The sequence below is a fragment of the Cynocephalus volans genome, chromosome 1 (assembly GCF_027409185.1).
Source record: "Cynocephalus volans isolate mCynVol1 chromosome 1, mCynVol1.pri, whole genome shotgun sequence".
Taxonomy (NCBI): Eukaryota; Metazoa; Chordata; class Mammalia; order Dermoptera; family Cynocephalidae; genus Cynocephalus; species Cynocephalus volans.
In genome coordinates, this window is record NC_084460.1 from 273,738,133 (window position 1) to 273,810,221 (window position 72,089).

At 36.5% G+C, this 72,089-nt stretch overlaps 1 non-coding gene across 1 annotated transcript; it reads right to left on the reverse strand.

The window, feature by feature from the left end:
- Positions 1-28,873: 28,873 nt before the first annotated feature.
- On the reverse strand, positions 28,874-29,002 carry LOC134365929 (small nucleolar RNA SNORA11). Its single transcript, XR_010022206.1, has one exon. It is a non-coding gene; the product is annotated as a small nucleolar RNA SNORA11 (small nucleolar RNA).
- Between the last annotated feature and the right edge of the window lie 43,087 nt (positions 29,003-72,089).

Consider the following 72,089-nt stretch of genomic DNA (forward strand, 5'->3'; position numbering starts at 1 on the left):
AAAGGCCTTGGGAAGTAGACTAGCCAAGCTCTCCACAAAATTCTTTCTCCTTTCCTTGCTGACTAGAATGCTATGGTATGGCTTTTTTTGCTTCTCAAGGCCATTTTTTGAATAAAATGGGAATGAAGTGGAAAAGTAGGCACTTTGGTTTTTGTGTTTTGGTTTTTTTTTTTTTTTTTTTTTCCTAGGCTCTAAACTGATTGTAGCGTAAATAGCGGGGATTTTTCATACGGTCAAATTTAGCCCACCAGGATCTGCATTGGAATAATAGAAAATATAATTTATTAATCATTTTATTCTGATGATTATATTTCCCTCTGGCACTTTGAATAAGAAATGGATAATTAAATATGAAATTTCTTAACTAAATACCACCATAACACATAAAAGAATAAGTAAGTCATGCAGGTAGAATATACTATTAAATTTTTTACATACTTAAGAAAAAGTTTTATTGAGATGTAATTGTGATACAATAAACTGCCAATGTTAAAATTATAGGCTTAGTAAGTTTTGGCACATGCATACACCATCAAAATGATTACCACAAACAAAATAATAAACAAACCCACCACCCACAGAACTCCTACCAGCTCAGTTATAATTAATTACTGTTCCTGACCCACCCTTATCCCCAGGCACAAACTGATTTGCTCTCTACCACTATAGATTAGGTTACATGGCCCAGAATCTTATACAAATAAAACCTTAAAGTATGTACTCTCTTTTTTTCTGGCTTTGGTCATTCAACACTGTTACACTTTCCTCTGAGTAACCGAGATAGAAAAAAGAGAAAGAAAGAATTCACTCAAAGTACCATCAATGAGGCCTGGAGGGACTGCCACCCATCAGGAGAGCAGCAGCCCTGATTCAAAATCAGCCTTTCTTCTTGTTGACAAGACAAGGAAGTTTCACAAGAAAAATCGTTGATTCAATCATCAAAGAAGGACATAAAAACAGCCAGTGTAAAACTAATAACAGCAGTAAATTAACAATGTGACATGCCAGAATGTAATTTGTAAAAATTTAGGTCAATTCACCAACAAACAGCTTGTCCTTAGTAAACATTTTCTTTTTTACATACTTCCTACAGCGATTTCTTTAGCATATTTAAACAGCATTCAAGCAGTTTCCTTAACATATCTAAAGAACAATCAGTAGGTTAAAGAGTCAATAGTCATTCAAGCAGGAATCAAACTAGTAACCTACAACAGTCAAAAGTACACAATCCTATCCCTAAACAGTGATTAGAATTGATTAGATGGCTTTTGCCAAATTTATCTGTGGACTTTTGTCCTCTACTCGAAGGCAATAGCCCCATGCATGCATTACCTAAATATCCTATTCTAAGATCAAAGGAGAATCAAGATTTCTAACCCACTACACAACACAGTGATTTTGAAATGCACCTGTAATTTTGTGCATACCAATAGTTTATTCCTTTTTATTGCTAAGTAGCATTTCATTGTGTAGATCGATCACAATTTATTTATTCACATACTTCCAGTTTTTAGCCATTATCAATAAAGCTGTGATGGATGTTTTTATATAAACCAAGTATAAAATTATGCTTTGATTTTTCTTGCATGAATTCCTAGGTGGGAAAGAGCTAAGTTGTAGTTGGTGTGTGTAAAACTTAAGAAACTATTAAATGATTTTTCGAAGTGGCTGTGCCATTTTACATTCTTACCAGCAGTGCATGAGAGTTCTAGTTATTCCACATGCAAGGCAGGATTGAGGAGAAGAAAAAAGAAGGGGAAAAGCAGGAGAAAAAGGGGGAGGAAAAGGTGTAAGAGAATAAAGAGGAAAAACAGAAGAGATACAGACTTCTTTATATCTAAAACCTAAAGGGCAGAGAAAACTAAAAATATTACAAAATTTTAAAAAATATACCAAATTAATTTTTCCTTATGTTGAAGGAATGGTTTGACATGTTTAGAATACAGGTGAAAATAGCACCCGTTTGAAAACCAAAAGATAGAGTTTATTATCTTTGCTTTTTCACACTAGTTGGATGACCTTTATCTGTGTGGGCTTCAGCTTCCATATCAACAAAAGGAACGAGACGCAGAGGTTCTATTTCAGAACAAACTCAGAAATAAACACACTTGGTTTATGCTTTTATTTCATCTGTCCTTTGTTGCCAGTATATATTCAATTAGAGGAGAAAAAGGGAGTGTATTGCAGTCTTCCAGGGGGAGGAAATAGTGAGTGGAATGGATCTGAGGCATTAAGCCAGTCCAGAGAAATAACAAAGGCCAGTGCATCTTGATAACATTGAATAAGGGTGAGTGACATGAGTGGATGGGACCTTCTGAGGGTTTTCAATAATATTAGATTCTATTATAAATGCTATGGAGCATGGACTCGGAAGACAAATTGCTTGGGTTGACATCTGCTCCACCATTTCCTAGCTGTGGAGCTTTGGGCAAATTATTTAAACTCTCTTTCTTTTGGTTTTACAATGAGGATAATAATAATACTAACTTCACAGGGTTATCGTAAAGATTAAATGAGTTAAAGGCTTAGAACTATGCCTAGCACATGGCAACATCATCATGGTCACTGCTCCCTGGCCTCACGTTGCTGACTTAGAGTAGCACAGCCCAGAGGAAGGAGCAGCCCTCCTGGAGTGTGAAGATGGGGCTTCTGCACTCACCTCTGGCCTTGTCAGCATAGGCAAGCCAAAGCCTCTCTTCCTCAATAATGAAACGAGGGTTTGGCATGGATGACCATAAAGTTGTGCATAGACTTAAATTCCAGAAGAAAACACAGTGAGTTTTCCTGGAAACCACTGCACAACATTTTAAATCAGATGTACATCTTGTAGCCTGGGTGAAAAAGGAAAAATATGAACTATCATACTGTACTTTAGGATTCTGACCATGTATTAGAAAGAAAAAAACATTAAAAGGAAAAAGAAGATTGGTCCCATCACTGAGAATATACCTTTTCTTTTATTTTTTCCTAAAAGAAATTTGGTGTCAAGTACCATTACCACCTATGCTATGGTTAAATGTGTTCTTCAAAATTCAAGTGTTGGAAACTTGATCCCCAATGAAACAGTGTTAAGAGGGTGGGTGATCCAATTCTGGTATTTGAAAGGTGGAGCCTTTAAGAAGCAATTGGATCGTGAGGACTGTGCCCTCATGAATGGATTAATTCACTCATGGAGTAATGAGTTACTGGTTTAATGGGTTATCATGGGCATAGACTGGTGACTTTATAAGAAGAGCACACGCAAGTGCTGTTGCCATTCTTGCCATCTGACTCCTTGGTCATCAGAGGACTCTGTAGAGTTCCCACCAAGAAGACCATAACCAGATGTGTTCACTGAACCTTGGACTTCCCAGCCTCCAAAACTGTAAAAATTAAATTTCATTTTATTATAAATTACCAAATTTCAGATATTCTGTTATAAGAACAGAAAACACATTAATAGAAGCCATTAAAGAAAAACTTTATTTTTCAGATCCTAAGTCAACTGCATTCCACAACTAGTCTGGTATTCTAAAAATTACTGAGACAAGTGTGACTATTGACTAATATTTGGGAACAGATTCTCTATCTCCACTAATTGATGCATTCTCTCTACAGAAAGCAGTAGTAGATTGATTTAAAGGTAAAAAGGCTATAAAAATAAGAAAAAAAAATTGTCACCATAGGCAGGTTTGATATAAACAATTTAAATAGTACAATCCATTTGATTCAACTATGATAAATTTATTGTTCTGTTGCCTAAAAATAATAAATGTAATCATTCTGAGGAATGTTCTTAAAAATTGTTTGAGGAAATAAGATTTCCCTACATGCAAATACTTACAGTGGAAAGTAGGTTTAAAGTATAAACAAAATAAAATGTTTTTAACAAAAGAAAACATTTTTTAAATACTTGATATTTGTAAGGCTTGCTGAGGGCCAGGCACCATTCTAAGTGATGCAGAAATATTAACTCATTTATTTTATCCTCAAAACACATCATGATTCATATCTTACAAAATGAGAAACTCAAGTCTGAGAGTTTAACTTTGCCCCAGGTCACTCCAGAAAGTGTGAGACCTGAGATAATACCCTAAAAAAGAAAAAGAAAAAAGAAAAAAAAGAAGTTACAAATTTTCTCTAAATTTAATGTAAAATTTTCTAAGTTTTTAAAAAGTTAAAGACAGAAAACTATTACTGACAGTAGTGGTATTATAATCATTAGTGTCAGTATTTTTTTTTTTTTAAACACAATATCATGTTGGTAGATGGCAAAAAAATGGCTTACTTAGCTTTATGGATACAGAAAAAGACACACAGTAAGGGGATTTGGGAAGCACAGTCACCAATCAGAAAAGCTTTTTGTTACAGCCTGTAGGAGCCCTTGTCATATTAGCGCAAGGAATTTATAATCCTGCAGAAATGGTGAAGTTAGGGAAGCCAGATAGTACCTGGGAAGTCTTCCCAAGGATGTCTGCAACTCTTAGAGATATATGAGGTCTTTAAATTATTCCTGCTTTCATTTTGCTTCCGATTTTTAAAAACTGCAAACTAACCATTACTACTTTTAGGATTTTATAAAGGTTTTGTTTTAAGAACTTACCCACTCATTGAACAACTTCAGTATTTATTTCTCTTTCTTCCATCTCAGATCTTTCATTTGGGCTCACTCTCCTTCATCCTGAAATCCATTTGGTAGGAGTTCGTTGAGAGATAGTAAATGTATGGATGCGAGGTAAATGCATAGATCTATTGAAGGTAAATTTTCTTCATTCTAGTTTCTCTGAAGGATAATAGAAAACTTCATTGCAATTATTAAAAGATAGTTTTTCTGAGTAATCATTCTAGTTTGATGGTTATTTTCTTTCTTAACTTGGAGGATACAATTTCATCATCTCCTGTCTTCCACTGTTAATGTTAGAAAGTCAACTTTAACTCTGTCATTTCTTTGTCATTGTTTTTCCTCTCTAGATGCTTTTAGTGTTTACATTTTGTCTTTGGTGTTCCACAGCTGTACTTTGTACTCTCATCTGTCTACATGAGGATTTATTTATCATGCTTGTTATAAATAGCGCTTCCTATGTCAGAATATTGGGCTCTTCCATCAGGTCTGAAAAATTCTTAGGTATTATTTATGAAAATTGTGTCTCTCTTCCATTTCTTTATATTCTTCCTGAGTCTCAGAAAAGTTATATGTTAGTTCTTCCATTCCATTCTCCCATACTTCTTAACTCCTTTTTCATATTTTCCAGTTGTTTATTCTCTGGAGAGCTAGGTAATTATTAAATAAACCTTTTAACTTATTAATTCTTCTCTCCACTGCATTCAATTTCCTAATTTATCAGGTAGCATGTTTCTGATATCTATATATATATATATTCATTTCTAAAAGTTCTGTTTGTTCCTTTTTAAAAATCTGTCTAATTATTTTGAAATAAGATGGTGTGACTGATGACTGGTCATCTTTTATTACTATAAAACCTTTCATACATACTTATTGCATAAAATGTTTGTTATTACACAATACCTGTAGTCCTTATGAGTCTAACTATTTTTTTGAAAAAATGTTATTGTTATGGTTTATTGGTTTGTGCTAACTTGCATTCATGGTGTTTGTTTCCTTGTGGATTTGATGATCTCTTTTTTCTTGTTATTTTGGTTTGTTTTCTTATTAGAATATTCATTATTACAAGTTATAGTTATTCTTTATGCCCCTTATCCAACCAATCACTCCCCAACCCCCTTCCCTCCTCCCCCATCTCTAGTATTGTTATGTTTGTTTTCCCCTTCTGAAAGTTGAACATACTCTTGTGGTCTTCTCTTTCTTTCTTTCTATTTTTCTATCTTTCTTAGCACCCAGTTATGAGTGAGAACATGCAGTATTTCTCTTTCTGTATCTGTCTTATTACAATTAACATAATTTTCTCCAGGTCCATCCATGTTGCTGTAAATGGAAGAATTTCATTCTTTTTTTATGGCTGAGTAGTATCCCATTCTGTATATATACCACATTGACCTTATCCAGTCATCTGTCAGTGGGACATTTAGGTTGGCTCCATATTTTGGCTATTGTAAATATAGCTGCAGTGAACATGAGAGTGCAGATATCCCTTCAACATGATGATTTCCATTTCTTTGGGTATATACCCAGTAGCAGGATTGCTGGATCAGATGGTAGTTCTATTTCTGGTTGTTTGACATACCTCCATACTATTTTCCATAATGGCTGTACAAATTTACAGTCTCACCAAGAGTGTCAAAGAGTTCCCCTTTCCCTACATTCTTTTCAGCATTTGTTATTTTCAGTCTTTTTAATAATGGCCAATCTAACTGGAGTGACCATGATATCTCAATATGGTTTTGATTTGGATTTTCCTGATGATTAGTGATGTTGAGCATTTTTTCATGTACCTGTTGGCCATTTGTATGTCTTCCTTTGAAAAAATGTCTATTCAGTGCCTTTGCCCATTTTTAAATTGGATTATTTTTTTTTTTTTTTTACTGTGAAGTTATCTGAGTTCCTTATATATTCTGGATATTAATCCCTTGTCAGATGTATAGTTTGCAAATATATTCTCCCATTCTGTAGGTTGTCTTTCCACTCATTGATTGTTTCCTTTGCTGTGCAGAAGGAAAGGATTATATTTTAGTTTATTATAATCCTATTTGTTTAGTTTTTCTTTAGTTGATTGTGCTTTTGGGGTCTTATTCATAAGGTCTTTCCCCAGTCCTACTTCCTGAAATGTTTTCCCTATTTTTGGGGGTTGATTCATGGGTTTTCTAGTGTTCCACTGGTTTGAGTATCTGTGCTTATGGCAGTACCATGCTGTTTTGGTTATTATAGCTTTGTAATATAATTTGTAGTCAGGTAGTGTTATACCTCTGACTTTATTTTTTTGCTCAGGGTTGCTTTGTCTGTTTGGTTCTTTTGTTGTTCTATATGAATGTTAGGATTATTTTTTCTATTTCTGGGAAGAATGTCATTTGAATTCTGATGGGGATTGCATGGAACCTGTATATTGTTTTGGGCAGTATGGACATTATTAAAAGGTTGATTCTTCCAATCCAAGAGTGTGGTATGTCTTTCCACTTTTTTGTGTCCTCTTTAATTTCTTTCAGTAGCATTTTGTAGTTCTCATTGTAGAGATCTTTCAGCTCCTTGGTTAAATTGATTCCTATGTATTTTATTTTTTTTGGCAACTATTGTAAATGGTTGTAAATTATAAATGGGCTTTATTTCTTTATTTCTTTTTCTGCTAGTTTGTTATTGGAGTATAAAAACTCTATTGATTGTGGGGTGTTGATTTTGTATTTTACAACATTACTGAAATTGTTAATCAGCTCTAAGAATTTTTTGGTAGAGTCTTTAGGTTTTTCTATATGTAGGATCATGCCTGCAAACAGACAGTTTGACTTTATCCTTTCCAATCTGGATGCCCTTTATTTCTTTCTCTTGCCTGATTGGTCTGGTGAGTACCTCCAATGCTTTGTTAAATGAGAGTGGTAAGAGTGGGTATCCTTGTCTTTTTCCTGTTCTTAGGGGAAAAGCCGAATGATATTGGGTGATATTGGCAGTGGGTTTGTTGTATATGGCTTTTATTGTGTCAAAACACTTTCTTTCTAAACCTAATCTGCCAAGAGCATGTATCATAAAGTTATGTTGAATTTTGTTGAATGCTTTTTCTGCATTTATTGAAATAATCATATGGTTTTTGTCCTTGATTTTGTTGTTTTGGTGTATCTCATTTATTGACTTGCCTATGTTGAACCATCCTTGCATCCCTGGGATGAATCCCACTTAATCACAGTGCATTGTTTTTTTGATGTGTTGCTAAATTCTGATTGCTAATATTTTGTTGAGGATTTTTGCATCTATGTTCAGTGAGGCTATTGGCCTTTAGTTTTCTTTTTTTGTTATTTCTTTGGTTTTAATATCAAGGTGATGCTGGCTTCATGGAATGAGATTGGGAGATTGGCTTCTATTTCAATTTTTTGCAATAGTTTGAAGAAAATTATTACTAATTCCTTTTAAACATTTGATAGAATTCAGCAGTGGGCTTTCCTTTCTTGGAGGATTGCTGCTTACTGCTTCAGTCTCATTGCTTGTTATTTGTCTGTACAGGGTTTCTATTTCTTCTCGGTTCAGCCTTGGTAGTATGTATGTGTCTAGAAATTTATCCATTTCCTCCAAGTTTTCATATTTGTTGCATACAGTTATTCATAATAGTCTCTAATGATTCTTCGTATTTATGTGGTATCACTTGTTATGTCTCCCTTTTCATTTCTGATTTTTAGTATTTAGATCTTCTCTCTTTTTTTGTTAGCCTATCTAATGTTTTGTCTATTTTATTTGTCTTCTTTAAAAAACCCAACTTTTTGCTTTATTGATCTTTTTTATAATTTTTGGGGTCTCTTTCATTTAGTTCTGCTCTGATCTTAATTATATCTTTCTGTTTGCTACTTTTAGGATCAGAGTGTTGTTGTTTTTCTAGTTCTTTGAGGTGTTGTGTTAGGTCATTTATTTGAAGTCTTTCTATTCATTTGATGTAAGCATTCATTGCAATAAACTTCCTTCTTAGTACTGCTTTTGCAATGTCCCACAGGTTCTGGCATGATGTATCTTTATTTTTGTTAGTTTGAAGAAATGTTTTGATTTCCTGTTTAATTTCTTTTTTGACCTATAGGTCATACAGGATTCTGTTGTTTAGTTTTCATTTGTTTGTATAGTTCTCAGAGTTTCACTTGTTGCTGATTTCCAGTTTTAACCTGCTGGGGCCTGAAAAGATACTTGGAATGATTTCAATCTTTTTAAAATTTGTTGTGACTTGTTTAGTGACCTAACATATAGTGTATCCTGGAGAATCTTCCATGTGTTGATGAGAAGAATGCATATTCTGTAGTTGTTGGAGGAAATGTTATGTAGCTATCAGCCAGGTACAGTTGGTCTAAGGCATAGTTTAAATCCTGTGTTTCTTTGTTGATTTGTTGCCTGGAAGATCTGTCCAATACTAAGAGAGGATTGTTTAGGTCACTCAGCATTATCATAATAGGGCCGAGCCCGTGGTGCACTCGGGAGAGTGCGGCGCTGGGAGTGCAGCGATGCTCCCGCCACGGGTTCGGATCCTATATAGGAATGGCCGGTGCACTCCCTGGCTGAGTACTGGTCACAAAAAAGACAAAAAAAACCCAAAAAAAACCCATTATCATAATAGGGTTTATCTCTTGCTTTATATCTGAGAGTGTTTGCTTTATACATATGGATGCTCCTATTTTGGGTGCATAAATATTTATGATTGTTATTTCTTCTTGGTGGATAAATCCCTTTATTATTATATAGTTGCCTTCTTTATCTCTTTCTATGGTTTTTGGTTTAAAGTCTATTTTATCCATTATAAGAATAGCTACTCCTGTTCTTTTTTGGTTTCCGATTTGCGTGGTATATCTTTTCCCATCCCTTCACTTTTTATGTGTATGTGTATTTACAGGTGAGGTGAGTCTCTTGAATATAGCATATAGTTCAGTCTATTTTTTTAACCTGATTAGTCAGTCTGTGTCTATTGAATGGAAAATTAATCTACTTACATTTAGGATTGTTATTGACAGATATTGTTTTACTCTTGTCATTTTATTGCTTTTTAAAATATGTTTTAAATATTTTTTGTTTCTTCCCCATTTATCTTTTGTCTTCAATGTTAGTTAGATTTTTGAGGTGGCATGATTTAGCTCCTATTTCTTTCTCATTTGCATTTTGTTTTAAGAGCTAGTTTTGTTCTTTCTTGTGAATCTGTGATAGTGATTATTGCTTTTAAGATTCTGGATGTGGAACTCCCTTGAGAATTTCTTGCAGGACTAGTCTTGTTTTGGTGAAATCACACAATTATTGTTTGTCTGGGAAATACACTATTTCTCCCTCATTTCTGAAAGATATCCTTGTTGTGTAAATAATTCGTGGCTGGCAGTTTTTTTCTTTTAGTATTTTGAATGTATCATCCCATTTTCTTCTGGCCTTTAGAGTTTCAGTTGAGAAGTTTGCTGTTAGTCGAAAGGAGGCTTCCTTATAGGTGATTGATACTTTTCTTTTGCTGCTTTTAGAATTCTCTGTCTTTGAGCTTTGCCAGTTTGACTATACTGTGTCTTGGACAGAATCTTTTTGGGTTGAATCTGGGGATCTTTGGGCTTCCTGGGTCTGAAGGTCTGTGTCTCTCCCTATACCTGGGAAGTTTTCTGTTATCATTTTCTTAAAAATGTTTGCAATGCCTTTTCCTTTCTCCTCCCCTTTTGGAATACCCGTGATTTGGATGTTTGTGTGCTTGAGGTTATCTGATAGTTCTCTTAGATTTTCTTCATTTTAAAAAATTCTTTTTTCTTTCTTTCTTTTTTTTTTTTTTTTGTGCTCCTGGATTATTTTGAAAAGGCCATCTTCAAGATCTGAATTCTTTCTTCTGCTTACTCTAGCCTACTGCTCAAGCTCTCTGCTGTGTTTTCTATTTAATTGAGTGAATTCTTCAGTTACAAGCATTCAGCTACATTCTTTTTTAAGTATTGAACTCTTTGTAAATTTCCTCCTTCATATCCTGAATTTTTGCTTGTTTGTTCTGTTGCATTGTGTTCTTCAATTGAGACTTCTGTTTTCTCTTTGAGTTTTCTTAAGATCATTGCTCAGAATTTCTTTTCAGACATTTCAAGGGTTTCCTGCTCTTTGGGATCTAGTATTGAGAATTACTTGAGAATTACTGTATTCCTTTGGTGGTGTTGTATCTTCTAATTTATTTCTAGTTCGCAGAGCACTTGTTTCTTCTATTACTTTGGAGTGGGCTATGAGAAGAAAGACTTCCTCCTTTATTTTCAGGATCTGCTGGTGACTCTTCCTGTATCAATTCAGTCAAGTGTTTGGCAGGCTGCCTATAGCATGGCCCTGCCTACTACTATGGTGGTGAGCCATCTGTAGGTGTGGCAGTGGCTGTGGTGGACCACTTGCACAGGAATGGTGTTTGTGGCACTTGTGTAAGAGTATCACCTGGGCTCTGGCTCAAACAGTGGGAGGGGCTCTGAAGGGCTTCAGGCTGGGGCCCCAGTGGCACGCAGGTCACTCATTTTGGCTCTGCATCAGGTGGTGGGAGGGTCACTCCAGGGCTTCAGGACAGGCCCATGATTGTACATGGGACACTCTGGGATTTGGTGATCTCTAAATGTGAGTTCATATATGGCTGGTCTCAAACTGTATAAAACATGGAAGTCTAGATTGGAGATGTTCTCTGCTATAGTTGGGAGCATTATGGATCTATGAGTATGTTAACCCTTCCCTGGTCCAAGTTTAATTTGGGAGTTTCAGGCTAAGCTTATCATCTGGATGCTAGTTCCACATTTAATATCTGGATTGTTCAGAACTCTGAAACTGGTATTTGCCCCCATGACAAACCTTACTTTTGGCTTGTTTATTGTATCTTCTTTTCTGCTCCCCCTTTTTTCCAGTCCCTGACAGATGTTCTTTGGCTCTATGGTCTTATGAGCTCACCAATACAGTGTAAGGTATATTTTATCCAGGGTCTACTTGTTTTGTAGTGTGAGAACTCTGCAGAACATCTAGTCAAATAGACATAGTGACAGAATGGAAGTCCATTCCAGACATTTCTACTCATGCACACATGTATTTCTTAAAAAGTAGCAGGATGTTTGAAATCCCCTTTAATAATCTGTTCAAGACTATACTCATTATGTGGTATCTTTACTTATTCAATTCTGGATTTCATGCAAACTTTTTATTCTTTGCTGACATTTTTGGAAATTTACCCTGTGGCAAGTAGTGTAATAGTGTTAGAGGATACTAGGACTAAGGTTATATTCCTTGCATTTGAGGGATGTTCTTACAAAAAAATGATAAATAACCAGATAATTTCTAGGCTTGGTGATGAATTCCATGACACAAGTGCTGTATGTCACTGGGTGCTATAAGGCCACATAAGAGAAGGCTCTAATCCCAATTAGTAGAAAGAAGGGCAGTGAAGTTTTCTGAGAGAAGGTGTTGCCTGAGCTTCATCCTGAATAAGAGTCAGCCAGGTAGATTATATTAGTCCATCTTTGTGTTGCAATTACAGAATACCTGAGTCTTGGTAATTTATAAAGAACACAGGTTTATTTGGCTCACGATTCTGGGACAGCTGCATCTGGTACAGGCCTCAGGTTGCTTCTACTCATGGCAGAAAGTGGCAGCAGCCAGTGGGTACAAGCAGATCACATGGCAAGAGGAAGCAAGAGAGAGAGAGAAGAGGTGCCAGGTCTTTTAAACAACCAGCTCTCACTGGGAACTAATAGAGAGAGAACTCACTCACTACCTCCATCCCCCAGGGAGAGCATTAATCCATTCCTGAGGAATCCTCCCCCATGACTCAAACAGCTCCCAGCAGTGCCACACTGGGGATCAGATTTCCACATGAGTTTTGACGGAGACATCACATCCAAACTCTATCATAGATAATGTAGAAAAGAAGATATCATCTAATAGTTGTCCACAGATCACAATCTTATAAACACTTCTAGTAAACTGTTAGTAGATTCGATGCAAAAAAAAATTGTTTTCTTTTTGGATTTTTCTGTTTTCTCCTTTAAAATATTTCAGTTTTTATTATATTTAGTCAAAAGTAATGCAAAGCATTTCATTACACTGAAGTCTCCATGTTACCCCAGCTATTTCACAGAGCAAGGTGAATACATCAAAAGTGCTTTAGTAACTCAACATCTGTGAATGGAATTTACAGTCAAAATTCAGTTAGAAAAACAGTTTTTTAAATCCACACAAAGTACTCAAATATACAAAGATTATGCGGAAAGTTCTGAAGAAAATCAACCTCAGTCTGACTTATGATGGTATTCTTTTGATACGGTGGTCATGGGAGGTCTGCCTGATATTTCCTTTAACCTGAGATTTGAAAGAAAAAAAGTTAGCTAGTTGGTAATGAGGGGAAGCTGTGTACCAGGAATGCAGGATAGCTCATGCAAAGGCTGTGAGATGGAAACAATTTATCACGCTTTGGGAAGTCAGTGAAGATTACTTGCTTGCTGGGGCAGAGTAAATGAGAGGACAATTGTATGATATGAGACTGGAGAAATAAGCATATATTATGTTGGATCCTTCAAGAATCAGAACTGATTGAATTAAAGGCGCAAGAGATGTATTGGAGAAATATCTATGAGAGTTAAAAGAGAGGAGCAGGAGTAGGAGGGGAGAATATGCAGATCATGATGTAGGTCTGATATCTGTGAAGGAGTCTGGGGAGAAAAGAGGATTGAGCAGGAAGTACTTCTAAGTAGTTTTCAGTCAGGTTGTTGGAGTACCCTCTAACCAAAGTTGCCAATCAAGGAACCCCATGTTTCATGGGAACAAATCTGAGTTAACAGTTTTGCTATGTGCAGTCATTGTCTGGCAGCAGGATGCAAAAAGCATGGAGTCAGAGAAAAGCATGCTGGTGGATCCGGAGGGGCAGCAGCTAGAGCTGACACACAAATGTGCTCACCACAGCAAGAGACCTGAGCTGTGCATTTTCATGGCCACCATATTTCACTCCTTACCATGTGTTCTATATATGTTCATAGATTATTTAAAGCCCTGGAACTGGTCCTGAGAGCTAGCAGATGAAAGGAAGGATAGGTGACTTCTGCAGGGCTCTTATTGTTGGCTCCTTTCATTAACACTGTTCTGGATTTTTTCCTTCAAATATTTTTGTATACATGAGAGCTTCACAACTTTTAGGAAATCTCTATTTCTCTCACTTTTATGAGTTACTAGTAGCTAAGAGCAGTGGGATGTCTTGAGTGCTAAATTCCCAGCATTTATGACTTACAAGGAGATTTTGTGAATTTTGCAAATGAGCAGTAAATATTAAATAGTATTTTAAGATATTCATAATTATTCATAAAATAATCTATGCAATTATTCCTAGGTTGCAGATTAAGGAACAAATGGGGGAAAACCTGGCTTAAAACATTCCACCTAACAAAAAATTGTAATGGGGCCTGTTTTTCATTCCTTTAGCCAGCTCGTGGGGACAAGTGTCCTGTTTCAATTATTAATAAAATGATTTTTATGTTGACAAGTGTTAAAACAAAGTTTTCAGAGACACAGGGGAAATTATAAAGAATGTTCTAAATCCAGCACAGTTGCAAAGCTATCTCTATTCTCCCTGGAATGAGCACTAAAAAAAAAAAAAAAAAAAAAAAAAAAAATTGATAAGAGAAAACCCTCCCACACTCAGAAGCTTAAATTTTTCTCAGAAATTTGTGTGAAATGCCATAGACTCAGTCATGAATGAAATTAAAGTTGTACTGTTGGCTGAAACTACTTCAATATCCGCTGCTACAGAAATTTATGGACATGTCTTGTACTTTGTAAAACAAAACATTTTTACTTAATTGATATATTGACATACCTGGTAGATGTATGTGATGCAATGAGCAGAGTTGTCTAGAGTGACATCAAGAGCTTACTCTAGGTAGCCTGAACAATGAGCCAGGAGAGACTGTAACCAACATCAGAGACCAGTGACTTTGGCAGAATGGTCTCCAGAATTGGTTAGCTAGACGACTCTTGTGAAAAGCTAGCACCCCAAATCAAGACATCCTGGCACCAAACAGCTTGTGTATTCCCTCACTGACAAGGCCCCTTTCTCGTAGATGCCCTTTACAGATGGAGAGGAACAGGGTGGAGGGGGGCCCCCCAGCTGAAAGGTGGGCCCAGCAATGCTGCAGCTCTGACATGTGTTTCTGTGGGATGATGGGAGAAGAGAGGAAACTGTGTCTTTAGTTCCTCTTAGGGCTGACCCCTGTCTTATGAGTTTTTCTTTTTCTGATACAGCTTATTCTTTAACTCATGCCACAAGGCAATGCTGTACAATTAGTCCTAAAAACTAGTACACCACAGGGACACCCATATAGCACTCACCTGAACATGTAATATATTTTTTAAAAAATCAATTTCCTTTGGGCCAGCCCCGTGGCGCACTCGGGAGAGTGCAGCGCTGGGAGTGCAGCGATGCTCCCGCCGCAGGTTTGGATCCTATATAGGAATGGCCGGTGCACTCACTGGCTGAGTGCAGTGCGGACGACACCAAGCCAAGGGTTGCGATCCCCTTACCGGTCACAAAAAAGACAAAAAAAAAAAAAAATCAACTTCCTTCAATGAGCAGATCTTAAATAACTTCTCAATATTTATTATATTGCTATGCTTAATTAAAATTTTATCATCATTCTCATATATCACAGATTATCAACTAACACATGTATCTTTACCAAAATAAGAACAGCAGAATAAATAATCCATTTCTGGAATTAAGAATTTCCCCCATAACAAGATTATCTCTTTTTTGTATACTTGAGTACTTTTGGTATTAGAAATATTCCATTTTCAAATTTTATAATTATAGACCTAATAGCAGATTTTAATCAACTGAGAATCCAGTTCTTCCTGTAAAACACTGGTTAAGTTAGAGATGTGAAATCAAGTTCTTTTAACATTAATTTTGAAAAATAACTAGCGAAGTATATCTGTTTCACAAAATTGTTCGTGGTAATACAACGTCAGTATAAAAGACTTTTGGACCATTCATTACCTTTAATCATAATCTTTGATATCAACATTGGAGGGTTAACTGAATTGTAAGCTTACTTTATAGTAACGTATATTTATAATTCATTAATTCAAATATTCGTCACCTTCAGTTTGGTGGAACAGTCCTGACTCTCGGTTGGGACAAAGCTGTGCTTAGAACCTCAGTTTCCGAGGCAAACAGTGGCAGAAGTCATTGTCTCTCAAGAGATTTGACGAGTGAGAAGGAAGCAATGAGATTGTCACATATGACTGACCATACTTTTGCACAAGATGGCTGAACTAATTACTCTGGCCTGCATCCTACTACTTCTCCTCTTGGAAGTTTTTCCTACTCAACCCTAGGTTTTTCCTTGTCTCATGGTCCTGCTGATGTGTACCCATGACTGTCTTGTACAATACTTTCCAGTCTTGGTTGAAGGCAACTCCTTTCTTTGTGTTGTTGAGGCCAAAGATACGAAATTGTACTTGACTTCTTTTACTCTCATAGCCTTCTGCCAATCTGTTATCACATCATTCTGGCCATACCTTCAAAATATATCCAGAATCTGAACACTTCCTACCACCTCCACCCCACTTTGGCCCTAAGCCACTTAATCTCTTGCTTGGATTACTGTGATAATCTCATAAATGCTTTTTCTGCTTCTACCTCTGCTTCCAACAACTTTTAAGCACACGTCAGATCAGGTTATTTCTTTACTCACAACTCTACAATGGTTTCCAGCTTCATGAAGAATAAAAACCAAGCCTACATAGCATATATGTTCTAGTCCATTTCTTTGACCTAACCTCTTCTGTTTTCCCTCGTACCCATTTTGTAATGGCCTCCTTGCTGTTCCTTTAGTAGCTAAGGTGATCATTTGGGCCTTTGCCTTAGCTGTTCTATCTCCCTAGAATACTCTCTCCCCAGATGTCTAAATAGCTAACACTCACGCATCCTTCAAGTCATTGTTAAAATGCTATCTTCTCAATTAGTTTCACCCTAAATATTTTATTTAAAATTAATCCCCTGATCTCTCCCTGGTACTGTGGATCCCTCTTATACGGGACCTCTTATACTTCCTCATTTTTTCTCATAATACTTAATAATAATGTAAAATTTATTAATTTATTACATTTCTTGTTTGTTGTCTGTCTCCTTATCCTTCCCAAACACTTTGAATGTTAATAGACACAAAGGTAGGAATACCTGTGGATTTTCTTCACTGGCACATAATAGAGGTCCCAAAATATATTTGTTTCAGTCACCTACATGTTTATATTTCACCCAATATATAAATTTATTAATTAGTTCCTTATATATCTCTGGTATTTCTTTATGTCATTTTTAAGCAAATAGAAATAAAGTCTTAATTGTCCCTTTCCTACATGTACAATATTTTACAACTTATTTTTCTCATTTAACAGTACATTCTAAATTTCTGCATATTAGTACATAAAAAAATCTAGCTGCACAATATACCAAGAGACTATGCTATAATTATATTAAACAGTCCCCCATACTGAAGCATAATTCTTGTCAAGCCAAAATAGGATTCACTTTCTAAGTAACTCTTTTGACGGCCAAGTCAATAAACATAAAAGCAAAACTCATAAAAATCAAAGACTTACTAATTATTGTACTTATCCTAGAGTTATATATAGGTACTTATTATTATTATTATTATTATTATTTTTTTTTTTGCATTTTTAAAGACTATACAAGTAAGATAAGTGTGTTATGACAGCTATGCAGCACGTGTGTTACACTTTCCTGGAAGGGCTTTCTGTTCTAAGGAAGGTGGCTTATATTATGTGATTACAAACTAAATATTGATTCACTAGTTACCAAGCTCTTGGATGTCATATCATTCTTTAACAGTTTCTGACATTTTTGTAACATCTTAGCTATGTTCTTTAGGGAAGATACAGTAGATCTATAAATTGCTCTATTGACATTTCAACACACTTACAGTATTTTAAAATTACTGGGATTCAATAATACAATTCTAGCACTGCAAAACAATTATTTTTGAAAGAGGGTTAAACTAGCTATACCTTAAGACATGTAAAAATAAATTTTTTTGGTCCCTGTTTCAAATTTCCCTTTGATAGAAAAGAGGCGACTAAAATTTTAGAGCCTTTAAGACAACACAACTTGATCCTTGCTTTTCCTTAATTCTTCAGCAGCCTTAGCTGAAGCTATTTTGATCAACACTGTTTTTAACAACAGGATCCATAAAGTGCTGTCATTCATATTTTTACAAAAGATAATTTGACCCATATAGGAAATGTAAATGGGAATGTCAGTAAAGATTTAAACTTGGATGTGGACAGATGGCACAGTCGTCCCAGTAATAGACAGAAGTTCCCACTGCAAGACACAGGAAGGAATCTGCATTCTTTTCTAGTGAGATTATGGAACTTCTCTGAGGGGCCTTGGTGTTTTGTCTCCTTGATTCACCAAGTGATGGCAGTGTGTGGGACGTCAAGAAAGCGTGATCCTAATTTCCATACAGACATGTCCCAGGAATTATAGAAAGTTCCTGTGTATGATTTTCTTTTATAATTGTAAGCCCACCATTCCTGCTTTTGCTGAGAAAAAAGTGTAATGCAAAATTTACAGAGCTTCCTCCCCACCCCTTTTTTCAGAATCTCCGTAACATATTCTGTTTAAAGGAGGGTAGGGGGATGATAATAAGCTGGCTCGTATATTTTTGCTTTTGTAAGAAAAGGAAAAAGAGGAACGCAATTACCCATTTTTGAAGCTTATTTGTCCAACCTAAACTACTCATTTATTTTAGACTAGCTTGATCAGATAACATTTAAAAATGGATTTTAGAGTTGAAAGCAACTTCATTTGTATTTTCAATAGACTTTAAATTATCTTCCCAAATTGGATCCAGCCTGCCTGTTTCTAAAGTGCAGGAAAATCTTAGTTTTAACTGAAAATTCAGGTCAGAAGAAGCTAACCATGCAAGACATGCATGGTAATATTATTATTTAGAAATGCCTAATGATAGCTCCCCTCTACCTTAGCTTTTACAATGCGAAGCCGTGAGTCGAACTCTATCCAACAAAGTCATCAGCAGCTTTCAGACTATAGGAAGTTGAATTTCATGAGCTATGAAATCAGTAAAAGTTGAAATACAGCATCTAATTAGTAATGTATTAATACTTCACATGTGAAAATGAAAATAAAATTAAATCTAACTCCTCATTATGCCCCCCAAATAATACAGGACACAGTAAATTTTATTATGAATTGGGCCAGAAAAAATTGAAGTATTTAGAAAAATAATATAATCTGATCTATGTAACATTTTTAAAAAATTTCAACAGTTACATGAGTGATATTAAACATTTGCTAGAGATTTAACACACTAAGTACCCAATAGATTATCTCACAATAAAAAACCAATAAATCAAAATCCCATAATAGCCCCAAAGTTATTTTTTGATCTTTATTCCTCAGTGGTTGCCTTCTGCATAATTTTGTGAATAGATGTATACAGAGAGAATGAGTGACGTTTTACTTGTCTATTAAAAAGGCAATTTTTATTGTTCTCTTTTGTTATAAATTATTTATCTTAATAAATAAAATTATCATAAAAAATCACTGAAACAGATATTTGTTAAACAAAACCGTGTTTTAAAAACACATCACAGAAAGCACTGCTCTGAGAGACAATATAATATTTTATTCAGGCCTAGGATTTGCTGATTATAAAGCACATGTAAATGCAATTATTGTTGCTAACTCCGTGAATAATTATAAAATTAAGACTAAATTGGGATCTTTTATTATTAGCATCATTTTATTTTTTATTTGATAATGTTGGTGAAGATGATGATGTTGGTGATTCAATAGTGGGACAACGTGCACTATTCTTTATGAAATATTAAAAACTAAATTTTCTTATGTTGTTCATTCAAAATTTTGACCAAACTACTAAAGAAGAAAGGTCAGAATACATAAGTGTTGCCCAAATGGCAGGAGACAAGGTAGAGCTGATCTGGGATACTCCTACTGTCTTCTATTAGCACAAAGTGATTTGCTGATTTCTGCAGACATTCTGCCTGCCTGTCATTGCTAACTGAGGAATGAAGTCAAGTTATGGCACACGGGGCTTGGCTATTTGCCTGGTAGAAATAAAAAAAAAAAATCCAAGTTTTCAGAAAAAAATAACAAAGAAATAAAGAAAAAAATACCTGCATTAGTAATCATTAATATTATTCTGATTTTTATGTAATTAAAATTGAATTGTTTTTTAAAATAAAAATATCATAATTTGTTGGACTTAAAAAACAGAATAAAATAATACCGTCTGTAAAGGTAGTAACTGCAAGATTTTCTCCAATAGAGATATAGATAGCTTTCAGGCTTTTTGTTTGTTTGTTTGTTTGCAGTAATTAGACATATACAGGAACCTAAAAAGTTAGTACAGAGATTCTGTGTACTCTTTCGACTGTTTTCACCATTGATTACATCTCATAATAATTATAGGACAATATCAAAGCTAGGAATTTGGCATCAGTACAATGTGTGTTTATAGTTTATGTCATTTTATCACATGTAGATTTATCACCACAATCAAAATCAATATATGGAATTTTCACCAAAAAGATCACTCTTATTCTACCCCTATATAGTCCATCTATCTGCACCCACTATTCATAATCACTGGCAAACACTATTCTGTTTTTCATCTTTATATTTGTGTGATTTCTAGAATATTATATAAATAGACTCGTACAGTATGTGACCTTTGAAACTGCATTTATTCATTCAGTCTAATGCCCTCGAGATCTTTTGTGTTCCCCCAAAACTCATATGTTGAAGCCCTAACTCTCAGTACCTTAGAACATGATTGTATTTGGAAATAGGGTCTTTAAAGAGGCTATTAAGTCAAAATATGGCTATTAGGATGGGCTATAATCCAGTCTGACTTGTGTCCTTATAAGAGGAAATTTGGACACATGAAGAGACACCAGGGATGTGTGGGCACAGAGGAAAGACCATGTGAGGACACAGCAAAAAGGCATTATCAGCAAGCCAAGGAGAGTGGCCTCAGAAGAAACCAAACCCACACCTTAACCTTGGACTTCTAGCCTCCAGAACTGGGAAAATATAAATTTCTGTTGTTTAAGCTACACAGTCTGTGGTATTTTGTTGTGGCAGCACTAGCTGAATAATACAAGATCCACCCAATTTGTTGTGTGTATCAAAAGCTCATTCCTTTTTATTGCTGAGCAGTATTTTATGGTATGTTTGTAACAGATTTTATTTAACTATTTACCTGTGAGGAAAATTTTGTTTGTTTCCAGGTTTGGGTTTATTACAAATAAAGCTGCTATGAACAATTGTGCATAGGTTTTTGTATGGACCTAAGTTTTTATTCTGGAGGGATAAATGTCAAGGAGTAAAATTTCTGGGTTGTAAGGTAAGTGCATGTTTCATTTTTAAAGAAAATATCAAACTAGAATGATTATATCATTTTGTATTCCTACCACCAATGTATAAGAGATCCAGTTTCTCCACACTGTGGCAGCATTTAATATTACAACTTTCGGGTTTTTTTTTTTTTTTTTTTTTTAGCTTTTCTCATAAGTGTGTGTAGATATCTCATTGTGGTCTTCATTTGCATTTTCCAACTGGCTACTAATAAATATCTTCTTGTGTTCTAATCTGCAATCTGTATATCTTCTTCAGTAAAATCTCTTCATATTTTTCCCATTTTGTAATTAGATTATTTGGTTTTGAATGTTGGCTTTGAAAGTTACTTATATTCTATAGGTGAGTATTTTGTCAGATATGTGGCTTGCAAATATTGTCAGTTTGTGCCTTTACTGCTTCTTAATGATCTTTTACAGATTTTAATTTAATTTCAATTTTAATAAAATCTAATTGATTTTTCCTGGGGGTTTTTTTGTTAGTTTTTTTTTTATTTAAACAGACATTGAGGGGGTTATATTATAATTATCTGGATCTTATTTATAACTTAGGTTTAAAACCTAAGGCTTTCTCTGGTGCCACTCCTGTGGGAAAAGCGGGGACACCTTCTCATTACTGACAGGTAGGTGTGATCATCTAGGTTCTGCTCTCAGCCTTCATTGACACCTGGGGATAGAAAGGGGTCTTGCTACTGCTGGATGGGGCTAGGAGTTCAGGTTTTCCACTAGATGTTCACTGATAACACCCAGACTGGGAAGTGGAGAGGCACCTCACTACTGCTCCCCACATGGTAGCCTTCACTGACACTGTAGTGGGGTGGCCTTGTTGCCAAGCCAAGTGTGGGAGAAAGTCCCGACTCTGCACTTGGCATCTGACAGCAAGGAGGGGGCAGGGTGGAGGTCCACTGACACCATGGGAGTGGGAGAGGTCTGCTCACCCCCTGGTGGGGGCGAAAGTCCTGGCTTCCCACTTGACCTTCTCCGACACCGCCTTGGCAGGGCATTGAGACACCTCATTATAGCCTGGAAAGGAAGAAGCCTACTCTCTCCCCTCACCCTCTGCTGGTGGAGTTGGGTTGGGCTACAGTTTGTACCTTTGTGTTTGGCAGAGTATAGCAATTATCCTCCAAAAGTTTCTGCCTTGCTAGACTTCCCTTTTCCTGATTCTTTGAATAATAAGAGCAGGCTTTTCTTGAGGCTTTTTTGGTCTGAGCCCATTGGCAATTCCTTGTTGTCAGCTTCTCCCAGATTTAGGCTGGGATACACAAGGCAATAAGAAAATCCAAGGAATTCATCACCATGTCATTCCTCGGGTTCTGAGCTCCCTAGCTGGTCTGTCTTCCCTTCACCTTTCAGAGCCTATTAGTTTTACGTGTAACATCCAGAGTTTTTAGTTGTACTTAATGGAAAGAAGAAAGTATGACTACTCCACCTTCCCTCAAACTGAGCCCAGAAACAGATTTTGTTTCAACCCACTTTCTTATTTTCACATAATAATGCTTTATTTTTATATGCGAATAAGGTCTACAGCTCTCATAAAAATGCCATGTGGAAGATTAAGTGATATGTACAAATTACTGTAGAAAAATGTGAAAGAATTTCTATTAAGAGATAAGTGCATTTTATGTAATTTATAAAATGACTATGTGAGGATGAAATAAGTGGTTTTTCACCTAAAAAGTTGGTTCTTTGAGGCTTATGTGGTTGATCTCTCAGAATGTAATCATTTGTTCTTACTGAAAGTTATTAAGGCAATGTCCAAATATAACTTTTATATGACAAGCTGGCTATGTAAAGATTTAAAAGTGATAACTTCAAAATCTCTCTTGCTTTCCAATTTTATGTTAATGCAGTAGCAGCACATCAAGTTCCTTCCCAGGCCTTTTAGCAAACAGATTCCTACAGATAGAGCCTGACAATGTCAAAGATCTGGGAAAATGAGACAATTAAGCTACAACATCACCAGTCATGAAGATGGCATTTTGATGCTATAAAATTTTCGACCAGAGGCTCCTTTAACATTTCTTACGATAGGAACTGCTGTCAGGATGTGGTAGTATTTGAGCACTTAGGTTCAAACAGCGGAAAAGCTGCAGCAGAAGAGAGAATGAAGATGGGTAAGTAGAGAGATGGTTTAATGGTTAGCGTGGGCACTGGATTGAAATTCCTGTCTGTGTCCTGGATCCTACGTCCTGGATCTTATCACTCACTCTGAGGCCATAGGTTTTACTTAACCCAAGAGCAATGGGATTATGATAGTGCCTACCTCAAAGTGTCTTAAGGTATAAATGAATAATGTATCTGAAGTTTGAAACTAACATAACATTTTTACCCTTCCTCCCAGGGAGGGTTATCACCCTTCCTTATGATAGAAATTAGCAAGTATTTATTGAATGCCTACTGTGACAAGCACTATTCTAGGTATGTCAGCGTGACTGTTGATCTCAATAATGGCAAAAACACCATGAAGCATATGTTGTGACTAAATTAACTAAGTCTCAGAGAGATTGAGCAATATCCCCTGATACCTACAATTAATGTGCAATGGAAACAAAGAAAGAAAGAGGGAGAGAGAGAGAAAAAAAGAAAGAGAGTCTGTTTATTCTATTTAATATGTGTCAGGCATGTTGCTAAACACTAGGAATAAAACAATGAACAAATGCAATTTCTTCTCTGGAGGGTTTTAGGTTGTAGTTGGGAAACAGACAAATAGAACACACAATTACATGATAAAGGACTAGGATCAAAGTCAGTACTAACTAGCATGAGAATGTATAGGTAAAGCACCTAACTCAATGGAGGAAGCCAGAGGGGCTTTTGGAAGCGGAGATGTCTAGGTTGAGACCTGAAATAAGGTACAAATTTGTTGTGCCTTGCCCACTCTATTACACTGCCTGGTGCATTGTTTAGATTTCAGGCTATAGTTAGGATCTGCAACATAGCTTCTCTGCAGTCCTTAGATTCTAACTGATGTGACAGAACTTGGTTTGGGATAATTTGGGACTGGTCAGAATGAAAGCTTTTGCATGGAAGGACAGATGATTGAGAAAGGCCACAACAGAAACGCTAGGTTAGATAAACAGGTGGGCAGTGGGTGGGGGTTGAGTAGGAGGCAAGAGCAGAATTCAAGCAGGCAGGCATAATCAAAGGCATCTGCTGGGAGGTGGTCAAGGTCCAGCCACTAGAAATGCATTCAAAAGCAAATCTTGATTTCTGGAAAGACTGGGTTGAAGGAAAAAGACAGGACTCTAGATGTTGGGGAACTGAGGTGCTGGTCAGGAATTCCAGGTCAAAGTAGGGTTGGGGAGGAGGACTTGGACAGAATTATACGGAGGATTTAGATAAAAATAAGTTAAGAGAAAAATCAAATACTATATGCAATGTGAATGAAAGATAAGGAACTGACTGACTGAAGAAAATGTTAAAAAAAAATTTAAAAGGAAGATCTTGAAGGAATCAAATTTCAGATATCATTTATAAAATCAGAGTTCATGACCCCAAGTTAAATCTCTTTAATGTCTCAAAAATGACTTCATAGACTCCTGCACCTTTTCGTGTACAATTTTCCAGAAGAGACAATTTCTTTGCACTGATTTGCTCCTGCCTTTTGGTCACCTTTGCCCTCTGTAGCTTACACTTGAATGTTCAAATTTGTAGCTTAAGCTACAATAGTCAAAACTTCCATCTTCTTATCACATTTTTTCCCCTCAACGCAATGCAGCCACACTACAGGTTAGACACAGGCCCATCTGGATCCTGATATAGTTTCTAAATGGACAGGAATTATTGGCCCAAAAGCCCTGATTTAGGGGTTTTGATTTGGTAGTCAGTTTGGGAAGATGCCAGACCTCTAGCTTCCCTAATTCTTTCCTATTTTAATTCCTGCTCTTTTGTTTATGTCTGACTTTTTAAACCTGTCTGTTTCTCCACACCTTGCCTGGAGACCTGAATAATACGATCTCTGCCAACACAATTCTTTCCTTTCTTTCCTTTTTTTTCCTTCTGGTTTCGTCATAAGGTGTGAAAGTTGTCAAATTCAAAATGGAGTCTCTTGTGTCAAATGCTGGAAAAATGGAGCTTGGGAAAGCCATGAAGAGAGGACTCTCATACACAATGTGTCTGATAACAGAAACTATCACTACCTGACTCACACAATGACGGCTAGCCACATTTATGATAACACTTGCCTGACACACTGTCTCATGAGCCCAATTCAACAAAACAGCCTATTATGATTTGAAGATTCCAAGTTTTCCCTAGCAACTGCCACCACTCACAACCAGAGCTAGCCAGCTCCCAAAAGACATCACCAGACCGACAAACTTTCTTTCTAAACAACTTGTGTAACTTTTCTCTCTCACAACAAAACTCCTAGTATTAACAAGTGTTTATGTCCTGCTTCACAGTGTATAGGAATCTACTTGTAACCCCCAACCAGTACATAATGATGAAAATCAAGTAGGTTGATTTTAGTTTTCCTTAATAGAAACAGAAAATTTAGAAAATCACTTAGTGTTCTTCAAGAAATATTTTTTTTTTAATTAAGGTTTTTAAAAGCATGATAGGAAGGTTAAAGATGGAAAATAAACATAAAATCTGAGGCTCGTTGATTTGTTCCCCACTAGCCTGGATGTGAAATCACAAAGTTAAATATAGTATAACTGTATGTCCAACAAAAATATAAACAATTAGCTATATATTATTATTCCTTGATACAAGTAAGTTTTTTAAGTCTTTTTAATAAGCATGAACCTAGGGAAAGTGAAAATGTAGCATCTATAAAAAACAAATAGGAAAAAAACGACATCAGCACAGTTTCCCATTATTGAGGGGGGAGGTTAGCTATATAATTTTGTAAACCAAAGGGTGTTGAACTTGAAAAGGAACAAAACAGTAGTGTCCATGGGGACAATAAAGAACAGTTGTTCACAGGGATCAGTAGAGACCCCAAAGGGATCTATTCCAGAAAAGCTTTTAGAACTATTTACATACATTTATTTACAGGGAAAAACAAAAATATACAAATATGTAACGCATCCAGACAACCCTCTGTCTATTCTAGTAAACTTTTAAAATGTAAGCTTTTTATTTTATTCAGTAAAAGATAATCAATTGTAATGTTTGGAGTAAACACATTTAGTAGTTTTCACAGCCGTCCATAAAACATGTTATTTACACCTAAGTATTATTTTGTGCTTTAAGGATATATATTTGAAGCCTACAGTTGAATTGCCCTGGAAAAATATCCACATAATCACTCTTTCAATCTAAAAACTTAATTAAGTCACAATCCCTCTAAATTCCCTTCTCCAAATGCTCATTCCTTTCTTTCTATTCAGTTATTTTTAGCCTTTTAAATATTTTCTCCTGATTTTTTTCTTGTCGGTTAGTGATTTCACCAAAATGGGAAAGTAGTACTGTAAAAGTCAATTTTCTCCATTTTGCTAGTAGTTAGAAAGTCTAATAAAAAGTAAAGTCACCGTACAAACTGTAACTACTGAAAAAAGTAATATTTCACATATTTTGATTCTGAGTTTTGTTCTTTAAAAATTGCTAATCTGGACATTTTAAAAAGAGTTAGGACTAATATTTTCATAATTCTGGAGAATATAATGCATATTTTAAAGAGTCAGTTTTGAAACACGTATTACAGAATACAATTTTTAATTAAAATAGGGATAAATTCTTTCTACACAAATCTTGGGCAAAATCATCATGCCAAGATGAATTAAATGTCAAATGCAGATGATTCATTTAAAACCAGGTTTACTTTCTATGTATAAAAATAAGACATATGATTATTATTTGCTTAATTATTTGTTAATGTTATTATTTGTTAATGGCTGTCGTTTTACTCTAAATAACTGTGGGCTCTCTTCAGGTATTTCATTTCCAGAAATGAAATAGGGGGCGTGACTGTGGTTGAGTTGATTTCTTGGTCCTTCTTCCTTCAGGACATTCTGATTTCTCCTCTTTTCTTCATTTCCTTGATATGAGGTAGAACCTTCCAGAAGTCTCCATTTCTTCTTAACACAGTTTCTCTAGAAAGAGAGTGGACTGTTATGGGCTCACTCAGTAAAATTTTTGTAATGTTACTGCAAGAAATCCAGACGCTACTAGCCCTAGCTTCATTTGCAAACGTGACCCCGATTCTTCTTGTGAAGGCAAACACAACTAGTCATATAATAAAAGACTTGACTGAACGCAAAATAACATTTCTTAATTTTTCTGTATCTTGTCCTCTGACTTTTATTCCCCTCTTCTGTACCTGAGAGTTTAGCATTCTCTCTGACTTCCGCTACCAAGACAAAAGTTACCAATTGATTTTTGTCTCTAATTTCTGGGGTTGCTCCTCCTTTTTCCCCTACTGACTGTCAGGTTCTTCCTATACTTTCCTGTCCCAACAACTAGAAACTTGCTTTCAATGTTGTTATGCTAATAAAAATCAAACACCTTGTAAATAAACCTACTGTTATGCTTCACTCTTGCCCTATATTCTCCCTATTGAGAAAATTTTAGCATTATTAAACTCATTTTCACCAAAATAAATATGGACTGGTTTATCTTACTCCAGTGTCAAGTGTCTTCCACCAAAATTCTCTACTATGATATGCAGCTCAACGGTTTTTTTTCCTAAATCAATAAATTTGAGAATAACCTCTGGCAGAGGGTCATTATATTTAGTTTTTTCTATGCCTGTTTCGGTAACAAACAAGTCCATTGGGACTTCACTTCACCGTTGGTGAACATGTGAGAAGCTTACTTCGTCTCAGGAATCCCTGACCCATGTGAGTCCAAGTGCTTGCCACCATGGGATTGACAGTGACACCCACCAGACAGAACTTAAACGAAAGCATTTTTATTTTGAAAGACGCCGACTGGGAGACAGAGTGTAAAGTACCAACTGCCTCCCTGATAGACAGAGAGTTGGGGTTTGTATAGGTAAATGTATGGGAGAGAAAGGCTGTACAGTCTTCAAGTGTGACAGACAATCCTAGTTAACCGTTAAGGGAAAACAAAGTTAGTTCTAGCGTGTGTACATAAGTGTGGGCAGTTTTCTACATTTACAGTTTCATGTTTGAATTCTAGATTAAATCCAAATTTATAAATTAAGTATCATTTCTTTCATAACCTGCTCCATTAACTTCTCCTTTAAAACTTCCTAAGACTGATTTATATTTATTTTCTACCATTTTTTTTAAGGTTATGACTTTTACTTAATTGTGGGAAGATATTAAATTCTAGTTTGCTACTTCCATTAATTAATTTTAAAAATCACCACACAAAATAAAAGGAGTATGGTCATGCTGTGTTATTAAATATTTCCCCATAATAATATTTTTTTCTTGACCATTCAAGAACAAATTCATTTGTCCAAAACAGATTCATTTTTAAAGTGCAGAATATTAAAGCAATCACTGGCTTCCATTTTCTAAAAATCTACTTTTAATGTTTTCTTTTCACTGCTGTTTTCAGGTGGCTTGTCATGGCACAGTCAATAAATACAGATGTCAAGATGAACAATATTTTAATTGTAATCATTCATACCCAGTGTCCATAAATGAGATAGGACCAAGGAAATAAGTTCAATACTTGATGTTAATAAGTAATTCGGTCGCTTTCTCAGTGACATTAAAGTATGCTAAGTGATCAGCTATTCAACACTTCTGTAGGTGAAGATCTAGATAAGCCATTAAAACCATGAGCAATGCTGCTATGGACACTTCTTGCAAACTCTGGGACAGGTGGTTGGCATTCTCGAAGATCTTCCTGTTTTTCTGTTAGTTATCAGGTAGTGAACAGCCGGGCCCTCTGAAGAAGGCTCATTTGATATAATATCGTCTTTCATGTATTTTTTTTTTAACATATAGGGCATGTGTTCATAGGAAGGCCACAAGTTTTGTGTTCCTCATCATAATGACTCCAGATTCCTATCAGGTGTGTTGTAAACAAAGGAGCCAGTCTTCAGGTTCTATGCTCTGAGCACACCCCAAGGACTTTTAAAAATTTTTTATTTTTAAATTGACACATAATAATTTTACATATTTATAAGGTGCAGAGCAATATTTTGATACATGTGTACACTGTGTGATGATCCAATCAGGCTATTTAGCATATCCATCACTGTAAATATTTATCATTTCTGTCATGAGAAGCTTTGAATTCATTTCTTCTATCCATTTGAAAATAAACAATAAATGATTGTTAATCATAGACACCTAGCTCTACTATCAAACACTAGAACTTATTCTTCTAATACAGATGTAGTTCTGTATTTGTTAATCAATCTCTACCTATTTTTTCTCCCTTCTCCCCATCCCAGCCTCAATTCCACTCTACTTCTATGAGCTCACTTTTTTTTGGCTCCCACATATAAGTGAGAACGTGCAGTATTTCATTTATCATGAAATGTCTTCCAGGCTCTTTCATGTTACTGCGAATGACATGATTTCTACCTTTTTTATGGCTGAATAGTGTTCCATTGTGTATATATACAACATTTTTTAAATCCATTCATCTGTTGATGGACACTTAGTTTGACTCCATATCTTAGCTGTTGTAAATAGTGTTGCAATAAACATAGGGGTTTAGGTACCTCTTGGGTATACTGGCTTCTCTTCCTTTGGGTAAATACCCAATAGTGGGATTGCTGGATCATTTGGTAATTTTATTTTTAGTTTTTTTAGGAACTTCCATAATGTTTTCCATAGTGGCTGTACTAATTTATATTCCCACCAACAGTGCATAAGTTCCCTATTCTTCACATCCTTTCCATCATCTGTTGTTTTTTGTCTTTTTAATATTAGCCATTCTAACTGGAGTGAGATGATATCTCATTATGCTTTGACTTGCATTTCTCTGATGCTTAGTTGTGTTGAGCATTTTTTTCATGTATTTATTGGCCATTTGTATGTCTTCCTTTGAGAAATGTCTATTCAGGCTATTTGCCCGTTTTTAAATCAGATTATTTGTTTTTTTGCTATTGAACTGTTTGATTTCCCTGTACTCATAATTGTGGATATTAATTACTTGTCAGATGAATAGTTTGCAAATATTTTCTCCCATTCTGCAGGTTGCCTCTTCATTCTGTTTTTTGTTTCCTTTGCTGTGCAGAAGCTTTTTAGTTTGATATAGTCTCATTTGTTTATTTGTATTTTTGTTTCCGGTGCTTTAGAAGTCTTGTCCATAAAATTTTTGCCCAGATCTATGTCTTGAAGCATTTCCCCTATGTTTCCTTCTAATAGTTTTATAGTTTGGGGCCTTACATTTAAGTCTTTAATCCATCTTGAGCTGATATTTGTATATGGTGAGAAAAAGGGGTCTAGTTTCATTCTTCTGCATATGGATTTCTGGTTTTCCTAGCACTATTTCTTGAAGAGGCTGTCCTTTCCTCTATGTATGTTCTTTACTCATTTGTCAAAAATCAGTTGTCTGTAGATATATGGATAGTTACATACCATTTCTTTGGTCTTTAGTTCATTTAGTTCTGCTCGGATCTTTATTATTTCTTTCTGTCTACTAAAATGGGGATTGGATTATTCATATTTTTCTAGTTCCTTGAGATTGCAATGTTATATTGTTTACTTACTATTTTTTTTTATTTAGGCACTTATTACTTTGAACTTTCCTCTTAGAACTGTTTTTGCAGTATCCCATAGGTTTTGGTTTTTTTTTTTTTTTTTCCATTCTCTAAACATTGTTTTTACTTTATTTATTTATTTATTTACTTTTTATTGATTAGAAATATTCATGAGATAAAAAGCTGATTGTCACCCCTTGTGCCCGTGATGTGAAGGCCAGATTCATACTGGCTGTATACCCATAACCACAAATTGCATTTGTATCCCATGTCCCCCACCCAATTATGCCCAACCTCCCTGCCCCTCCCCCTTCCCTTCCACTCCACTTTTTAGCCCATAGAACGTTCTCTCCCTCTGCAAGTCCAATGCAACACTACTGTGTTCTTTCTTTCCTTCCTTCATTCTTTCTTAGCTCCCACATATGAGTGAGTACATCTGGTATTTATTCCTCTGAGCTTTGCTTATTTCATTCAACATAAGTTTCTCCAAGCTCATCCATGTTGCTGCAAATGGGAGTATTTCAATCTTTTTTATAGCAAAATAGTATTCCATACTGTATATATACCACTGTTTCCTTATCCAATCATCCATCGATGGACATTTACGTTGGTTGCATGTCTTGGCTGTTGTAAACAGCTTACATGAACATGGGAGTGCAGGTATCCCTTCGACATGATGATTTCCATTCCTCTGGGTATATACCCAGAAGTGAGATTGCCGGATCATATGGAAGATCTATCGGTAGTTGTTTGAGAAACGTCCATACTGTTTTCCCTAGTGGTTGTACTAATTTACAGTCCCACCAACAGTATAGGAGTGTTCCCTTCTCCCTGACCCTCACCAGCATTTGTTATTCACCATCTTTTTTGATTATAGCCAGTCTAACTGGGGTGCGGTGGTATCTCAATGCAGTTTTAATTTGCATTTCCCTGAGGACTAGTGATGTTGAGCATTTTTTCATGTACCTGTTGGCCATTTGTATGTCTTCCTTTGAAAATGTCTATTCAGCTCCTTTGCCTGTATTTTAACTGGGTTATTTGTATTTTTACTATATAATTGTTTGAGTTCTTTGTATATTCTGGATATTAGTCCCTTGTCAGATGCATAGTTAGCGAAAATTTTCTCCCACTCTGTAGGCTGTCATTACCCTCTGTTGATGATTTCCTTTGCTGTGCAGAAGCTTTTTAGTTTGATATAGTCCGATTTGTTTATTTTTTCTTTTGCTGCTTGTGTTTTCAGGTTCCTATTCATAAATTCTGTGCCCAGACCTAGCTGCTGGACACTCAGACCAGTGGAGTAGAACTGAAAAGCCAGAAATCACTCCTCAGGCTTACAGCCGTCTGATATTGGACAAAGGCAACAAAAATCTACATTGAGGAAAAGACTGCCTCTTCAACAGTGGTGCTGGGAAAACTGGATATCCACATGCAGAAGAATGAAACTAGGTACGCATCTCTCACCATACACTAAAATCAACTGAAAATAGATTAAATACTTACATATAAGACCTGAAACTGTAAAATTACTAAGGGAAAATATAAGTATGCTGTGTTTTTATTTTCATTTGTCTCAAGGAATTTTTTATTTCCCTCTCAATTTCTTCTTTGACCCGTTGGTTGTTCAGGAGCATGTTGTTTAATTTCCATGTATTTATATAGTTTTCAAAGTTTCTCTTGTTATTGATTTATAATTTTATTCTGCTGTGGTCTGAAACAGTACTTGATATGATATCAGTTCTTTCACATTTGTTGAGACTTGATTTGTGGCCTTACATGTGGAGAATGTTCCATGTGTTAAGGAAAAGAATCTGTATTCTGCAGCTGTTGGATGAAATGTTCTTTAAATGTTTGTTAGGCTTATTAAGTCTATTTTAATCTGTACTAGTACACAACATCCAGTTGAAGTGCAAATGTGGGCAAGCATAATTCTCCAAAATGACAATAGCAAACTGCCAAGCTCATCCAAAGCAATCCACCAACACCAGGGTGTTTATTTATTAATCAGGTCCCTTCACACTGTCTCAGAGAATAGAGTAACTTTCTTAGTTCATGGTGACCTTAACATCTTAGTAATTTTTTTATGGCACTTCTAGGGCCAAAGAAATATTTAACAGTTCCATTTATTAAGCCATTTGGTTCAAACAATGTGCTAATTATATCTGTCCTAACAACTTAATTGACAACTTTTAAAAAGATATAATTTGAAAGAAAACAATACTTTTGTTTTACTTTGAAATAGCCATAATTACTTAGTAGTGATATTTGTGTTCCTATATACATTCTCAAACCTTAGAGTGGACACTGCTACTCTCATTTCTTGTTGGAGATTAAGTTCCATGAGGTGGCTGCTTTTTATCATAGTAAACACAGAAAACCCAGCTTTACAAAGGTATGATGTTATCAAAAGGAATGTTATACATAATTATGTAGACTTAATGTAGAAACTTGAACTACTGAGGGCTACTAGTGTGTGCCACTTTCAACAACTGTTGAATATTGCTATTTTTCTCTTGAAAATTTAAAATATTTAGCAGCATTCTTGTGAGGTTACTGTGGTGCCCATGGTGCCTAACAGCCAGTTTAGAAATGGCATTTATAGAACAATAGTTGTTTTTCATAGCCTTATAAAATTTGAGATCCATGTTTAGAAGCAAATTTTCCCTTAAGGTAATAAAGCTTAAATCTCAAGCCCTCTCACTTGCAGGAAGGAGCCTCTTCCATAGCCCTGGTCAGGGCACAGTAAAGTTGAGATGTACTGAAAACAATTGTTTGACATCCACTTTCCCTTTATCATAAAAGTCCCTTCATAGTCTGGTAGTGTTGGAGTGCCCATGGGCATTTTTGGGATCTAGCAAAAGAGAAGTTAGTTGATTTGGGTAATACTTTGAATTTGAATTTGGTGGAATATATTATTGTGGTTCTCAGTCACTTCCATGTATAGTTAGGTTATCCTGAGCTCCTCCAGTGTGGAAAGACTTCCAGGAATAAGGTGACTCCCCAGCATGCTGATTTACCCTGCATTGTGATATAAAATAACAGAGCCAGGGACCCTATGAGACAGCCCTTGAGGAGAAACACAATTTGAAATGAGTAAAGCCAAAAGCTGTCTGTGGATAATCCTTCCAATCAGATAAGTGTGGGATTAATTCAGTTTTGATCAATACCTGTGCACATTAGAATTTCTTTCATGTCAGTAATGTACTTGATAGTAAAGCCTCTATAATTATGTATAATATGTATGTAATTATAAAATCTTCAATTATTCACATCATTGATAAGAGTTTTGCAAAACAAAATTTATCAGAATTTATTCATTTGTAGAGCATAAACTTGCAGGGGTAGAACCAACAGCAAGTACCTATGTATCTGAAGTTGCAAGTTTTATGAATCATGGGTACCAATTAAACAAAATCAATCTACCATGCTAGCACCTTTCTGTTTTCTACTCTCTCTTTAGAAAAGTATAATGCAAATTTTTTCTCATTGAAAACAGTGATCAACTAGGACCAAGCCAAAATATGTAGGAAAATGTATTGTAAAAATATTATTTTATGATAATTATGATGTTTCTCATGTTTTAGCTTTTTGTGATTTCATTTTTTCATTCACAGTAAATATTCACTTTTGAGCCTAATATTGATTCCTTCTTCTTAAAGAGAGCATCTTAAATCATGCAAGGTTGAGGCCCTAAAAAACAGTTACCTACCTCTACCTATGATGTAGTGAAGTATTTCTTGAAACTGTTTCTTTTTTTTTTTTTTTTTAAATTTTATTTTGTCGATATACATTGTAGCTGGTTAATGCTCCCCATCACCAAAACCTCCCTCCCTTCTCCCTCCCCCCCTCCCCCCCAACCATGTCCTTTCTGTTTGTTTGTTGTATCAACTTCAAATAATTGTGGTTGTTATATCTTCTTCCCCCCCCCACCGGTTTGTGTGTGTATGTGTGTATGTGTGTGTGTGAATTTATATATTAATTTTTAGCTCCCACCAATAAGTGAGAACATGTGGTATTTCTCTTTCTGTGCCTGACTTGTTTCACTTAATATAATTCTCTCGAGGTCCATCCATGTTGTTGCAAATGGCAGTATTTCATTCGTTTTTATAGCTGAGTAGTATTCCATTGTGTAGATGTACCACATTTTCCGTATCCACTCATCTGATGATGGGCATTTGGGCTGGTTCCAACTCTTGGCTATTGTAAAGAGTGCTGCGATAAACATTGGGGAACAGGTATACCTTCGACTTGATGATTTCCATTCCTCTGGGTATATTCCCAACAGTGGGATGGCTGGGTCGTATGGTAGATCTATCCGCAATTGCTTAAGGAACCTCCATACCATTTTCCATAGAGGCTGCACCATTTTGCAGTCCCACCAACAATGTATGAGAGTTCCTTTTTCTCCGCAGCCTCGCCAGCATTTATCGTTCATAGTCTTTTGGATTTTAGCCATCCTAACTGGGGTTAGATGGTATCTCAATGTGGTTTTGATTTGCATTTCCCGGATGCTGAGTGATGTTGAGCATTTTTTCATATGTCTGCTGGCCATTTGGATATCTTCCTTAGAGAAATGCCTACTTAGCTCTTTTGCCCATTTTTTAATTGGGTTGCTTGTTTTCTTCTTGTAAAGTTGTTTGAGTTCCTTATATATTCTTGATATTAATCCTTTGTCAGATGTATATTTTGCAAATATTTTCTCCCACTCTGTTGGTTGTCTTTTAACTCTTTTAATTGTTTCTTTTGCTATGCAGAAGCTTTTTAGTTTGATATAATCCCATTTGTTTATTTTTCCTTTGGTTGCCCGTGCTTTTGGGGTCGTATTCATGAAGTCTGTGCCCAGTCCTATTTCCTGAAGTGTTTCCCCTATGTTTTCTTTAAGAAGTTTTATTGTCTCAGGGTGTATATTTAAATCCTTAATCCATTTTGAGTTGATTTTAGTATACGGTGAGAGGTATGGATCTAGTTTCATTCTCCTGCATATCGATATCCAGTTATCCCAGCACCACTTGCTGAAGAGGCAGTCCCTTCCCCAGTGAATAGGCTTGGTGCCTTTGTCAAAGATCAGATGGCAGTAAGTGTGTGGGTTGATTTCTGGATTCTCTATTCTATTCCATTGGTCAGTGTGTCTGTTTTTATGCCAGTACCATACTGTTTTGGTTATTATAGCTTTGTAGTATAGCTTAAAGTCAGGTAGTGTTATGCCTCCAGCTTTATTTTTTTTGCTGAGCATTGCTTTGGCTATTCGTGGTCTTTTATTGTTCCATATAAATGTCTGAATAGTTTTTTCCATTTCTGAGAAAAATGTCTTTGGAATTTTGATGGGGATTGCATTGAATTTGTATATCACTTTGGGTAGTATGGACATTTTCACTATGTTGATTCTTCCAATCCAAGAGCATGGAATATCTTTCCATCTTCTTGTATCCTCTCTAATTTCTCTCAGCAGTGGTTTGTAGTTCTCATTATAGAGATTTTTCACCTCCTTGGTTAACTCAATTCCTAAGTATTTTATTTTTTTGGTGGCTATTGTAAATGGGCAGGCTATCTTGATTTCTCCTTCTGCATGTTCACTATTGGAGAAAAGAAATGCTACTGATTTTTGTGTGTTGATTTTGTATCCTGCTACTGTGCTGAAATCATTTATCAATTCCAAGAGTTTTTTTGTAGAGGTTTTAGGCTGTTCGATATATAGGATCATGTCATCTGCAAACAGGGACAGTTTGACTTCATCTTTTCCAATCTGGATGCCCTTTATTTCCTTCTCTTCTCTGATTGCTCTGGCTAGTACTTCCAACACTATGTTGAATAGGAGTGGTGAGAGTGGGCATCCTTGTCTAGTTCCTGTTCTTAAAGGAAAAGCTTTCAGCTTTTCCCCATTCAGGATGATATTGGCAGTGGGTTTGGCATATATGGCTTTAATTATGTTGAGATACTTTCCCTCTATACCTAACTTATAGAGGGTCTTTGTCATGAATGAGTGCTGAACTTTATCAAATGCTTTTTCAGCATCTATAGAGATGATCATATGGTCCTTGTGTTTGAGTTTATTAATATGGTGTATCACATTTATTGATTTGCGTATGTTGAACCAACCTTGCATCCCTGGGATGAATCCCACTTGATCGTGATGAATAATTTTTCGTATGTGTTGCTGTATTCTGTTTGCTAGTATTTTAGTGAGGATTTTTGCATCTATATTCATCAAGGATATCGGCCTGTAGTTTTCTTTTTTGGTTATATCTTTACCTGGTTTTGGTATCAGGATGATGTTTGCTTCATAGAATGAGTTTGGGAGATTTGCGTCCGTTTCAATCTTTTGGAATAGTTTGTAAAGAATCGGTGTCAATTCCTCTTTGAATGTTTGGTAAAATTCTGCTGTGAATCCATCTGGTCCTGGGCTTTTCTTTGTTGGGAGCCTTCTAATAACAGCTTCAATCTCCTTTATTGTTATTGGTCTGTTCAAATTTTCTACGTCTTCACGGTTCAGTTTTGGGAGCTTGTGTGTGTCCAGAAATTTATCCATTTCCTCCAGATTTTCAAATTTGTTGGCGTATAGTTGTTTATAGTAGTCTCGAATGATTCCTTGTATTTCAGATGAATCAGTTGTAATATCGCCTTTTTCATTTCTAATTTTTGTTATTTGAGTCTTCTCTCTTCTTTTCTTTGTTAGCCATGCTAATGGTTTGTCAATTTTATTTATCTTTTCAAAAAACCAACTTTTTGATTCGTTGATCTTTTGAATTGTTTTTTGGTTTTCAATTTCATTTAGTTCTGCTCTGATCTTAATGATTTCTCTCCGTCTGCTAACTTTAGGATTGGATTGTTCTTGTTTTTCTAGTTCTTTAAGGTGAAGTGTTAGGTTGTTCACTTGCCATCTTTCCATTCTTCTGAAGTGAGCATTTAATGCAATAAATTTTCCCCTCAATACTGCTTTTGCAGTATCCCACAGGTTTTGGTATGATGTATCATTGTTTTCATTAGTTTCAATAAACTTTTTGATTTCCTGCTTGATTTCTTCTTGGACCCATATGTCATTAAGTAGAATGCTGTTTAATTTCCATGTGTTTGTATAGTTTCCAGAGTTTCGCTTGTTATTAATTTCTAGTTTTAATCCATTGTGGTCTGAGAAGATACATGGGATAATTCCAATTTTTTTGAATTTATTGAGACTTGATTTGTGACCTAATATGTGATCTATCTTGGAGAATGATCCATGTGCTGATGAGAAGAATGAATATTCTGAGGTTGTTGGGTGGAATGTTCTGTAGATATCTGCCAATTCCAATTGGTCTAGAGTCTTGTTTAGATCTTGTGTTTCTCTACTGATTCTTTGCCTAGATGATCTGTCTAATATTGACAGTGGAGTGCTCAGGTCCCCTGCTATTATGGTATTAGTGTCTATTTCCTTCTTTAGGTCTAATAGAGTTTGTTTTATAAATCTGGCTGCTCCAACATTGGGTGCGTACATATTTATGATTGTTATGTCTTCTTGATGGATCAGTCCTTTTATCATTAAGTAGTGTCCCTCATTGTCTCTTTTTATGGTTTTTAGTTTAAAGTCTATTTTGTCAGATATAAGAATAGCCACTCCAGCTCGTTTTTCTTTTCTGTTTGCATGGTAAATCTTTTTCCATCCTTTCACTCTTAGTCTGTGTGAATCTTTATGGGTGAGGTGGGTCTCTTGTAGGCAGCATATAGTTGGGTCCTGCTTTTTGATCCAGTCAGCCAGTCTGTGTCTTTTAATTGGGGAATTTAAGCCTTTAACATTAAGAGTTGTTATTGAAAGGTGTTGATTTATTCTTAGCATTTTATTGGTTGTTTGGTTGTCTTAGGTGTCTTTTGTTCCTTGCTTTCTGATTTACTGTTTGGTTTCTTTGTTTGTTGGTTCCTTAGGTTGTAGATAGTGTTTTTGTTAGCTTGTTTTCTCTTCATGAATGCCATTTTTATTGTACTAGCGGGTTTAGATTTTTCTTAGGTTTTTATGGCAGTGGTAGTTATTTTTCAGGAACCAAACCCAGTACTCCCTTGAGGATTTCTTGTAAGGGTGGTCTTGTGGTAGTGAACTCCCGCAGTTTTTGTTTGTCTGAGAAATATACTATTTGCCCCTCATTTCGGAAGGATAGCCTTGCAGGGTAGAGTATTCTTGGTTGGCAATCTTTGTCTTTTAGTATTTTGAAAATATCATCCCATTCCTTTCTAGCTTTTAGGGTTTGTGATGAAAAGTCTGATGTTAACCTGATTGGGGCTCCCTTATAGGTGATTTGACGCTTCTCTCTTGCAGCTTTTAAGATTCTCTCTTTGTCTCTGAGTTTTGCCAATTTGACTATGACATGTCTTGGAGAAGGCCTTTTTGGGTTGAATACGTTTGGAGATCGTTGAGCTTCCTGGATCTGAAGATCTGTGATTTTTCCTATACCTGGGAAGTTTTCTGCCACTATTTTGTTGAATATGTTTTCAATGGAATCTCCATTTTCCTCCCCTTCTGGAATACCCATGACTCGGATATTTGAGCGCTTGAGGTTGTCTGATATCTCTCTCAGATTTTCTTCCATGTTCTTGATTCTTTTTTCTTTCTTTTTGTCTGCTTGTGTTATTTCAAACAGCCCATCTTCAAGTTCAGAGGTTCTCTCTTCAACTTCGACAAGCCTGCTGGTTAAACTCTCCGTTGTGTTTTTTATTTCGCTGAATAACTTCTTCAGTTCAGCAAGTTCTGCTACATTTTTTTTCAGGACATTGATTTCCTTGTATATTTCCTCTTTCAGATCCTGTATACTTTTCCTCATTTCATCATGATGTCTAGCTGAGTTTTCTTGTATCTCATTCAGTTTCTTTAGAATTATCACTCGAAATTCCTTGTCAGTTATTTCAAGGGCTTCTTGTTCTATAGGATCTAGAGTATGAGATTTATTAACTTTTGGTGGTGTACTTTCTTGATTTTTTGTATTTCTGGTGTCTTTTTTTTGGTGTTTATTCATTGTGGCAGGGGGTTTCACAGTCCACCGGTTTAAGACTAATGACTAACTAGGATGTTGCTGTTGTTGCCAATTTGGTATGGCTCCCGCCGTGACTGCTCAGTTGGCCTCTAGTGTCTTGTGTGTGTGGTTGCCTCGGGTCTTGGGCTTCTCCGGGGATCCACCTTTCTGGTCAGCTTGTACTCTGCTGGGCTGGTGGATCACGTACCACAGGGTGTGTGATCTCTGTTGAGCTTTCACTTTCTGTACAGGACTTCTCCCCGTTCCGTGTGCTCTGGCCCAGGCTGTTAGATCGTGCAGTGGCGACCCCACCGGGTGTGTGGTTTCTGTCGAGTCTCCGCCTCCCTGGCCGCACGTCTCCCCCCTCTGTGCACACTGTGCTGGGTTGGGGCGTGTCTTCTGCACCCCTCGTCTATCAGCTGGGCCTTCAAGACCCTGCTCAGCACCGCCTCGCCCAGGAAGTCTACCAGGTTTCTGCTAGGCACAGACGACCGGTCTCTCTGGGTGCCTTTGTAACACTGTGTAGATCTTTCTCGGGTCTTGTTCACCTTTGTATCCCCCCGGTATAAACCGAGTCTAGTGCCCGCCTGCAGCCTGCTCTCCGGCAGGTTCAAGCGGACCTGGGAACTCTCCTACCACACTATTCCCAACCAGAAATTCGTTAGGCTTTTTTCCAAACTGGTGGTCGCAGAGATGGTATCTGCCTCCCAGTAACAGGAAGTTTACCGGGGCCGGAGTCCAGGGTGTGGTGGAGTGACAGTCGGCCCGCCCGTACTTCCTAGCCCTCCCAAAACTGGTCGGGACGCCCCACACCCCCAGCCCTGCCAGAGAACCGTGGAGGGAGTGGGAGAGGAAGCCGGCCCGCAGGGTCCGGAAAGCCCCGCGCCAGGCCAAGCAAATGGGCTCAGTGATGGCCGAGCAGGGCGGAGCTGCCCGCACCTGGGAAAATGGAGGCAGCACCGGGGCAGTGAGTGACCTGGTGGTGCAGTCGGGGAGCCGCGTGGGCAACCACCCCCCGAACAGAGCTGTGCCAGGGATCACTCACAGTGCTGTGCCAGGTCGGGCGCTCGCTCTGTCTCTGGTTTGTTGCCTTCCGTGTTCTCGGCGCTGCCGCCTCGGGCTGTTCAGTCGCGGCGCCGCTCGGGCGCTCCCAGGAGTCTTCTTTAATGCCGGCCTGAAACCTCGAATCTTGAATAGGGCAGCTGGCCGCCTTCAGTGCGGCCCCAGCCTCCGGGATCCTGGCTGCATCCACAGCAGCCCTGGCGCCGTGTTCCCTGTTTCAAGACTCACTTTTGCAGCTAAGAATCAGTTCTTTTCCTGCTCCACACTTCAAAGCTGTTGCCTGTAAATGAGGCAGCCTCTCCTGCCGGGGGCAAAGTGGCGTTGAGCCCCCACGACCGGCCAGCAGCAGCAGTCCTCCCTTAAGAGATGGCCAGAGGAAGGTCCACAAGTTTCCCGGCTGCCTGAGGCCCAGTGGCCACCTTTTCCACCTCAGCTACTCCGCGCCAGCCGCCGCAGCCGCCGCCCTTCTTGAAACTGTTTCTAACAATTTTATTTTCTTTACCTTTTTCTGTACCTTAGCTTACATCTTCCATTTGCCTCTGAGACTTATTCCCAAAATAATGTATGTGTTCATTCCATTTTTATATGTTACCCTTTTCAGAATAGAAACATTTTTTAAAAGGCTTCTGGCTTTTTCAAAGTTCTCTGTTTCATGCTCCATCTTTCTTAACATATTATAAGAACCTCATAATACTGCTTTAAAAAAAATTGATTATCTTCACTCCCATTTTTATTGCAGCTCTATTTACAATGGCTAAGATATGGAATCAACCTAAATGTCCATCAGCCGATGAAGGGATAAAGAAAATGTGTTATGTATACACAATGGAATACTGTTCATCCTCGTAAAAAAAGGAAATCCTGCCATTTGTGACAATATGGATGAACTGAAGGACATTATGTTAAGTAAAACAAGCCAGGCACAGAAAGACAAATCTTGAAAAATCTTATTTATATGCAGAATCTAAAAAAAAAAAGTTGAATTTATAGAAGCGGACAGTAGAATGATGTTACCAGGGGCTTGATGTGTGTGTGTGGTAGGGGGTTAGGGTAGGAGAAGGGGAGGTGTTAGTCAAAGGGTACAATAAAAGTATTTGAAGAATAAATAAAAATTTAAAAATCTGCTGAACTCCACAAAAGGAATACATGTCCCCATCAATAGTGCTGCACTGCTCCATTTTTGCTTCTCCCACCCACTGCCCATCAGAGCTGCTCGTCCTGAGCTTCTCTCAATCCCCACCCTTACCTCCAGAATCTTCTCAGCCCTCTTCACGCCATCTTCTTCTTTACATGTTTCCCCTTTTCTTTGACTCTGTTCTACCACAAAAGCACAGGAATGCACCCATCAAGGGCATCTGAGAGGAGAAGACATTCAGGTAATGGCTGTGCCCATGTTTTCATGACATCAAGCACATGTATGAGAAAGAGGGTCTGCAATTTATTCAGTGCTTATTGCACTCAAAGCAGAGTGAGAACCATTTACAAGGATGACATAAGGTTCTCATAAGAACTTTATGACTTGGGAACATCTCTGGATCTTTGAGGGAAATGAGGCTCACAGAAGTTACTGACTTGTCTGAGCAGTGGAGCTGGAACAAGGACTCAAGTCTGTCTGACTCCCAAGCCCATATTCTGAGCTTCTGTGGTAGATTTTCTTTCTTATCAAAAACCACATAAACACAAGCCTCACATTCCCAAAGTAGTCTTCAAATAATTGTAACTTTATAAAGAGCAAGGTATGTTCATTTGCAGGTGAGTCTGATTTTGAAAAAGACTGAAAGTGTATTGGAGTTAATGCTGTGGAATAAATAGGTGATCTTACTGGTATTATAGGATTGAGTAAAGAATGAGATGTGGATTCAAAACAAAGAGGCCACATTTCTGTGTCATTTACAATATAGGCTTAGAGGCAAACCACAAAAAGCAAGTCATAAAAATACACCAAGAATAAAGTATTCCTGGAAAAAAAGTATGAGCTCTGTATGGTCACTGTTAGAAACAATAAATCACAACATTCGCCGTTGTTTTATGAAATCATAAAGCAATAGTGACCTCAGGTCAAGTACACACACAGAACCCACATACACATGCACATGCACACACACACAACTGCACATTCTGTCTGCCCTGTTTTCATTAGTGATATTATTGTGAAGTTAACCGAGATGGCTCACATCTTGTGCATAGCTGAGTATTGTAATAAATACATTAGCTGACTGTAATAATAACAAAATAATTAATTTTTAGTTATAACCTATATACTGACTGTACTTATGATTTATTGAAGATAAATCAGTAAGACAAAATTAGATTTTAACTTGGACAATATGAATAAAGTGAAATAGATGACTTAGTGATCAGCTATAATGAGCAAAGCTATAAAATATCAAGTGAACTTCTCAAGAACTGGTTATTGTCACTGCTTGAAGATAAAAAATGAAAGCTTTGAAAATAATCACCTAGTCAGGGAGAAATATAAGTTTAAAAATATTAATACATTAAGATTGGTTTTACAATATGCCAAAGTAGTTAAACAGAGAAAAATGTTTATCTTCCAGGTGGCAAGTAAGTATTTGTGAGAAATTGTGGTACGTAAATTGACAGGAAATTAAGTGAGATAAATTGACTAACAAAGCATTAAAGTGAAAAGAAACTACATGCTGTCATTGGAACAAGTTGGTTAAATATGACTGAAGCAATAGGTTATTAGTAAATCTTCACAGCACAGATTTTCTTCTAACTGGAAATTTAACAAAATTAACTAAAGAATACGTGTGACATTTCAAGATTGTTTTTCAAAATTGCTTTAGAAGTGTTAAATTCTAGAGGAAACTTTCCTGATAATTACGAAATATGTAGTTACAGAGCCAGAGTTTTAAGCTGGAGTCAATAGAGCCTTATATTTGCTTTTAGGGGGTTGAACCATCTAAATGATATGCAAATACCTGTGAGTAGTGTAGTTCAACTAATGAGAATTTTGGGATGAGCAGAGTATTCTGAACATTTAACCAGATTCCTAAGGGTGTCTATACAGCCAAAATATTAAAAACTTTCTGATTTCAAGGTTAGATATTAAATAAACCAGATATTAAGATAAAATATAAACTGCAGAAATGTTGAAAACTGAAGAAGCTAAAATATTAATTATTAAATTGATAATTGGAAAAGCAAAAGCCAAACAAACTTAAGGAAGACATATTTCAGTAAAAAGTAGACTCGATTAAGAATTCTTTTGTCCCACGCTGAGGACAGACAAAATTTTCTAAGCAGTATTATATTTTAGTTACAGGGAATTCCGTTTGAGAAGAAGAGTTTTAAACTCTTGAGGGAAAAGCAACAATTTTTCAATTATATAACTTACAATAAGCACAGAAAGAAATTGGTTAGTTTTGTTTTCTCTAAAGGAGCATAAGAAAAAATAAATAGCATGTTTTCATCACAGAAGTAAAAATGTAGCTAATTAACTATGAAATTTTGAAAAACACTTTTGGCAGTTATTTTACCATTAAATAATAGATGGTTCTGAACTATAAAAATCTAAAGCAAACATATTGAATAATATTGTGAAGTTAGAATTAAACAATTTTTAAATGATATATTTCTTTTTTAAAAACATGGTTATGAATATTCATGAGATACAAAGCTGATTGTCACTCCTCCTGCCCTAAATGAGAAGACCAGATCCATACTGGCAGCATGCTCATTACTACAAATTGCAATTATACCCCATTCCCCCACCCAATTATCCCCAACCTCCCTCCCCCTCCCCCTTTCCCCACTCCACTTTGTATCCCTAGGTATGTTCTCTCTCTCTCTGCAAGTCCAACACACCACTGTGGCCTTTCTTTCCTTCCTTCTTTCTCTCTTAACTCCACTAGTGAGTGAATACTTGAGGTATTTATCCCTCAGTGCTTTGCTTATTTAACTCAACATAAGTTTCTCCAAGCTCATCCATGGTGTTGCAAATGGGAGAATTTCACTCTTTTTATGGCAGAGTAGTATTCTATGCTATATATATACCACATTTTCCTTATCCAATCATCCATCAATGGACATTTAAGTTGATTCCATATCTTGGCTATTGTGATCAGAGCTGCAATGAACATGGGAGGGCAGGGATCCCTTTAACATGATGATTCATTCCTCTGGGTAAATACCCAGAGTGGGATTGCTGGATCATATGGAAGATCTCTCTGCAGTTGTTTGAGAAACCTCTGTACTGTTTTCCATAGTGGTTGTATTAATTTACAGTCCCATCAACAGTGCCGGAATGCTCCCTTCTCTCCACACCCTTACCAGTATTTGTTATTTACCATCTTTTTGATTATAGCCAGTTTAACTGGGTGATATCTCAATGTGGTTTTAATTTGCATTTCCCTCATGACTAATGAGGTTGAGCATTTAAATGATATTTTTCATCATCTATGTTCTAGTGCTTTGAAAACTTCCTTTAAAATAAATCAATCACATAAGTTTTATTATTGTTATCCAAAACAGGTTTTTCAATTATCCTGAAAGAATATTCCCCTCATCGGCTAGATTCTAAAGACCTGCAGTTTCCACCTCTTTAGAAGAAAAAGTGACAGAGATGCTATGACCTTAATATCTTGAAAACAGAGACCATCTTTTATATTAGCAGGATAGATAGTAACCCTGTATTCATATGATGTAATTTCAGAAAGTCACTTTACAGAACACACCTACCCTCATATTTCAGGTCCCCTGAATATAATACTTCTACATTAAAGCTTGCTGTAAGGAATTCTATAATTAGCAATGAATCTAACAGCATGGCTTATCTGTCTCCCTTTATATCAGCAACAAGTCTGGTTGCAAGCAACAGAAGCTGCCTCTGCCTCTGGTTTTCTTAAGGAAAAAATAAAAGAAATTTATTGGAAATGTATGCAATCGATGATAGCATGGAGAACCAGGCTTGGGAAATTGACCAAAATTTAGGTAGTTCTAAAAAGTTAAAAATGCACAGCACCACTTTTTATTTAGAGAAAAAAATCAGTAATTGTTTAGCCTGGATACCACATCAGTTATTGAATACTCCTTCTCCTTCTGGATACAACCACTGAGACTTCACCAGTTAATTCCAACTAAGCTTTATCTTAGCCTCTGAGGAAGGAGCATCAGTCAAGGCTAGTTCATGTGCTTAAGCCCTATCTATATGGACAGAGGAAGAAGTGGGATTTGCCTACACTACTAATAGCACACAGTGGGGAATTCCTTTGTATCAGTCAGTGAATAGTGAGCAAAAGAGGATTGACCTGAGGCATTTCAAATAAAATAGTATTTAATACAGGAATGTAGGTACTTAGAAAACCACTGGAGAGTATAAGATGAGACAGTCAGGAGGGACTGCCTCTAGCTTTCAGGTTTACTTCTCTCCTTGAGACACTCGAGATATATAAGAGATTTAAGTCATATGTCACGGCTAGGAATCACAGTTGCCTATAATATTAGGGAAGGTAATTTGTGGTGGGATTCTTACTTGATGTTCTTAAAACAATGTCTGCTGAAGTTCACTGTTGACCTGCCATTGCTGGAAGAGAAAAGAACTTTTGGTTCTTCTCAACTTTCTAAATTTTGTATAATGCCTCATTGTTAGACTATAGGCAGAACTCTGCTGGAAAAAGATTCTGGAAAATGTTGTTCTCAAACTTCCAGCCCTTGTGATAAATGGGAGAGCCTGGAAGAGGGTAAATGTGTACTTGAGAACAATTCAGCACACTTTCAAATTGTCAGAAATTGGGAATTTCCTAACATGGAAGTGGAAGTTGTATATTGGCCAGGCAAAATAACGACAAAATGGTTTAGCACCAGTGAAATTCAATATTCTCTGAGAGATATAATTTATTAAATTAGTTCTCAAAACAAATATTATAAAAGTAAAGTGAAATTAACAGGATGTTGGGGGTGGGGAAGCAGTTGTCTCCAATGGAGAAGCAATGATGAAGTCTAAAGGGGCTAGAACCTCAAAAGACACATTTCTTCTACTTGACAATTCTGCATAAAGGTGGTACTGCATTTAGGAGCTCAGCAGCAAGGAATCCTCTATGCTCACATTCTAGGCAAACTTTTTTGTGTTGAAGTAAACAATTACCCACTCAAACTAGGCCAGGTAAAAATGGGGATGGATGGATGGATGGATGGATATCTTCTGAGCACAAGATAATTACTATACAGTGGAATTTTTTATTATTACCTAACACGTCTATTTACCTATGTCTAGATATAAACCACAGCACATATATCAGACCAATTGTGTTAGAAATGCTTAGTAGTAATATGATTGCTAGGTCCAAGTATAGCTAGAATAAACAAAAGAATCACCAAAAGATTTTGTTGAAATGAATCAATCAAAAGGTTAACACCCTGTATCTGATCTACTTTTTTATAAACAAAGATTGACTTAGGATATTCAGCTCAGTTTAAAATGTTTATTTTTATATCTTTTTTACGTGTGACTTACTAATAACTTGCCAAAAATGTACCAAGTCCTTTCATATTAATTACTTTAAGACAGTATATCATGGGACATAAAGCTTCAACATCAGAAAGAAGAATGCCACTCTACATCTGCTAGATCCTTTCTTATGTTTCTTATTAAGTGAGGCAATAGAATGTGATGTTTAAAGGTATCAGATCTAGAATCAGACCGCCTGGTTTCCAACACTGTTTCATCACTTGTTAGTGATGTGACCTTATGGAAAATTACTTCAACTTTCTTTATTCATAAATTAAAGATAAAAATAATAGTCATTTAAAAATATTATTGTTAGAATGAAAATATACATTTAAGCATGATGAACAGTATATATTAAACATTCAGTGTTATCTATTAGCGTTATTACTGATATTTTCACAAAGAGCATGGGCCATATCGCTTCTATGACTAACCTTAAAGATAATGTTGCTTGAAAGATTTTAGAAAAATTCTAACTATCAAAATAGAGCCTCTACCAGCTAGCAGTAATTCTGAGATTTTTATTCTTTGGATCTTGAGAACAATTCAGTATTTTCCAAGTAAAGCTAAAAAGAAAATTTCATTAAAAAAATTCCGTTTGAATTAAATTAAGGCCTATCTTTAGTTATCAAAATAAAGGGGCTTGGTTTTATTAATTAGCATAATAACTGATGGACATCTGGTTAAATAAATTATAGTACACTGAAACATTGGAATAACATGTAGGCATAAAAATAGGTAAGAAAGTCATTCATATACTGATATACAACAATTTCTAAAATATATTATCGTGTAAGGAATGCAAGGTTCAGGAGAGTGTCAGTTATAAAAATGGGGATAAAATATTTTGTATACATATTTTGCAGTAGATATTAAAGCTTTGATTACCTGTAGAAAGGGATTTGGGTGGTTGGAGGGCAGAGGTAGCAGGGAGACTTTCCTTTTCTTATATTTGTGTGTTTCTGAATATATATATATGAATATATATGTACACACAAACATACACATACACACGAGGGTACTTCAAAAAGTTCATAGAAAAATAAAATTAAAAGATAACAAGTCCGGCACAGAAAGAGAAATACCACATGTCCTCACTTATTTATGGGAGCTAAAAATAAATAAATAAATAAATAAACACGAATAAATAAAGGGTCGGGGGGGAGAAGAAGAAACAATAATCCCAACAATTCCTTGAACTTGTTAAGACAAGTGAACAGATATGATGTGGAGGGGGAGGGGACAGAAAGAGGGGGGAAAGAGGAAGGGATAAAGTGCCACAAAAATCAACTACAATGTATATTGAGAAGTTAAAATAAAATTTTAAAAAATAAAAAACATTTTTTAGATTAAAAAAAGATAATACAAATCCTTCAGGAACTTTTTGAAATACCCTCGTGTGTATGTGTATAGATATATGATATAGACATACGTATATAATACAAATTTTTTAAAAACAAAGGCAATAATGGGTCCTTAAAGAAAATCCCACAGTAGAGGCATACTTCAAGAGAAACAAGAAGGTGGCCCATAGCAGAGATCTCAAGGGTTCAGAGACATCAACTAGCCCAAGCTCCACTATTTGAAGGCCACCTTAGTGTACTTGGTCTCCCTTCTTTGATGCATCCTTGCAAGACTAAACACGTCCCTTCAGCAAAAACACATCCAGTGCCATTTGGCTATGTACCCATTCCACACATACACACCAGGCCTCCTGAATGGCTGACCTCGCTGTAAGCTTGGACACATCAACCTGACAGATAGTAGACAGCAAATATGTTGACAAAGGCATCAGTGACAAAAACAGCTATATTCCAGAACTTCATCCAGAATTTATCTTGTAGCTGCCATTTTAAGAGACACGATACATTTGCGAGTTAAAAAAAATTCTGATATAAAAACATAGGGTCTTCACTTTTCTTTTTTTTATAACTTTCAGTTATAAGGTATATTGGATTTTCTCCAGATAATTATATCAGAATTTTTTTGCCAAACAAGATGAATCTTTCTTCTTTTTTCTGCTCCTCTCCATGAATTGTATTGTTACTTTTATAACCAGTCTTCTTGACCAATGTGTTACTTTGTAAAGTATCTAAATTTTAATCTATTAGCTCAGCTTGATAGTAACTTTAGAGTAAAATATTTTCAAGATTCAGCACTACTGTTTCTTTCTAGCTTCTAACTCCTAAATTTGATTAATCTCACACACACAGAAAAAAAAAAAACACAAAATCACAAGATTTTTTTTCTTTGAAAACATAGCAAGTTAGTTTTATAATATAAGAGCAGGTGGCCTATTTTCCCTTCACTGAGTTAGTGAAAACATAACCAATTATTAAATAAGATAAAGGCAACATTGTTTTAAGAGGTAATTTCATTGCTATCCTCTCCAGCATTTAGCAATACTTTCTTAAATAAAACACTGACAAATAGACAACCATGTATTTCATAGATCCTTTGCATGAACTGAGTATCAAACATATCATCTAAACTTTCTCCTACATTGAAATTAAGTAGTTAATTGTTATGTAATAAAATTGTTATTAACAGATAAAGTCAAATTACACATGCTCTCACAATAAGATAACTAAGGTTATCAAATTAATTTCTGACATGATACTATCCAAATACTGTGGTCAAATTTAAGTGAATTATCAATTGTTTAAATAAAATTTGCATTTATCTCTGAAATTAAACTCTCAAATATTTGTGTTTAAAATTTGTAATTCTAATTTCTTCCACATATATTATTTTCTTATTTCAATATGACAAATTTAAGCTGATAAGAACAAGATTTTTTTTAAGAGAGTTAACCTCAACATTTGTATAGAAAATACCTCAAGACTCTTAAAAAAAAAAAAAACTCTTAGAGATTTTAAATAATTTCAGTAAAGTTGCAGGATATAAAACCAACACACAAAAATCAGTAGAATTTTTATACTCCAATAATGACTTAGCAGAAAAAGTAATCAAGAAATAGTCGCCAAAAAAATAAAATGTCTAGGAATGGATTTAAGTGAGGATGTGAAAGATCTCTACAATGAGAACTACAAATCACTGCTGAAAGAAACTAAAGAGGACACAAAAGACGGAAAGACATTCCATGCTCTTACATTGGAAATTAACATTGTGAAAATCTCTATACTACCCAAAGTGATCTACAGATTCAATGCAATCCCCATCAAAATACCAGCAACATTCTTCTCAGAAATAGAAAAAAAAAGACAATCCTAACATTCATATGGAACAGCAAAAGACCCCAAATAGCCAAAGCAATCCTGAGCAATAAATAAATAAATAAATACATACATACATAAATAAAACCAGAGGCATAACACTACCTGACTTCAAATTATACTACAAAGCTGTAGTAACCAAAACAGCATGGTACTGGCATAAAAAGAGACACTCAGACCAATGGAAAAGAATAGACAACTCAGAAATCAACCCACATACTCACAGTCAACTGATCTTTAACAAAGGCAACAAGAGCATACAATGAGAAAAGACTGCCTCTTTAATAAATGGTGCTGAGGAAGTTAGTCATCCATATGTAGAAGAATGAAACCAGACCCATACCTCTTGCCATATACCAAAATCAACTCAAAATGGATTAAAGACCTAATTTTAAGAACTGAAACTATAAAACTCCTGAAAGAAAACATAGGGGAAACACTGCAGGAAGTAGGACTGGGCAAAGACTTTATGAATAAGACCCTAAAAACATAGGCAACAAAAGAAAAAAAGTAAACAAATGGGATTATATGGAACTAAAAAACCTCTGCACAGCAAAAGAAACAACAGAACAAAAAGACAAACTACATAATGGGAGAAAATATTTGCAAATTATGCATCTGACAAGGGATTAATATCTAGAATACTGTCGTCAGGATTCCCAGCAGGTAAGGAAGCCACTAGCCCCTCGGGAAGGGGAGGAAATGTGGCTACCGTCAAGTATGTGGTACCTGGTGGTCACTTTTTCCTATTTGCCAGGGTCTGGCTGTTGCTCACTCTCCTACAAGTCAACATGGGCCAGGCACTCCATGAAGCAGTGCAGCTTTGAGATTTGCAGCAGAAAGCAAACTTGTTGGAAGTTTGGGTACTTGTTCTGGAGGCTGAAGTTTAGCAGCAGGTCACTCCTGCTTTTGACACCAGGGATGATGACAAACCCAATGGTGAGTTGGGGGAGACTGTGCATCCCCTAGAACGGCCTGTTGTGTGTCAGAAACTGAAGCATGGCCAGCCCTTGGGACCAGGTGGACAACCAGTAGGCAGCCCACAAGTGACCGAATTCACTACTTATGTCCCCTATACTCAAGCTTACTTGTTGGACTTGGGGAGAAAGTTTCTCCAGAAAGATGTTGAACCCCTAGCTGCTTGGCTTTTGTGGCTGTGGGACCTAGGGGTGGATCCCATGATGTGCTCTGCTGAGTAGATGGAAAAGTTGGCTTCCATCACCATGTATCCATCCCGGCAGCAGTGGCTACAAATCATCCACAGATACACACCGGGACAGGATAACCACTTCTTTTTTTTTTTTTTTTTTTTTTTAAATTTTATTTTGTCGATATACATTGTAGCTGATTATTGCTCCCCATCACCAAAACCTCCCTCCCTTCTCCCTCCCCCCCTCCCCCCCAACAATGTCCTTTCTGCAGGATAACCACTTCTGATGGAACGGGTGAATGCAGCTGTCTGGACCATGTGGGTGAAAGCCGGAGAACTGCCTGAAACTGTGAGTAGGTGGCAAATGTATGTTGAACTGTTTCAAATAATTTGGGAGCTGGGGATATGACAGTGCATGTTTCATGTGAACACCCTTGGCCCAGACGATAAATGTTTTACCAGCAGCATGAGAGACATGGTGTTGTAAAATGCTCCGTCGACATCCTTTGGATCACTGATGGCCCTACCGGCCCCATACATTTGTCATCCTATACATGAAGTGACAACCATGATACCAGTCTGGGTGAGGCAGAAGGGAGGAGATAAGCAAAGGAGGTCCAAAAGGTGGCTAAGACTAAACCCCCAAGAAATGCTTCGGATTTTACCCTGGAGAGACCAAACAAGACCAGCCATATGCAGATGCAGTTTCACTTGCTTACAGAAAGAGTTGATAGGGAAAAAATTGACTGACAATCAAATGTGGTCTTATTTGCCTTGTGGCAACAATTGTGCCCCGAACAGCATAATACCACACTTTCCCAAGAGGCACATAACAAGGTATGCCCAGTGTATCTGAAGGATTTTATGGCTACTTCCGTGGAGGGGGATGGACAGTTCTCTTCTGGCTAGGGACCAGGCTGAGGTGCTCATTGTTTGGGAGCAGATGAGGACTGGAGGCCTCACATTGAACTGGCAATACATTGGTCAGGGATAAATGTGCAGTATGTATTGGTGTTGGTGGATGCCAGTGCAGAATGTAACTTGATACGTGGCAACCCAGATAAGTTTCTGGGGGCCACAGTGAATGTTGTTGGTTATGGAGGACATTCTATTACAGTCAAAGCCGCGTCTGTTGCTGAGCATTGGGCGATTGCCCCCTAGTGTATATACTATGTATGTATTCCCAGCAGCTGAATACATGTTGGGCATAGATGTACTTTATGGGTTACACCTGCAAATGGCAGTTGCAGAATTCACAGACAGTGAAGCCTGTGTTACAGGGACATGCTAAATATGATCCACAGGTATTACCCGAGCCAAGACATGCAGTCGGTGTGAAACAGTATCACCTGCCAGGAGAACTTGCAGAGATAGGTGCCACTATATTGGAGTTAGAAAAGGTCAGCATCATTCATCCTGCACACGGTCCCTTTAACACCCTGGTATGGCCAGTGAGAAAACCTGATGGGACCTGGAGGATGTAGATTATCGAGAACTGAACCAAGTAGTGTCTCCTTTGCATGTGGCTGTGCCTTCGGTTCACAACTTGACGGATCAGCAGACGACTCAGCTAGGAATTTATCATTATTTATTGGACCTTGCAAAGGCTTTTTTTCTTATCCCGATCTCAGCTCTGAGCCAACATCAATTTGCCTTCACCTGGAAGGAAGTCAATGGGCTTTTCAAGTGTTGCCTTAAGGCTGCCTGCATAGCCCAACCATCTGTCATGGTTTAGTGGCTGGGGACCTAGCCAAGTGGACCAGGCCTAGCATGGTTATAATGTTTCTTACTAACCTCTGATTCTCTTGCAGATTTAACCAAGATGGCTCCAATGCTGCTAGGCTACTTGGAACAATGTGAGTGGGCTGTATATAAGGGTCTTATTCTTTGGATCTCTACTTGGAAATATTAGCAGTGGCTGGTAGGTCACTAACCCCTGTGGGGACAAGCCATGTGGACCTCGGGGAAATTATGGGAATTAGGGAAGAAAAGGAAGTAACTGTTTTCCAGGTCACAGAACATTCCCCCTTAGCCAGTCCAGGCAATGATGAAGCTGATGCACTGGCTAAGGAAAGAGGGCTGGAGAGAGCTCCAGCAACTGATATAGCCCAGTGGTTACATGGACAGATGCAGCATGTTGGCAGCAAAACCTTGTGGATGGCTGCTCAAAGGTGGGCCCTACCTATAAAATGGGAAGATGTGGCAAATGTGTGTCACGTTTGTCCGGTATGTGCTCAAGAGTTCACACCTCTGACAGGTGCCACATACCGATGGGCAGATAATTCAAGGAAGGGTGCCCCTGACTCAATGGCAAGTGGATTTTGTGGTACCACTTCCCCATCAGAGAATTTCAGGTACATTTTCACAGCTGTTGATACAGCTACAGGACTCCTGTTTTATGACCCTGCAAGGCCCCAGACCAGACAAACACTATTAAGGCATTGAATAGCCTTACAACCATGTACAGTTGACCCCTGGTCATAGAGAGTGATAACAGAACCCACTTTGCTGGACATGAAGTACAGAAGTGGGCTTTCCAGTTAGTCTATTCAGTGGAAATTGCATGTGCCATATCACCCCCAAGCAGAAGGAATGATTGAACCATACAATGGTCTTTTGAAAAAGGGACTAAGGCTATTTGCCCAACCCCTGTCCCTGAAGGGATGGAGACAGCGGTTGTGGCCAACAGTCAGGATCTTAAATGAGAGACCCCACAAGGGTGGGCCCTCTCCAGTGGAGGCTCTATTGCATAGAGCCACAGCACCTATTTAATTACAAGTTACTAATAAAGATGAGCTTCTGAAACCTGGATATGGTAAGAATGGGAATATTCTCTTACCAGCCCCCACCTGTTTGCAACAGGGGCAAACAGTACAATGGGAATGGCCATGGAAAATAGAAGCCCCCAGATATGCTGGGTAGGCCTCATTGGATCCTTGGGGAAAGGATTAGAAAAGAACCTACAAGTCTCACCTTGGGTGATGAGCACCTGGCCTCCGTGAGTAAAGGTAACATGGCCTGGAACAGAAAAATGCTTCATCCTGAAGGGTACATTTGTTCTGTTATTGTGGCCAATTATGAGTTCTCCTGTATTGGTACATGTAGAACCTACAAATCTCACAGTGTTAGCTGATAAGGTGTGGTATCATAAACCAGGTAAGGCACCTGTGCCCCCAACCATTCTCTCTCAGGATGGTAAACTGGCATGCATTCTGCCAGAGGGATGAGAGCTCCCTCTCTTGGTGCCAATAACTCTTTTGTCTTTCTGCCCATAGTCTTATAGCTGCCAACACCACAGTCGACTGGGCACACACATATGCATGTGTGGCCAATGTCTCTGCTTGCTGAGTGTGTACTGAATTCCCCACCAGTGTGGCTGTAGGATTTCCATGGAAGATCGTTCTGATGACAACTGCTAATTGGACCTGGTTTCTGTGGAATGTTTCACTTGCTGCCATCTGGAACATTACTAAACAGAATACTGTGAAAAAGTGAAGGCCTACCTCAATGTTAGCAAGCCTTGGGAATGTTACAGTGTATGGGATGGGTGTTCTTGGTTAGTATCTGAAAGGGTAGACTTTCAGGGTCTGGCTGTTAGGTTTGTCAGAACCATGGTTAGAGAAATTATGGACTGGACTCCCAGTCCCCAATGTCAAGAAATAAAATATGATACTGTGAATAGATCCAAGATAATAGTGATACCAGTGCCACAGGGAACATTATGGGTGCATGGAAACTATGGATGGCCATATCTTCCACGCAGCTGGACAGGAAGATGTACCTGGGGCACCCCTTATTTATCAGCCTCAGCGTATACAACACCAGACCAGCGTGCCTTTAACTGGGACTCCGTTAAAGCTAGATACAGAGTGAAACGCACCCCCTGGTGGTATTATCCACTGGCTTTGTTTTCGCCACAAGGAGCAGTGTTAGTACCTGAATGGCAAGTAAATGCTTTAGCTAATCATGTTGCCAGAGCCCTGAACCTAACCTATTATGTCTTAACCCTCTTAGATCAAGAACTTTATCAGATGTGAAAGATGGTGTTACAAAACCAGATGGCCCTAGACATACTGACAGCCTCCCAGGGCAGGGTGTGTGCCCTCCTTGGAACAGAATTTTGTATATACATGCCTGATTATCATCATAATGTTACTCAAGCTTTACAGCAGTTACCCAATGAGGTTCATGCTGTGCAAGAAATGACTGGAGACCCCCTCTAGGAGTGGTGGGCAAATACGTCATCCACCTGGAGATGGGTGTTAGCTGTGGTACAAAGAAGTGCCTGTGTTTTGGTAGCATGCTGCTGCAGCCTATATTGCTGCTGCAGCCTGTGGATGCAAGGGTCATCTATTTTCACCAAGGGAACATCGTAGAAGATTACAGATGCCTAGGTTGTATGGCAAGGGATCCTAAAGGGGTGTGGTGTGAGGAAAATGGAGTTAGTTTAGTCAGGCCTTCTCGCCTCATACCCAGCTGGTTATGACTCAGCACATCGTTTGTAAACAAGTTACACCGAGTAGTGTTAGTATGCATGCGTGCCCATCCTCCTCTTGGCTTGTTGCCACCACTGTGTACTTTGGTATATAAGACAATGGCTTCGAACCACTGGTGGCGGAGCTTGCATCTGAAATTTAGCATGTCCATGTTGCCAGCAGCTACTCGGTCTTTTTTTTTTTGCTTACCTGACTCACGATCTGCACAGGACTGGGTGGTGGGGTCTGTGATCCAGCCCGACAAATACACAAGGAACTCAAACTACTTAACAGTCAAAAAAACAAGTAGCCCAGTTGACAAAATGGGCAAATGAGCCAAAATAGGCATTTTTCTAAGGAAGATATATAAATGTTCAACAAACACATGAAAAAATGCCCAGCATCACTTAGCATCAGGAAAATGCAAATCAAAACCACATTGAGATAATATCTCACCCTAGTTAGACTGGTCATTATCAAAAAAGGCAGAGAATAACAAATGCTGGTGAGGATGAAGAGAAAAGGGAACTCTTCTACACTGTTGGTGTGACTGTAAATTAGCGCAGCCATTATGGAAAACAGTATGGAGATTCCTCAAACAACTACAGATAGAAATGTCATAAGATCCAGCAATCCCACTTCTGGTTATATACCCAAAGGAATAGAAATCATCATGTTGAAGAAATAATTGCACTCTCATGTTTATTGCAGCTTTACAGCAGCCACCTAAATGTCCAGCGACAAATGACTGGATAAGGAAAATGGTATATATACACAATGGGATACTATTTAGCCATAAGAAAGAATGAAAGAATGAAATTCTGCCATTCCCAGCAACACGGATGAACTGAGAGAAAATTACGTTTAATGAAATAAGCCAGGCACAGAAAGAGAAATACCACGTGTCCTCACTCATATGTGGAAGCTGAAAAAATAAACAAATTTTAAAAAGAAAGAAAGAAAGATACAACAATCACAATAACTCACTGAACTTTCAAAAGGAGTGAACAGAACTGAGGCCACCAGAGTTGGGAAAGGGGGAGGGGAAGGGGAAGTTAGGGAGATACTGGTAAAGGGCCACAAAAATTGATTACATTGTGTAATATTGTATATACTAATTATCCTAATTTAAGCACCACATATCGCACACAGGTGTTGATATTCAACACTGTACCCCACAGATATGTACAATCAATTATGTTTTAATAAATAAAATATAATTAATTAATTAAGACAAACGAAAACAAGAAAAAAGAATAAGTAAGCAAGTTTGCCTGTTTAACTTTAAAAAAAAAATCAAAAAGAGCTTTCAATTTGCTTTTTTGCTCTTAAAGAAATTAGGGAGATACAAAATAGTCATTACTCAAACACAAAGAAAGAATCAAAAAGAAAGTAATTATAAAAATAAATTATTTTTCTTATACTGATTATTTTCTCTTAAATAGGTTTCTGAGAGAATACCAATCAACTTATCCTCATTTTTCTTTTCCTCTGCAAAGACTAATCATCCAGACTTTTTATCTCCTACTCACACATTTAGAAATCCAATTCACTCCAATATGATGCATCAACATATTTTTCAAAGAAATGTTCACAGGTGCTCTTGGTGTGACTCATTAGCATAATTCACCTGCTTATAACATTTGGCAGTTCAGAAGCAAGTGATAAAAATCTATGTAGGGTTAAAATAAATTCATGATCTGTAATACCTAAAAAGCATTAGAATCTGTGTATCAAGCTCTCTACATGCCTAGTTTTAATGGCTAATTTATTTATAGATTTCTGGAGTGCATATCACGGCCTAAAAATGTGTAAACACATTTATTACTCCATATACCTTCTCATTATTTGTCATGTTAACACTCTGTCTCCAAGTATCATCCTTCACACTTTTCATGCTGCCAGTGTTGCCATAGCTATAAATGCCACTTGGAAGTGCAGAAATTATTCTCACCCCAGAGACATCTGTTCCCACCATACTAGAAGTGACTCTGTTTTTAACAAGACTGTCAATCCCTAGTCTAAATTTGCAAGGGATTTTTTCTTTTTAATTTGAAATTCTTTATTTGTTAATAAAGTACAAAAATATGGTCGTCCAACAGTATGTAAGTGATTTTTTGAATATAAGTGGATGAACACTGTTTGTCAATAAGTTCACAAGTACTAATTCTTTCCTCAAAAATCCCCTAATCAGAAAGCCACTAGTCTTCTTTTTCTTTTACATTTACCAGTAATAAAATATCAAGCACATTAAGTGCTTTTTGTCTCAGGCTGTTTCCATTTAATGTTTACCTCATTAGACTAATATCCATGATAACCTGTCTTCAATTACTGTATGCTGGAGAAACAGGTTCAATGCGGTGATTTTACCCATCTTTCTCTGAGTAGTTGCTTTTGTAGTTATTGAGTGTTGAATCAATCCAGTGTTGATGGTACAATAAAGCGTTGCAGAAAATCTGGTTCCTTTGGCCATTTCATTTTGATCCTATGTCATATAATATTTTACATATTCTTTAAAAAGAAATGGAAACAATTGTCTTTTAAAAAGAGTGAAAAACACAGTCTTCAAAGAGGAGCAGAAAATGAGATGATTTGAGAATACCATGTGTGACCAGAAGGGGAAGGAACATTACAAGTAAGGGAAAACACAGGAAAAAGAAAAAGAAAAAAAAAAAAAGATGAGCATGTAAAGGCTATGAGCAACTAAAGTTTTAAGAAAACTGCATAACTTTATTGTATCCAGAGGTAGTACTTTGAGTTTAATTTTACAGCTCAAGAGATGAGGGGGGAAAAAACCACATTTGCAATTCCCCCAAGTCATTCATTCTGAAAGCTTAAGTATACATAAGAAATCGTAGTATTCCAACAACAAAGCCAAATGTTTACCACTCAGCGCCAATTTAATGTCAAATAAACTTGACTTTAAAATGTCTAACTCTTTCAGAATTAATGTTATAAGGCAGAGAAAAGAATTTAAACTGAATTTAAATTTATTTGTCTAAATTAAAGAATCTCAAAAAAGTTAAATTACACCCCTTTGATAGTTTTCAGTCTACCTTTATTTTTCATTCCAAAGATATTCCTTTGGTATTAACTAAATGCCAATATCATATTTATCACAGGTCTTAGAGAAAAGACATGCTCTCTGATTTCAACCAGTTTACAGTCAGCAAAAAGATGCATGCAATAGTGATTCCTATACAATGTGGTAAAGGGTAAAACGGAGTATTTGGGAGCTTAGAAAACAGAACACTAACATCTGCATCTGTCAGGCCAGAGAGGGCCTTGCAAAGATAGCAATGATTTTGATCTTTGTAAGGGTTTCCTCTCTCTCTCTCCTTCTTTTTTCTTTTTTTCTTTTTCCTTTTTACAAGATTGGAGTTGGGAATGAAAATGATGGCCCAGAGCACATTCTTCCTAACAGAGATAGTACAGCATGTGCAGATGTATTTAAACACAGAAAATGTAAAGTTTATTTGACCCGATTTAGAATAATTTGCCTCATTTTTAATTCCAATCCCACTTAATATAAATTACTCTCTTATTCCTTTAATTAAACATTTGGTATTTGAAAAACAAAATAGAAACATTAAATGAAAAGATGGGTGTATGGAGTTTAAGAGATGTGAAGGATCCCACAAATCTGAGTTGCAACATAATGAGGATGTCTAGAGGTATATTAATGCATAAAATTTTGTATATCTTGGAGGAATATTAAATTATAAATCTGTTAAGAGTCAGGACTCAAAATGCTATACCATAGTCATTCTGTTCTCATTATTATTTAGAATCAGTTTCTTTTCAATGGTAAGATGACTCTGTCATAGAGGATTAGATGTATGTTACAAATTCTTGAGGTAAGCAGGATGATATGTATCAGCAGATAATCATTATTTATAGAAATATACACTAAATGGTACATTTTTAGTTATAAAATATTTGAGGTACTGCAATGTACACTAAAAATATGTAGACTGTCATATTGATGTTAATATAAGTTTTGGCAGGTGATTTTTTTTTCGGAAGATGTAAAATAGTATAATTGCTATGCAACCTGAAAGAATTAACATACTTAGAGATTCACTAAAAAAATAAACTATCAGTATGAGGACTTCTGATTTCAGCTCCAATGTTCCTTTCCATTCTTATAATTAAGAAAACTAGACAAGATAAAAATCATTGACTTTTCTTATACCTGTTAGAAAAGTAAGGTCACAGGGCAAAACATCAACCTAAAATTTGAGAAACATGTGCCGGTGAAAGAGAAATAGTGAATATTTGCTTACCTGGATCTGAAGCAAAAAGAGGCATAAACTGGTAAGAGCACATAAGTGAAAATTTTGCTAATTTGCTGTATACTGAGTGTGGACTAGTGTTAGAAGCTCCTGAGTCCTTAGTCTTATGGGAGCCCCACACTTCTGTGAGCCTTACATCTAGGAAGCACACCAAGTTCTCACAGTGCAAATCCAGAAAGATTCCCTCAAGGCCTTGGCAAAAGAAAGGGAGAGTAATCATTGAGAAATACATCCAGAGTCTTCTCTGTGACAAAGTCCAATTCTACAGGAAAAAGGATATTGCTAGAGCTTTATTACATCCAGAGGGAAAACCAAAATTTCTTCCATTCCACTCCCCTGCAGCCCTCTTCTCTCACATGACAGTAAAAATAGTCAGCAGAGATCAGCTGCAGCCAGGAAGGGTGGGAAGGACTGAGGAAAACACAAATATGAAGGAGAAACTCTTGTGAATGTCACAACCCTGAGATCCAGACCCACTAAACAACTGGGATTTATACAGAAGATTATAGAACACTAGCCCCCTCCCCCAGTTTACCACCATACCAACAGGGCTTAAGTATAAGCACAGTGGGTTACAGCTGAACGATCTGCTAGACACAGACTTGTTACGAGTGTACCTGAGAAAGCCCACGGTCAAGAAGGGAGACGAAAACAGTACACCAGAGGAATTTGAAGCCCGTGGCAAACATTAAACGTAGCCCAACTCTTAGCCAGATTAATGTACATTCTTACACTAAAAGTCTGTTTACCTGAGCTCTATTCCCAGAAACATGTCAGGCTTTCCAAAAAAAATTTTTTGAAATGCCTTTTGGCATGCCAAAAGACAGGATGAAAGACAAGTTGAAGAGACAAAGTCATCAGAAACAGACTCAGTAATGACACAGATGTTGGAATAATCAGATATTATTAAATGTCTGATTAAACTTAAAATAACTGTGATTAATATGTTAAGTTCTCTGATAAAAAAAATAAACAACATGACAAGCGGATGGGACGTGTAAGCGAAGAGATGGAAACTCTAAGAAAGAATCAAAAGGAAATACTGGAAGTATAAACATGTTGTAACAGATACAAAGAATGTCTTCGGTGGGCTCATAAGTAGACTGGACAAGGTCAAGGAAAGAATCAGTGAACTGGAGTGTTGGTTGGCAAACACCAGACCACTGATGCAGGAAGCTCAGAGAATACTACACAACATAAACAGCAAACATAAAACTAAAAAATACACCTAGGTATATTATATTTAAACTGTAGAAGACCAAAGAGAGAAAAAAATCTTAAAAGAAGCTGGGGAATGAATGAGGACACTTTATCTATAGAGGAACTAGGGTGAGAATTAACCAGACTTCCTGTCAAGAATCACGCAGTCAGGAAGAGAGTGGAGTGAAAAATTTAATGTGTTGAAAGAAAGAAACCACCAACCTAGAACTCTATCCAGTGAAATTGTTCTTGAAGGAGAAATAAAGACAAACAAAAACTGAGAGAATGTATTGCCAGGATTCCTACTCTAAATAAATGTTAAAATAAGTGTATCAGGCAGGGGGAAAACGAGAAAGGTCAGAATCTCGGATCTACATAAAGATGGGATAATTCCAGAGAAGAAATAAATGAATGTAAAAATAAAATATCTTATTCTTGATTTATCTAATAGATAACTGTTTAAAACAGTAACAGTGAAATGCATTGGGTGATTATGTCATATGTGTAAGCGAAATTAGTCATACTAATGTCACAAAGGACAGGAAAAAGGAACTGGGAATATTCTGCAAAGGAACAATTACACTTCATGTGATATGGTCAAGTGTCACTTGAAGGCAAACTTAGCTTAGTTAAAAATGTATAAAAAGCTCTAGGGCACCCACTAAATTTTCTTTAAAGTGTAATTAATATACTAAGACAGGAGGTAAAGTTGTATCATATAAAATGCTCAATTATATCCAAAGAGAGTGGAAAAAGTATATGTGTTGGGAGAGACAAAGAACAATGCAAGAATTAAAAAACAATTACAAACTTAAAAAAAAAAAAACAGAGAACAGTTACAAACATGATAAATATTTATTTAACTCTGTTAATAATTCTTTGAAATGTGAATGATCTAAGCTCGACAATTAAAAGACAGAGATTGCCAGTCTGGATAAAAGAATTCCCAAATTGTCTACAGAACTCACCTTAAATATAAAGACTCAGGTTACACGTAAAGGAGGGAGAAATATATATCATGATAATACTAAAAACAATAATTTTTTAAAAAGAGGTTGGCTATACTAATTTCTGACAAGAAGACTTCAGAAGATTCTCAAAGGTGCATCATATCAATGGTAAAGAGAGAAATTCTCCAAGAAGAGATAATCCTAAATGTGTATACACCTACCAAAAGAACATCAAAATACATGATTGAACTGAAAAGAGAAGTGGAGAAATCTACCATTATATTTGGAGACTTCAATGTCCTTATGTTAGTAATTGACAGATTAAGCAGGCGGAAAATTAGTAAGAATGTAAATGACATTCATCTCTATTCCTAGTGTGCTGAGAATTTTCATCCTGAATGGGTGTTAGATTTTGTCAAATGTATCAAATGTATTATCTACACCTATTAATATAATCAGAAGGTTTTTTTCTTTATCCTGTTGATATGGTGGGTTATGATGGTTTATTTTTAAGTGCTGCGTTTTAGATAGAACACCCAAGTATGGGCCATGAAAGAAAAAATCAAATAGTTGGACTGTTTATTAAAATTAAAAACATTGCTTTGAAAAAGACACTATTAAGGGAATTAAAAGGAAAGGTATGGAGTGACAGAAAATACTTGCAAAACACGCTTTTGATAAAAGAAAACAAAAAATACAAAGAACTCTCAAAACCCAACAATAAGAAAAAAAAAACTCCTTAAAAATGGGCAAAAGATCTAGACAGACACTCCATCAAAGAAGATATACAGATGATATACAAGCATATTGTGAAATGCTCAATATCATTTGTCATTAGGGAAATCAAAATTAAGAAAATAATTGTATACCATTACGAATCTGCTAGAATGGCTAACACACAACAAACAAATCTGACAACACCAGTTGCTAGTAAGGATTTGGAGCAGCAGGGATCATCTGTAGTGAATTCTTATAATTTTATGTTGCCTTACACTTATTTTGAATGCAGGTTCAATTTGCTCATACCCTAATCGTTTCTACACCACACCCAAATGGCTCAAGCTAGTGGCCAGAGGTAAGATCGTAGAGGAATCTTCCCCACTTAGTAGACTGGGCTTCCACTTTCCTGCTGCTTCCTTTTAAAAGAACCATTTAGGCATTTTCCCATGAAGCTAAAGTGTTCCTGTGAAGCTAAAGTGCACTTTTATATATAATATATTTGCCTGTAAAACTAAAGTGCACTGATATACACTGCTAGTTGCCTTTCTCTCTCTTTCTTTCTTTGCCTGAATCTTCATTCCTGCCTCTTGTGACCCTGGGACAAAGGACTGCCTTCCCAAGTTATCGTGCCCTGTCTGCCCAGATAGTGTAAGTAAAAATCTTCGAATGTGTTTCCTATTGCATTGGTGTGCAACTCAATTTGCGCCTTCCATGTGAAGAACTAGGGGCTGCCCAGATAGGTTTTTCCCTGGGGCCACCAGGGAGAATACAAAATTGGGCTTCCTGCACAGAGTGATGGTCAGGCATGAACTTGACATGATGTCGGACAAGGCCCACAAGAGTGTGGGCCAGTTAAACATGTTTCCTGTGTAAGGAACTCCCTGGTCAAGGGTCAAATAACTAGACATTAGCCTGTCCACCAGGTAAAAGAAGTATCCCATGACAGGTGCACTGTAACTACCCACATGCAGCTCCCCTTCATTTCCCTTCAGGGCAGCATTGCCAGTTGCTCTGGTACTGGAATTCCAATTTAGCTGGGGGGTTCGCAAAACTTCTGGGTGGGGGAATGCAAAACATCTACTTCATAAGACAGCTGGAAGTTTCTTATAAACCTGACCACAGTTTTACCATACAATCCAGTAATTCCATTCCTAGGTTTTTACACAAGTGCTTGGAAAACTTATGTTCACAAGATACCCTACAAGTGAATATTTATAGTCGCTTTTATTCATAATTGCCAAAAAGTTGAAAGTAACTAAGATATCTTTAATAAGGGAATGAATAAACAACTGTGGTACAGTCATATAATGGAATACTATTAAGTGATAAAATGGAGTGAGGTCTCAAACCATTCAAAGACATGGATGAATCCTAAATGCATATTGACAAGTTAAAGAAGCCAGTTTGCAAAGGCTACATACTGTATAATTCAATTTGTGGGACATTCTAGAAAAGGCAAAACTATAGAGATGGTAAACAGACCAGTGGTTGCAGGGTTTTAGGAGAGGAGTGAGGGTTGAATAAGTGAAGCACAGAGGATTGTTTAGGGCAGTGAAACTATTCTGCAGGATGCTATCACAGCGGCACTATGCATATGTCAAAACCCATGTAACTTTGCTAATCATTCTTAATATATGCAAATTTTAAAAATAGTTAGGAATTTGGGGATTTCATTCCTTATGTTGAGTGCAGACTGTGACAAAAGACTCTAACTGTATTAAAAACATACAAAATAATCTCACTGAAGAGAGGAAGGGGAAAAGGTGCTAACCCAAGTAAATTTGGAAATGAGTAGAATATGTAAGAGTGAAAGCAAAAGACACTGTACCTAAGCACTGTATGCTAGTTGATAAAGGTGTTTCACGTGGAATTCACATTAATTCTGATTGTTCACCCCATACATACTGCAATTTAAGTAAATGAATAATGGTTAGTGGGAACTAAGTTTCTCACTGTTAAGTGGGAGATCACCATGTTAAGAATTAGAGTTGGAGATATCAGTTTATGTTTAATATAGATATAGATGTATATGTATATGTGCGTATGTGTATAAATATTGAGAGCTATGTATTTACACATGGATTACTATAAAATCATATATTTACTTTCTCTGACAGTAGAAGAGATGTGCAAGCAACAATGCCTCAGCAACAATGAGCACACCTAGCATCTACCTTTTGGTTTCTAGTAGCATTTTTTAATCAAATAAACCCATACTCTTTGTAGATATAGATTATTCCAGGGCAGGGTAAGGAATATACAAGATGAACCTGGAGCATCTTCTAGCCAGAAAGAAAGCACACACACACACACACACACACACACACACACACACACACACACACGTGACACTGGTGGTATGGCAAAGAGACTCAAGAGCCAGCTGAAAGAGATTTCAATGGCTAAAGTTACAACAATTCAAACAACAAAATAAATAAAATAATATTGGGTTATAATAAAAGTATAAAATATGTATCCATGAGTCCAGTCTAATACAAACAAATGATTGAATAAACAATGAAAGTGAAAAGAAGAGCCAAATCTCCAATACAGAAGAATTTCAAGTAATTTACATAGCTACTCTACCCTCAAGGAGGTGGAGCGTAACTCCCTGCTTCTTAAATGCAAGGTGCACTCAGTAATTTCCACCTAAAAATTGCAGAATGGAAAGGGAGAAAACAAGAGCAACATTGAAGTGGAGAATCCTGATGAACATTACCTCACCAGAGTCAGAGTTCTGTCAGGTTAATAGTATGCACCCTTGATATGATGATATAAGAATAAAACTTTATCTCTGTGGTCTTCCTTACAAAAACCTCTATGCTCAATCTTATCAGGTGAAAAGCATCAGATAATTCCCAACCGAGGGATATTCTACAAAATACCTAGCCAATACTCCTCAAAACTATCAAGGTCATCAAAAACAAGAAGAGTTTGAGAAACTGTCACAGCCAAGAGGAAGCCAAGGAGATGTGAAGACTAACTTAAATGTTGTATCCTGAAGGGGATCCTGCAATAGAAAAAGAACAGGTAAAAACTAAGGAAATCTGAATAAAGTATGGGCTTTAGTTAATAATGATGCATCAATATTACTTCATGAATTATGAAAAACATACAGTGTTAATGATAAAAGTAATTGGTCATGGTGTGTAAGAGAACTTTCTGTACTATCATCACAACTTTTCTGTAAACCTAAAATTATTCCAAAATTTAAAAGTTCATTAAAAATAAGACAAAAATGATCAGTGTTAAAATAATAAATTGTCATATGAATTGCCAGTAAAATAAGTTACTTTTCCCTTAAATTCTGCTGAATATGCTATTTGTCAGATTTAAGTACAGTGCTCTGACAATTACCTTCTAGAATTTATTTTGAGAATAGAATTACATAAAGGGCAACTCTGTAAGGGGAAATAAAAGCTGGGGAAGAGGGGAATCTAAGCAATACAGATGGGTGAGCCAATTTAGAACCAATGAGAACTGCCTTTCACTTACTCAGAATTTAAATGAGCCCCAAGATTTAGTCCAGAAGAGTAATGATGAAGAATGTCATGATTTTCATATTCCTGAAAAATCAGGAAATAGTGTTTATTGATTAGAATACATCAGTGTTATAATATTGCTCAAAAGAAAAAAGACTATATTAATTTAGTTAAGAGTACGCTTCTGGAAACAAAGTAATGAAGAATTAAAATATGAAGTTGGGAGAAATATGCTAAGTGGAGCAAACTGTTAAAAATGGGGGATTTTATTGGGAGCTGTGAACCACAATTTATACTCTCTTACACATAAAAATGCTATTCAAGCCCAACGCAAAAAAAAAAAAAATCAGAATATTTGTTTACCTTATATATTTATCAGCACTAGGATCAAGCAAGTATTATCATGTTGGAGAATGAGTAAAGGGAAGAAAAGAAAGAAGAAGGCCTAAGAGGGAAATACATGGGAAAAGGGAGAGAAATGAGGGATGAAAAGGAAACTGAAGATGTTAAAACCAGAAACAGATTACACAATTTTTTAGCATCTTCAAAAGAGTACACAATTTTTCAGATATGGGAAAAAATAAAGAGGAAGATAATCCATAAGTGAGGAAGAAACAAGTGCCATAGAAAGGATCTGAATGAGGTTGAAGAGCAACTAAAAAAAAAAAAAAAAAAAAAGCAAAAGCAAATGGAGAGACGGATAAAATAAGTAATGATTTTCAGCAATCACAGCACCACTGAATTCATCTAGAATGCAAAAGGAAAAAGAGCAAAAGACGTAGTATAGAAATTTAAGTGGTGGTATAGAACATACACTTTAAAACATGACAGGACAAAGGACAAAGAAATAGGAACAGAAAATACTAGTTATGGAGAGCAAATAATGGAACAAGAACAATGGAACATAAAAAATCAGAGAAAATTGTTATAGAAACAGGGTTTAAAGTTAATATCCCCATGAAGGAGTTTTATGGAGAAATTAATGAGGAGTTTCTCCATACACACACATAACGACAAAGTTTTAAAACATTTTGATTTCAAGATGTAGTTCTGGGGAAAGGACAGTCTCTTCAATAAATGGTGTTGGAAAAACTGAATATCCACATGCAGAAGAATGAAATTAAATCTTATCTCACACCATATACAAAAATAAACTAAAAATGGATTGAAGACTTGAATGTATGACTCAAAACTATAAAACTAGTGGAAGAAAACATAGGGGGAAAGCTTCATAACATTCGTAGGGGTGATGATGTTTTGGATATGCCCCTAGAAGTAGAGGCAACAAAAGTAAAAATAGACAAATGGGACTACATCAAACTAAAAAGCTTCTGCACAGCAAAGGAAACAATCAATAGAGTGAAGAGAAAACCTACAAAATGGAAGTAAATATTTGCAAACTATACATCCGATAAAGAGTGAATATCCGAAGTATATGAAGAACTCACACAACTCAATAGCAAGAAACCAAATAACCCAATTAAAAAATGGGCAAAAGACATGAATAGACATTTTTAAAAAGAGTTATACAAATGGCCAATAGGTACATGAAAAACTGCTCAACATCACTAATCACCAGGGAAATGCAAATTAAAGTTGCAATGAGATGTCACCTCACACCTATTAGAATAGCTATTGTCAAAAAGACAAAGGATAAGAAGTGTTGGCAAGGATGTATAGGAAAGAGAACCCTCACATGCTGTCAATGGGAATGTACATCAGTGCAGCCATTATAGAAAACAATATGGAGGTTCCTCAAAAAGTTAAAAATAGAACTGCCATACTATTTAGCAATTCCACTACTGGGTATATATCCAAAACAAATAAAATCAGTATGTTAAAGAGATATTTGCACTCCCATGTTTATGGCAGTGTTATTCAGTAGCCAAAATATGAAATCAACCTAAGTGTTCATCAATGGATGAATGGATAAAGAAAATTGTAGAATACAATTGAGCCTTAAAAAGTAAGAAAGCATGGATGAAACTGGAGGGCACTATGTTAAATGGAATAAGCCAGGCACAAAAAGACCAATACCACGTGATCTCACTCACATGTGGAATCTAAACAATTTGATATAGAAATAGAGAGTAGAATGGTGGTTGCCAGGAGCTAGGGTTGTATGGGGGGTAGGGGGTGCCATGGAGATGGTCAAAAATATATAATTTTAGTTAGAAATGAGGAATAAGTTCAAGAGAATCTATTGTACAACATGGTGATTATAGTTAAAAATGTATCGTACTCTCAAAAAATGCTGAGTAGATGTAAAGTGTTCTTACCCCCAAAATGATAACTGTGTGAAATAATGCATATGTTAATTAGCTAAATTTGATCATTCCACAATGTATATGTATACTTCAAAACAATTTGTTGTCAATGGTAAATTCATACAGTTTTATCTGTCAATTTAAGTAAATGAATAAATTAAAATATGTAATTCAAATTTTTCTTTAAGACAGGATAGGTAGACTGGGTAAATGACCATAACTGAACACCAAAACCCAACAAAGAAGGCATAAAATGGAATTTCATAAATCAAGTATATAAACTTTGTATATATACAATATAATATATATACACAGGTATACATATCTCACATTCTGTATACATAATATATATACTTCGTTCATCACATATTTAACATGTGTCTGTAAATACATATATACATTCAAACAAAAATTAGCAGATTTAATACAAAAACAAAGTATATCATCACAGCAATAGTGAACTAGCTTGTTTAAGACCAATTTTTCCAATAAAGAACCATGAGAATATCTAGGCCAAAACTTGGGAAAAAAAAGTTTGAAGTCAAAGGAAACCTTGAGGGACCTGCAGTAAAGGGAAATCTAGAGGGATAAATGCAATATCTGACATTTTTTTCCTGCTGAGGAATTTGCTGATGTGAAATTGGCCACTGAGAGACCTAGAATTTAAACAGGACTTTTAGCCGTCCCATGAGGTGGTAGGAAAAATAGGAGATGCAAAATTGCCAGGTAGAAGGTGCCATGATACAAATGCCAGGCTTTCAGTATGGTCTCTTAAAGGGTTATACACTAGGTATAAGGGGAAAACAGAAAAAGACCAGCCCTCAAGACTGAAGTTCATGTTCAACTCCCTTCAATCACTAATTGGGTTAAGTTGATCATCCATACACTTACTCTACTTGACTTTCAGAATCAAAAGGAAATCCTGTTTAAAGGAGGATAATATAAGCCTAAATCTCCAGAGGTTTTAATAAATAATATGTGGCATTAAATTATCAGGCATGTAAAAACAAATGAGAAGTGACCATAATCCTGGCCCCCTCGCTGTGTTGGTCGCTGAGCTGAACCACTCTGATCTCCCTTCTAGAATGAACTGCAGGGAACAGAGCAGACTGACAGCATTCCTCAACCATGCAGCAATAATTTAGCCGTAACAATAACTGAGGTGTATCAAAATTGGGATATTTTTGCCTGATGCACAGGACATATTTGCATCCAAACTTTCCTCGAAGTCAAGAATTGATGGGTGAACAACATATTTCTAAGAACAAAATAAAAGTATAGTATTATCATCTAGTTAGTCATCCTATAGTAAGCATTTCTTTGTACACTGTTTTGAAACAAATACCTGACCATCTCAATTTGCTAAAAGAATGTCTGACAATATTGTTATTTTTATATTTGTGCTCCAAATTTTACTTGGTACTGTTTTAAGTGGACAAATGCTGAAGGCAGGCATGTATATATAAAGGTGACTGGAAGGAAACTGAAGATGTAAAATTTTAATTTTGGGTTGATCAGTTTAGGGTTTGTAAATTTGAAAAAGAAAAGGATTTATAATTATAGAGCAAAAGTGGCTATCATATCTTCAATAAAATTGAGTTGTCAACAGTTTCAAAAGTATTGAATTTTGATGATGCAAGCACAAGGAGAATTTGAAGTGAGTATACCTAGAAAATAAATGTTTATAAGATAGATATGTTCCAACTGATAAACTTTAACTGCACTTATGTAACACTAAATATTTTCTAGTATATATACCTTTTAAAAACATGATGATGTGGAATAAAACTTTTGATGTATGATTAATTCTTATTACAATTTCCAGTAAAACTGATTTCATTATTTCTTTATTTTCTCACTTCTGTAAATTATTTGTCAAATAAATATATAGAAACAAAGGATCTTTTGGATCTAGGTGATAAAGGTTGATAGTTATTTTTACTGATATAACTGAAGGTTAATACTAACATCTGCATTTAACTAATGGCCTTACTTTTACAACATTTCTTCCAAAAGGGATGAGCTCCTTGAAAGTACATGTTTAGTCTCCAAGCAGGCTGAAATAGTTCTCATTATATGTGAATAAACTATAGCGTGGAATACTCATATGCTGATAGTTCTCTTTCTGAGTTATTTTATTTCTGAGTTTCCTGGGGTGTTGTGTAAGTAGATTTCAATCTCAATTAAGGAAGACCAAATGTCCAAAAATATTAACTGATGCATTCCAGCCAAATTTAGAAACCTTGCTGGTTCTCATGAATAGTTGACATAAGATGTAATCAAGTCTGACAGGAAACTCCTTCTTTTATCCATGCAACATTCAGCATAGCATATATAAGGTTTGAAATTTCACCTCATGCTGCAGAGGAATGTACCAGAATGATCTTCATCTTTTCCACACATATCCCCAACTTTCATACTAAATGAATCTTTGAATTTCCTTTTCAGTGTTAGGTACGTTGTTGTTCTAGACTGTTGCTTCTACAAATAAGTACTGAGGTTTACCTCGGTAGAATCTATTGTGTTAAAACACAAATTAAAATTTAAGCAAAATGGAAAACTTAATATTGTGGTCAAGGATGAAAAGATCCTAATCTAATTTTGATCTATTTGAACTAAATTTCATTTACAGTAAATCTATTTATAATATAGTTTAATATTGTACTCAATTTGTTTAACATGGTGATGCTGGATCACTGTATCAATCCATTTCGTGTTGCTATCATAGAATACCTGAGACCAGATGATTTATAAAGAAAAACAAAATTTATTGCTTACAGTTTCTGAGGCTGGGAAGTCCAAAGTTCATCCGGTGGTGGTGACAGTGACCCAGGGGTCTCACATTGCAAGATGGTGGAAGCAGAGAGAGCCGAGAGAGAGCAAAGCAGACAGACTCTCTTCTTTTTTTAAAGCCCTCAGAACCATGCCCTTAACCACCATTTTTAATCTACTTACTACTGCATGGTCCTACAATCCAATCATCTCTTCAATGCTCCACCTTTCAATTACCATAATAGGATCTCCCACTCTCTTAGCAATCACAGTGGGGGCTAAGTTTCTAATACATAAAAACTTGGGGGACACAATTCAAGCCTCAGGGAGTTTTGGGGGGATATAATTCAATCCACTATAACCACCATGTGAATCTTTAATTTATTGCTGCTTTTCATTCTTGAAGGGAAAATAAAGCAGAAATCTGAGCCCTTTGCTTAAGACAC